At 40.9% G+C, this 72,089-nt stretch overlaps 4 protein-coding genes across 6 annotated transcripts; 1 reads left to right on the top strand and 3 right to left on the bottom strand.

Annotated features, from left to right (window-relative positions):
• The first annotated feature begins 14,078 nt into the window (after window positions 1–14,078).
• On the top strand, window positions 14,079–19,917 carry LOC133895405 (F-box/kelch-repeat protein At1g51550). Its single transcript, XM_062335704.1, has 2 exons — window positions 14,079–14,812; window positions 18,782–19,917. The coding sequence occupies exons 1-2, from the start codon at window positions 14,359–14,361 to the stop codon at window positions 19,750–19,752; spliced, it is 1,425 nt and encodes a 474-aa protein (XP_062191688.1). The 5' UTR covers window positions 14,079–14,358; the 3' UTR covers window positions 19,753–19,917.
• A 2,716-nt stretch (window positions 19,918–22,633) lies between these two features.
• Window positions 22,634–27,941, bottom strand: LOC133895526 (uncharacterized membrane protein At1g16860-like). Its single transcript, XM_062335921.1, has 5 exons — window positions 27,673–27,941; window positions 24,423–25,352; window positions 23,632–23,787; window positions 23,245–23,456; window positions 22,634–23,157 (listed from the first exon to the last, which is right to left on the bottom strand). Exons 2-5 carry the CDS (start codon window positions 25,281–25,283, stop codon window positions 22,968–22,970), a joined length of 1,419 nt encoding a protein of 472 aa, XP_062191905.1. The 5' UTR covers window positions 25,284–25,352; window positions 27,673–27,941; the 3' UTR covers window positions 22,634–22,967.
• A 31,136-nt stretch (window positions 27,942–59,077) lies between these two features.
• LOC133895034 (uncharacterized) lies at window positions 59,078–60,055 on the bottom strand. The gene is made up of 2 exons (XM_062335245.1): window positions 59,843–60,055; window positions 59,078–59,590 (listed from the first exon to the last, which is right to left on the bottom strand). Exons 1-2 carry the CDS (start codon window positions 60,053–60,055, stop codon window positions 59,078–59,080), a joined length of 726 nt encoding a protein of 241 aa, XP_062191229.1.
• A 5,628-nt stretch (window positions 60,056–65,683) lies between these two features.
• Window positions 65,684–70,231, bottom strand: LOC133895733 (uncharacterized). Of its 3 annotated transcripts, none has more exons than XM_062336231.1 (3): window positions 69,667–70,230; window positions 67,842–67,938; window positions 65,684–66,205 (listed from the first exon to the last, which is right to left on the bottom strand). In XM_062336231.1, exons 1-2 carry the CDS (start codon window positions 70,127–70,129, stop codon window positions 67,871–67,873), a joined length of 531 nt encoding a protein of 176 aa, XP_062192215.1. In that variant the 5' UTR covers window positions 70,130–70,230; the 3' UTR covers window positions 65,684–66,205; window positions 67,842–67,870. The 3 variants fall into 3 exon arrangements, with proteins under 3 accessions (XP_062192215.1, XP_062192213.1, XP_062192216.1); XM_062336229.1 differs by having other exon boundaries at window positions 67,847–67,938; window positions 69,667–70,229; XM_062336232.1 differs by lacking the exon at window positions 67,842–67,938 and having other exon boundaries at window positions 69,667–70,231.
• Between the last annotated feature and the right edge of the window lie 1,858 nt (window positions 70,232–72,089).

The raw sequence follows: 72,089 nt of genomic DNA, 5'->3' as shown, positions 1-72,089 counted from the left end.
ATACTTGAGGTATTCCTTATTATTTCTACACGTTTGTAAGATTGTCGGATCACTAGTCGCCGATAACTGGCACCATCCATGGGGATCAAGAGAAAAGACATCGAATCATCGTCATCCGAGGTATGGAATTGTACTTTGATGTAACCCTCCTCTCCCCGAGTAGAGAATGTCTGTTATATGTTTTGCAAATTGACTTTCCGGTTACAAACAACATGGTCGAGTACAAAGGCTTTCTCGCCAGTCTTCTAGTAGCTCCTGCACTTGGCATCCATCGCCTCTTCATGAATTGAGATTCATAGCTGGTGGTGAAGCGAGTTGGCAAAGAGTATTAAACCTCATATAAAGCCATGTCATCTTACCTTGTAGAGGTGAGGAAGATAGAAAATAAATTCGTTGGACTCGAGAAAGACAACTGCCTCGCTCACAGTCTTGCCCGACTAGGCACCTCATGATCTCCAGGAAAACTAGGATCTTTACAGAAAGACTCTCGTAGCTGTCCATGAAATCAACAGATGACATGGCTGAAGGAGTAATGGTCTACGAGATCTATAACCAACTTGGGGGCTTGCCAGGAATCGATGCCCCAAAAGGAGCCATGAGGGAACTCATAGCTCTGCTTGAATACAAGGATGTGTGGATGGATCCAATCCGCAAGTTTCTCACTACTACAGAATAGGCCTTATATGCCAGTCCATCACTCCCGGTCCCTTACGATCCGACAGTGATAATGGATAACAGCTTATCTTAAAACATTCATAACCATTTCATACGTAGTTAGATGCGGATAAACTTTATATAAAAATTGTAGCCTTGACAAGATCTACAAATTTGTAGTTGAAAACTTTTTAATTTGAGGTCACTTAAATGCTCAAATAATCATAACAAAGTTTCAGAAAATAATGATCAAAAGGAAAGCATATCCTATTGTTATCACTAGTACTTCTACGGTGGGATGGTAAGGATGTATCATGTGAGCTGAGAGGTCCCGAGTTTGAGTGGCATGAACCGCACGCACATTTATTTCATGTGAAAAATTATGTGACATGTGACTTGCAACGACGCGGCAGCGGGGGGTGCCTGGTTGGGCCAAAAAATTCATTTTTTTTTGACAAAAAAATATGGATTTGGGGATCGACTATCATTGCTAGCTAAAAGCTTCAGCCAGCAGTGATAATCCCCTTCACTGCTGATCCCAGGATGCTGCCCACTACCGACTCCAAAACTAGTAGTGAAGGCACTTTATGTAGTAGTGTCTTTAGGATCGAGTCATATCCGAGGATAAGGCACTATCTGAGTAGATTTCCCGTAGGCTCAGGATGTATACCCTGTTTGACAACATCCTCTATCGCAGATGCTCCCACATAGTGCTGATGAGGTGCATCTCTCGGAAGCAGGATAGCAAACTACTCGAAGAAATCCATGGAGGGGTGCGCGAAGCTCACACTTCCTTTTCAACCCTGGTCAAAAAGGCTTTTAAACAAGGTTTTTACTGGCCTATGGTTCTCCATGATGCGAGCGAGATGGTAAAAAGATTCATTAAATCCCAGTTTTGCAATAGACATGTCCATCAACCCACTCAAGCTCTACAGATGATCCCTTTATCGTGGCCTTTCCCGACTTGGGGTCTCGATATTCTGGGCCCTTCCCAGTAGCGCCCAGGAGCTTCAAGTTCTTTTTCATCTCTATCGGTACCTTTACCAAGAAATGACTCAAGTCCTGATACAATCAGCTGAATATCAAATCCCTTCGGAGCTACTATGACCAAGACGTCTGACAATGAACCCTTCAAACTAGGAACCTAGTTCTACGAGCCAACGTAACGGCAACAAGCTATCCCTGAAATAGAGGGTCTCTATATGATGGTCGAGTCTACTCACCCTAGGTCTCTTAGCAATGGACGATGGATGAGTCTTCAATAATTCTTGGAATGTCAACCAACTCCAAAAGTTTTATGAGTAATTACTAAGAGTAAATTTACACCAGTAAAGGTTCATATCTCCCATAAGGTCGCTTGAATCTCTTTGTGTTCTTTTTTGTCTTCGCTAAACTAAATGCATGGCACCCATAAGATGGGTACACTAGTGGTAAGCCGCAATCCAGGTACCTTTACTTATCACACGCACCCGGATAAGCTCGTACAAGGTCACACGAGAATCGACTTCAAGAAACAAGAATTTCTACGACCAGAGGGGAAGTATGAGCGTTCAATTCTTTTCTCTTACCCCAGCCAGCTAATTCATAATAGCCGATCGGCAGTTTTTTATCTTATTATCTTTGACTGTCTATTTGAGTTTTCTTCTCAGATAACTAGTCAGGGCTGGATTAATACAATATACCAAAAGCTAACGACAATATATTGTGCATGTGCTGAAGTGACTTCCTTCACGTGGAGATGATGTTCTAAGTTATGATCTCGAAGGACATGATAAAGGTTCATTATCGTGTCCTCGAGTGCCTGAGGGCTACGAAGCCTCCCACTCACGTCGGACCTAGGGCTGACCCGATTAAATTCCCTAATTAATAACAAAGTCATCCTACCCTCACCGGAGGAGGAAGCGAGTAACACTAAGCATGTTAGGTTGTCGTTATCTTCTCGATATCGAGTTCCTAAGAAGTCCTGCTATTTTTATTTACATTCTTTTTTTACTAACAAAAGAATAAGTTTATATACCCAAGCACAGATTACAGAAGAAAGCCTAAGCAGATTTGGCGATCCTCTGACTAGCCATCATGGCGGTTTTGAGTACTACTCAGAGCTATGATTTTCTGTGCTAGGGTCCCATTGTATTTTCTATTCAGGATCTCTTCCAACGTATGTGGGGGGCTGTGGGTACGAAATACCAGGAGAGCTAGCGCACTACATCGGTAAATGCGCTCAGTTTCCAGACATCATGATCTTTTGCCAGAAAAGTAGGAAAGATTCTTTCACCACCATGCAATCTCCGCTTTGATGGTTCAACTTTCGAAAAACACACCGAGCGGAGAACCATATTTTCCCCAACCTTCTCGAGATCCTGAAAAGTTGGGACGATGCTTATCGGTTGATCCAGATTTCCTACTCGAATGAGGCCCCTACTCGGAGGCTCATGGAGCTACCCGGAGAAGGCCTAATATCCCGATTAGATGTCCTGATGATAACCAAGAACCCGAGTAGATGTATATCCTACCCGGGAGCCTGAGTTATCATTCGGAGAGGCAGCCTATCGAGATGTCTTCCTTAGCTGGGCTATGTTTTTTGATCCATTACAGCCTCATTTTATGTACTGATAGGGCTTGATGATAGGTAGTATATAGCTACCGTATCCAGATACCCTAGGGTTTTTCACATTCTCAGAGCATACATCTATCCCTGGACATATAGAAACTGCCCACAGATGCTCAAGATATCTCGTAAATAGGAAAGTTTATCTCTAAGAATAATAAATAATGACTCCTAAAGCCAGACGATGACCCCTATATATACGGAGCAATGGGACCCTACAGAGGGACAAGCAAATACAATTGGACACAAGCCATCACACGCCATTGAAGCATGTAGAAGCTCTTACCCTCCAAGCCTTCTACAGTTTAGATTATATTAGCATCTCCCCTCCCCTCTCCCCCGACTACACGCAAGGGAGACATCCGACTGGGTTTAAATCTTTCTAAGATAGCCACGCACCCCCTTGTAACAATCTTAGAGAATATTACAAAACAAATATGATGTATGGTTATTATCCTAAGGGATGCATAAACATGTATAAAAACTCACTGTGTATTATGTGATTCGTCTACTCAAGGCATCCCCTATTATTTCTACAAGTTTGTAAGATCGACGGTTCATCAATCGTCGACATATCCCAACAGACCTTCCTCCGTAGATGCTTCACATGGCTTCACCACAGCCCTATGGACTAATCCACTCCAGACCAATCCAAGTCCTCAATTGTCGCATGAAGCTCACTAGTAGAATCGGGCTGCACAAGCATGAAATTGAACGACCATTACATCAAATCAGATTGATTTGTAATACCCTAAACCCAAATCCTAACCAATTCGTCAAATACAAAGCACAAATCCATCAATTTGTCTAACCCTAGCCACGAATCCTTCGATTTGTCTAGCCATAGGGCATGAATCAGGACCTAAAGAACTAATAAATTCATTCCATGAACCCTAATGGACCGATTGAACCTAACCTAAAACTCGATTCTATCATAATCTATGGGTCAACATGGACTTACGACTGTCATCGACGAACTCTCAGTGCTTCCATCTGCCCCGCTAGCGTACCCTCCACGGTGGCCACTCGCCACTTCAAAGCTCGCGCTACCTCCCCAACCCCTGCTCGTGTCCTACAAGGTCAACGATGTTTCACAACAAGAGCTACCCTTCTCGAAGCTCATGGATCTTCCTCGTTCTCGGTACCTCACCTTCGCTCTTCGCTTTCCCGGCATGGCAACGACGACCGATTTGTTACTCGGTGGCGGCGCTCACGGGTAGAGTGGACAAGGTGAGAGGAACAACAGATGAGTGATGAGATAAGGTTAGCAAGGACAGAGGGAGCTAGGGATAAGTGTGATTGAATGGGCCGGTATTCTCACCACAAGCGTTGACTGATTACGTGATCAAGCCCAGTGCAAACAACCAAACAAGGTCAATTAAACAGCATAATACAAGCCCAACCACATATGCAGCGTACCAAACACAATCCACATCAATGCAACTAGGCTTATACAATCAAACCAAACATGGGCTACTTGCATTGTTCTGGCTTAGCTTGAGCTGATCTAGGTTAGAGTTTTTTTATTTTTATATTTTTTAACATAAATAATTAAATAAATGTATTTCGGAAGAAAAGATTTACAAAAATAGACCCCTACCGCCCTCTCATTGGGCGGTTAGGCTCTTACCGCCGGTAAGCACTCCAGCACACGCTACCGTGGCTTACAGGTTACATACAAGGTGAATAGTGTAGCGCCAAAAGTACTGTTCACATGGCTATTTTTCCCTTCCACCTTCTCTGTCTAAAATAGTGGTCCTATGTTGCTCCAAAAATTCTAAATTTTTTTACATGTTTCATAATCCATGTGCAACCCATTTTAATTAGATTCACCCAAAAAACATGTGTAGAATTTAAACTAAAATAAATGCTACTTTATAACTTCTAACAATTGTTAGTGCCTCAAATAAATTTCCAAAAATCTGGAAAAATTCATTAATATTCTTTTTATATAATGGACTAATTTTTAAAATTATTTGTAGCCATATATTGTATGGTGAAAAAGTGAGTTCATTTGTAATAATCTATTTATATGTATTTTTATCATTTAATGTGACATTCTTCTTTTAATTCAATTTGAATTCAAACATATACACCCATTGACTGCATGGTACAAAGAAATATTATATAAGACTAAGATAGTACATCGGAATACATTGTTTCTAATCATACTAAATTGGCAGCACCCTCATAAACTACAACTACGACGGTATGATACACGTATTATACATCATATGAATACCTTATGTAAAATATATTGGTAATAATAAACTCAATGGTCTGCACTTATTGAACCACTTTTCCCACAAGATGTCATCAACCTCTCCTCCTCGGCATTTAGAGTGCTAGCTGCCTCTTTCTTTCGAGAGCTACCTCAACACATGTATGTCCAACACATTCCAACACAATCCCTTTCGTGGTAACCGGGTTGAAGTCCGGATCAAATTGAATTAAAAGAAGAATATCACATAAAATAATTAAAATGCATATAAATAGAATATTACAAAGGAACTCATTTTTTCACCATATAACCTATAGCTAAAAATCATTTTAGAAATTAGTCCATCACATAAGTAGAACATTAGTGAATTTTTTCAGATTTTTGGAAATTTATTTGAGATCCTAACAATTGTTAGTGCTTATAAAAGTAGCATTTTTTGGAGAATTTTAGTTTAAACTCTACACATGTTTTTTGAGTGAATCTAATTAAAATATGTTGCAAATGGATTATAAAACATGTAAAAAAATTCTAGAATTTTTAGAGTAACAGAAGACCACTGTTTTATACAGAGAAGTTAGAAAGGTAAAATAACCCTGTAAACAGTACTTTCGGTAGAGATCTATTTTTTAAATCTTTTCATCCAGAATACATTTATTTAATTATTTATGTTACAAAATATATTTAAAAAAAAACTCGCCTAGTTACCTCCTAGCGGGACAACCAAACACGGACTATGCAGCTATGCTAAGCCCAGCAGCCCCAGTTGATATGTTTCTTTAGAATGGGCCACCGGCTGGAGTCGCACACACAGCCCAAGCTCCAACTCAAATGGCCTGCTCTTCCTCTCTGTCGCAATCTGGCCGGCATAGAAATTGTGAGCCCCATTGGTTAATGGAAATAATTTAGTTTTTTTATTTTTCTACATTTTCTTAGGATCGCTTTGTGTGTGTGAATCCGCTACTAGATTTCTTGCTACCAAACTAAACCAAGTTTGGTGCAAACAAATATTATTTGAATATTTTTATCGAGAAAATATTGTTTGATTCTCTTCAGACGACCAGACCAACACACCACTACCGAGACACAAATCCTAAATCCCACATTTCACTGTAGATCATAGATGGTCAAATCTCTTTTTTTTTTCCAGGATCGTTGGAAACCATGAAGCTATTAGAAGATGCAGAGTCTTCAGTTAGGAAGATAAAAGAATTTAGACGGTTCAATGGTTACAGGTTCTTACCGGTGGTTCGTCCGAAAAAACAGGTTCGTACCAGTGTAAATACCATTTACAATGGTACTATCTCACAGGTTCTTACGTATGCTAATGATGATTTAATGGATAATAGCTACAATTTGTCTCTTACTCATCCTATAATCCCTTTATTTGTGTGTGAAACAACCATTGGCCAACCTCCGATAAAGATAACATCTGGAACAACGTTGGATCTGTAGTTGTCTAGCGGTAACAGTTCGTTAATGAGACGGTTGTTTTGCTAAAGAATTGCATCTTTTTCTCGCCTCTCTCCTCTGTATCATAGAAATCCAACGTGACAATGCTTTAAGGCCTCTCCGCATCATATGCTGGTTTTTTTTAATATTAATTAGATATTCACGTAAGCAAAAAACCGATATGACAAGCTATATAAAGATAAGAGAGATATAGCTTATTTCTTATAGAGGAAACTATTAAAATATGTGCGATATAAATAACATATAAATACATATTCCACTAAAGAGATAACATAAGCAGTAGGAGCAACATAACAAAAATATAAATATGAGATACATGACTGTCATACCATAAGCACTGAGAAAGTAAACCATATATATAAATCTGAATTGAACTAGATGAGATATTAAAATGGCTCTCAGAGTATTCTTATCAGCTGGCTCCAGATCAATAAAGATCTGTTCCTAAGCTGACCTATAAATCATATCACAAATTAAACTAGGACATGAGATCACACCTAGATGACAACCTTGATATACAATTATCTGAATTCTACAGATTCCTAGACAGAATAACAAAGATATTTTTACTGGAAATCAGAATTCAGCACATAGCTAGCACCTTGCCTTCACAGGACAAACAAACAGAACACTAAAACCTCTCTGCACAAGTGACAGAAAGAAATACAGAAACTGTCCCAAGCTGCAGATTGCAGTGCAATCTTCACAATGTGCTGAATTTAGAGATAGATGCTACTCAAGTCCAGGAATGTAAGCTAACAGGCAGTGACAGATAACTAAAGCAAAATTCAGCTAACAGGATATCAGAATCCTTATAATCAAAACTGAAAGATCATATCACTGCTTATGCCAATTGCAAACAGAGAATCAAGGTTGTATCTATTGTACTCAACATCCTAATTCAATTTCAATGAAATTTATCATCACAGAGCAATTATACCATGCATCCAATAGTTCAGATCAGGGGAATAGAGAGAGCTCACAGTGGATATGCTGGAATAAGCTGTAGAGTGAGGCAAGGCACGGCACAGATGTCGCAGTCCCAGAAATCTAACCAACCGCCGTTGCCGCCGGATGGAGGGATGACGGAGATACAATACCTCAACCGCACAGCCTCTGCAGTGCGGGCGAACCTCGGCAGCGCAGCTCCGAGCACCAACAAAATGCCTCCCAGTGCCGCAAGAGCTTCAGCCAAACCACAGTTGGAGTCCAAGCTCCCAACACCAAAGCTCAAATCACATAGAGAAGAGAGGGGAAAAACCGAAAACTGTGAGATGCCCCAGGTTTACTCATGTGCCGAATCAAAGCCCAGCCTCTCTAGAAAAAGGGGAAATGGCGGCGACAAACTCACGACGCAGAGGAGCCCAACTCCGAACCCTACACGCGCACCTCCCTATCCGGATGCATCAGACGGCCAGCACTCGCCAGGAGAATCCTAGCCGAGCTGGATCGCGAGAAGCCCGGAGAGGCTGTTGCAGCCGCCGCCGCCGCCGCCCTCTCCCCCGAAGGGGATTTTTTCCCTTCTCCCACACCCGGACAGCCGGCACCCTTTTAGGGCACACCAGCTTCGGGCTTGGGCCCAACCAGATGAAGGCCCAATGGCAGCTGAGATTCGACCCAGAGAAGCAAAATTACATTAAAATTTCTAAAAAAAATACAACAGAAACTAGTTAATTGAGCCATCAAGATATTTGATTCTCTGCGTCTTCCATAACACAAGCACTGCTCACTCCTCCTTTTCTGGTAAAGCAACATAGTTACCAAAATGATAGTTTTGATCATATTACATACAACAATTAATCGTCTTGAGAGACATAAGAAAACAACATATAGACACTCTACATTGAAAGTTTATTTCTTAACACCAATTTCTTACTCTCTCTCCTCTAAGATATCATCTAACAAACAAAATATTAGAAATGGCCTAAAGTCACCTATAAGACAACTAGCACGGAGCATTATAAATGCCATAAGAGCTAGGTACTCTTATAACTATGTTTTTTTACCAAAAATGTATCGGTTATATTAAAGTAATAAAAATGATTAAAATATGATTTTACAAAAAACGAAGATTAACTTAAACTACACAAACACAAGCACTAATTCTCATCTCGAAGTTCAATATGAATCTTGGCCATCTCATGGCATCGGCAAACCACCACGAGAGCACATGAAAACAAAAATAATATTAAGGACAACATACATACGATCTAAAAAACAAAACTAAGAGTTACAGACCGCAAGTTATGCATGCAGGCGAGCGCAACCTCCACATTGACCAACTCCTGCACGCATAAAAGCCTATGAGCGATGTCGGCTACCATCTTCATTCCTTAGCAAACCAACAAACCGACACCACCAAACAAGCTGGCAACTTAGAATGTAGATCCAAAGCTGCCGATTGAAACATCAAAACCCAGAATAAGTCTATCTCCAACAGATACTTAAAAATCCATCCCCTATAACACTATTACAACATCTTCTAACACTATTATAGCATCCTCTATTTTTTCATCTCCAACAGCTACCTATTTCCTATCTTCCATTACTCTCATCCTTCTTTCGGACCCACAGTCATCCACCCACTACAGTGTTGCGAGATCCTTTTCCTCCCGCAAATTTGCCGCTGCCGCTTTTCTCCCGCAACACTGTGCCGCCTGATACCGAAGTCGTTGGAGAGCGATACCAGCTACTTGGATCGGCAAAAGGTACAAAAACTCGTCAGCACAGTATTACGGAATGGAAAAGCCGATTCTCTTAGAGATGGCCTAAGGAGCATTGAAACAAGGGAGCAAAATTTCATCGAACCTGTTTGTAATCAAGCTAAGGAGAACATACTTCCCTAATTTTCATTGGAGAACTCACATAAGCCGTCATCGAAGAGATGGAGGAATATAAAGTCCTAACCTAAGTAGGTATAAACTAATATGAAACTTTATTGAAGATTAAACTACTGTATCTATATAAACAAGATCCCCACTCCCTCTCTCCACTGGCAAGATCATGAACGGACCGAGGGACGGCGGCAGTAGGGGAGCCCTAGCGAGTTGCTTGGCTTCACGGTTGGCATATCTAAAATCCTTCATGTACCCAAAGAGCAGAAACTTTGAGTAATGCTATCTCCGTCACTGTACACATGGCGGCTAGCTAAGTGAAAGAGATCAATTTGGCCAAGTAACCACCTGCTGTTACATCTGTTACAGTACCCTTGCTTGCTTGTTGAGCATACCACAGAGGAGGCTCAGTAATGCCAAGCTTCTCCGATGTGTGTTTGTCCGCATCAGATTTTTGCTGAATTTTTGGGGAAGTTTCCGCCATACATGCTTAGTATACTTAAGTACAATTAATAGATGATTTCTACCTTTGGACTTTAAAATTTCTGAACAGTGAAAAACATAACATTGATCACGATTTTTTTTTTGGAACAAAACATCTTTGCAAACTCAGGATTTGTTTGATTGACCGCGTGTCCAGTGTTGTGATAAGAGCAGAAGAAGAGGCCTTCCTCAGATGGAGATGAAAGCTTCGTTATCATAAGGCATCCAGACGCCCTCTCTAGAAACAAGGATTCTGTTGTCCCATCCCCACTGGCTGCCATTGAAACGCTCCAAACTCCGCTAAATTATTTTCCCTCCGAACTAAAACCATCGCCATCAGCTTTCATGTTCAATTAAAAGAAATTGCTGAGTTACGTGTACCGACACACGAGTGTAAGATCATCTCCAACGGTTTCTCTTCAGGGATTAAAATTCCTTCACGACTGGATTTTCGTTTCCTTCAGCGCTCCAACGGTTTCCCTTCACGGTTCCTGTCACGACAGGATTCTCAGGGTCATTCCTTTCAGGACGGGATTCTCTCTCCTTTTCCTTCGCCATTCCTCTCGAGGAGAAGCTGTTAGAGATGAGAGGAAATAAAGGGAACGAGAACGAGAAAGGGAATCGGGAAAGAAATGAAATGAAGGGAATATGGTTAGAGATGATCTAACACTTTATCTTATTCCAACACAACGGACGTAACAGAATGCAGAATCCAGAGCAAGCTGGTGCGTGAAACTCAGTTTGGTATGTTCGTGTCAGAACACGCGAATTTCATATGAATTTTGCTTAGAAATCAAATCATGCTCAACAAACTCAATTTTGGTTGAATAAGTGATATTGGCGTAACAAGCAACATGTCTATACAGAGAGAAGAATAAATAAAAAGAGAGAAATGTCAATCTATAGATGCATACATACTTTATCACTCTATTATATACCTTATTACATGTGGATTCATATTAAATTAGAAGAATATGTTATAGCTGACTGTTAAGCAGGTTGCTGTTATGATAACTATAGTTAGCTATTAGTTATGCTAAATATAGTTATGATAACTATATATATTATTAGAGATACTCTGAATGCCCTTGATCCTTGTTAAAAGCTTATCAAAGCAGCCAATTAGCTCAGACATTTTTGCTCCCAAGGTGATTACCACCAGTCCACCACAGGCATCACAAGCACAAGGAGGCCACACCCTCCCACCTCCACTTCTCTCTTTAGGGGTGGAAACGCATAGGATACGAATTGAATAGTCTATTTTTTATATTGTTATTCATATTTTAATATGAATATGAATATAAATTCAAATATATTTAAATACGAATACGAATCGGATTGTTCGAATCCATATTTAAATACGAATTCAGTTATATGTGAATATTCTACAACTTTAATGATAAACTATAAAATAACAAATTTATTTGATATGAGAATGATATCAATTCAACATAGGATTCGTATTTAAAGCTACCTTAAGGCATAAAGCCACCTTGCTACAGTACCATGCTTTTTGATTATTTTGGACCATTGGACGAGAGATGAGAGGGCCAGATTTATCACTACAATATATATGGCACAATACCAATCAATAAAAGAATAGGTAGGATCAAAGAAATTAAGTAAGAGAACAAGATAAAATAATAAAAATTTATGTTACTTATATTTATATTTTAGAGAAGTATTTCTGTATATTCGAATACGGATATTATCCACATTCATATCTATATCTGAGAAAATGAATTCGGATATACCCATAATCATATCTGATAAACAAATTCGGATATATCGATATTTGTATACATTTGTTAGTGGGATATAGATTTTTTATACTACCTTTATTTTCGTTTACTTGTCACCTGCTTTTAATTGTAGCAATTTTGATCTTACGAAAAGTTTATAGATATTCAAAACTTTCGTATCATTAGATTCATTGTGAAATATACTTTATTAGTATTGTATACATTTAAATATTCGTAAATTTTTGATAGAAAAAAACGTAAGGTCAAAATTGCTACAATAAAAAAAATTGGTGACAAGTAAATGAAAACGAGGTAGTACCATATTTACATTTGGCCGCTGCTTGAGCCCCCAAGGCCCCAATCCCCAAGAGATAGAGCGATTGCTCAGGCAGTAAGTCGTCAGGTGCGCCACTCACCAGCCTGCGTTCAAGTGAAATTCGACACATGTGCTCGCCTATGCCTAGGATTAAATCCTAGGCGTGTTTCATGCTCGGGTTTGGATCCCGAGTAGTTAGGATACACACGCGCGTACATGTTAAGTGGTACTATATGTTCCCGTGTAAATAAGGGTCTTGTGCCCTCTAACCTATCCTAGCATGTGTAAAAGGATGTACACACGTGTGTGCGTGCGTGTTAGTAGTAGAGGTGTAGATGTAGGTGTGCGTAAGTGTGTACATCCTGATTGTACCCTTAAAAAAAAGAGGATGCTAACGTCCGGACGTCTGATGGATCGAACCTTTCAACGGTGCATTGCAATATCGAAAAATAATGCCTGTAACATCAGAATGACTGTTTTGTAGTATCAAAAGACATGCACCAAAATAGCACATCGCATACATCCAATCGAGAATAAAAATTCCTACCGCAACATTACGGCTTATTTCATGCAAAATCTATGTGTTATAGAATTAAGTGCAACATACAAAAATAACTATGATAACAATTTTTTATAACGTCTGAAACATTAAATTTAAACATATGAAATATTGAAGATACGAAAATACAGAAATTAACTAAAATGGATAATTTTTTCAGATCTGGATCTGCACGCAAGAGATTCCAGGATGTAACATATCAAAATAACTATGACAATAAATTTTCATAACGTCTGAAACATTAAATTTGCACATTTGAAATATTAAAGATGCGAAAATATAAGAATTAACTCAAATGAATAATTTTTTTCATATCCGAATCGGTATATAAGAGATTCTGAGATGCAACATAAAAAATAACTATTCCAACAAAATTTCATAACGTGTAAAATATTAAACTTAAATATCTGAAATATAGAAGATGCGAGGATACCAAAATTAAATCAAATATATAATATTTTTAGTTTGTTAACATCCAAAGACATGCACCAAAATAGCACACCACATGTATCTGATCCATAAGAAAAATTCCCACCTCAACATTACAGCTTGTTTCATACAATATTTCATGCAAAATCTATGTGGTATAGAATTAGGTACAACATAAAAAATAACTATGATAATAAATTTTCAAAACGTATGAAACATTAAATTTAACATCTAAAATATTAGATATATGAAAATATAGAAATTAACTCAAATGGATAATTTTTTTCAGATCTAGATCTGTATGCAAGAGATTCTGAGATGAAACATATGAAAATAACTATGACAACAAATTTTTATAACGTATGAAACATTAAATTTACATGTTTGAAACATTGAAGATGTGAAAATATAGAATTAACTCAAATAAATAATTTTTCCGATCTGAATCTGTACATAAGATATTCCGAGATGCGACATACGAAAATAAATATTCCAACAAAAGTTCATAATACGTAGAATATTAAACTTAAATGTCTGAAATATAGGTGACGGTTGGCAATTTGAGAAAAGAAAAGTGGATAGGGAAAGAGAAATAAATAGAGAGTTAGGATAAAAAATAAAAGAGAGATGAATGACTAGGATTGAATTTCGAGACCTCATATTTCCCTTTCCCATCTCGCCTATCCCGAAATCCAAACGGACCCATACAAGATATAAGAACTCAAAAATTAATTTAAATAGATAATATCTTTAGACCGGCTAATTAAAGTGTCCATGCATTCGGACGGTCGGACCACAGCATTTGTGGGGGAAAAAAGAAGCTCCAGTCCCCAAACACCAGTCTCACCTCCACCAGCCTTGCTTGCAGAATCATCCATGGCATCGAAGACCTCACCCACCAAGTAGGGCATCAAACCAGTTCTCAAGCACCAAAGAAACCAACAACCACGGCGTCCTAGATGAGTCAACCCAGGAGTCAAAGAACCATGGCGCCGTAGGTAGGAGGGCAAGGGCCAAGGAATGGCGATAACCGTGGGCGGTGATGGGATGCGGCGGGGGGCAAGAGGCTGCAGGCGGCGGTGAGCAGATGGATGAGACGGGGTCCGCCTCGACGGCGTCGCCACCGCCGCTGCCGCCCATCGCGCAGCTAGGCTACGACCAAGTACTGTCCGTCCTCCGCCTGCTCCCGCCCGAGGCCGTGCTCTCCTTCGCCGCCACCTGCCGCTCCTTCCGCGCTTGGGCCTCCTCCGACGCGCTCTGGGAGGCACTGTGCCGCCGCGACTGGGGCGCCCGCGCCGCCGCCGCGCTCGCCGAGCGCCGGCGCGGCGGCGGCCTGCCGGCGCCGTGGCGGAGGGTGTACGCCGAGGTCGCCAGGCTCGACGCCCTGTCCGCGCGCCGCGTCCCCGTGAAGGGCGCCTCCCCGCGGCCCCGCGCGTCGCACTCGCTGAACCTTGTCGCTGGCTGGCTCGTGCTTTTCGGTGGCGGCTGCGAGGGAGGTAACTACAACCATATCGTTTCACCACTTCGTTCTTGTTCCATAATTGGTTCATTAAGTTTGTTGCTTTGGACGCGCTTTATGAATTGAATCATGAGGAATTTGATCACCGCGGTAGAGTACTAGAATGGGCATGATGAACTGTAGTTGATTTGGTTGTGATACTGTAGCCCGCAAATTGTCTATACAATCTTCCTTGTAGGTGTTGCAGGTATTTAATTCATACTTACATATGCTTGTTTTGTTTGTGCCTGCAAAACAAAATGGGACCTGTTCAGGAAAGGTAGAATGATTAGTGCTGAATTTTACTTTCCTTTCATTAAAAAAAAGTTCGATTATGAAACTTGCACAGTTTTGTGATTCTCAGTTATGGCAGACTCACTAGTTGTTTGGAGAACCTTCCTGGAATAGCTTAGCTAAAATTGTCATGTGTCCTGTTGCTGTAACATGTTAGGTAACGCGTGGGTAGTGTAGCACATCAGGCTGGACCACCCACGGGCAGGTTTATATGGTGTTTGTATGAGGATGAATTCTTTGGAAAATTCGGGAGTTCATTTCAAGTTTGAAGTAAATCCTAAGGATCAAATTCAATTCACCCCTATTCAAACAGTCCATTAGCTGGAAGGATTTGTCTTGACAATCAAGTTAGCTGCTTTCCTTCAGAGTACTATTGTTATCGAGTGATAGTATTCGTTATCCAATAAGTTATTTGGTTTCCAAAAGGATGAGTTCTCGAAGCAAGCAAGAAAGAATGAAGAAATAGAATTCTCCATAGCCTATAGTCTTTCCTTCTCCTAAAATACCTACCTTTAATCTGTCGCTTTTGTTCTCTTTTTGTACGGTAGTTATCTTTGACGAAGTAAGGCTCAGAAATATTAAGCTTGGAGGGACTTTTGATGATTTTGGATGGTCTTGTGTTTAATTTGATTATTTCAATTAATTAGAAGTCTAAGTGTAAATCTGGTTAGGACTATTCGATGTAATACAGAAATTGTATGGACTACGGAGGCTACTCCATCACAGCCTAACTTGAAAATCAATATTCAAGATTTATACCGCAGTACAGAACTTTATACACACTACCTCTAATGACTGCTTTAGTTCTATCCAGCTTGAAGCTTATTTTTCACCATAATGATGTACAGATTGTGTTTTTGTGGTTGTTTTTCATTGTTTCAGCTTCTTTTTTATGTTTGACATTGGTTGCTTTGGTAGAAGATTTTCTTTGCTCTTTCTTGTTAAATGTGAACACCACCACGTCTGTTACCCTGATTTGGTTGTCTGTGTTGATTTGTAGGTTGAATACAATCTTAGTAGCTTTGTCAGGTAGGTTAAAGAAAAATGTAAAAAAAATTGCTTTTACATCAAGACATAACCTTTTGCGCTCTAAGTCTCGAGACATTGTCAACCAATATGAAAGAAACGCCTTCTTATCCATGAATAGTGTTGGTGAGTTTGTATTAAGGTCTAAAAGGAGCCCGAGTGCCTGATCTGGTGAAAGTCATCTTAAAGTTAGATTAGAGCCCGAGTGCCTGATCTGGTGAAAGTCATCTTAAAGTTAGATTCTAATCCTTAGCACACATGGACCACCTGCCGCTCCTTGAAGCCATGCCATTTGGCCTTCCTTTGGATGGGAGTAACCATGATGTCAAAGAAAGGTTCACATCATTTGGTATCAGACATCGACTATTCCTACTATGTGGACTCTGCAAGAGGAGACCATGAGAAGTATCCTCTGTGTTATGAATTAGCAGGTGCTATGACGAAGAATGTTCTCCATAAAGTCTTTGCTTCTCATGGATAATGGAGACCACTGAAATATTTCAAGGGAGATCAAGGGTTGCGGCCTTCATCGAATATAATTCACACCATGATGCAGCACAAGCTTTGGGGAGGTTGCGAGGCCAGTAGATGGCCAGTGTATCTACGATGGCTGCTGGCAGTATGACATCGAGTTACCTGCTTTCTCTTCCATGATCAAGACATGGAGGAATGCCTCGTAACTTTTAAAGAAATTCCTTGCTGAATTAAGCTATCAATATGAAGTTGACGTACTGCAAAGCATGCAACAAGGTGAAGAAGGAATGGCATGACGTTGCGCCTCCACACCACTACAGTTGACCAAGGGGCCAGCCCAACTGGGCAACCATCAATTGCAATACTGCAGGTCACCATACTACCATAGTTGACACGCTATCTTCACTAGCATCGCTACCACTGGCAATGTAAAAATAGGTTGCCGGCGTGCCGTTGTCCCATGGCCAACTTCTTTGTGTTGTCAGCCAAAGCTGTGCTATTTATGGTGCGGACCATGATGGTCACCACTGGTTGGGTAACAATGTTATTGTGCCATTGCTAACTCTGCTCATGTCATTGATAACTTCCATGACGTCAGGCCATGCTAGAGGCTGCCGCCACCTTGCAGCTCAAGGATGAGGTGCTTGTTTTAATGGGTATAATGTTGGCATGTTGCGGATGAGAGCCCGGCCCCTAGCAGCAAGAATGGCAGCAACACATAGGCATGTGGCAGCACATATGTGCATGTGAAGGAGTCTAATGTTAGTCGATAGCAAGATGTCCAGGATGAATAAGAAGAGGGAAAATTGGTTTTGTAACACCGAAAGATTCTGAGTTTAGAAATATACACTGAAGTTTCCTTACTTTAATACCACTGAAAGATCATGCCGTATAGATATATACCATCCCGTCCATTTTCTTATTGTTTTTCAGATTTTTTATTTATTTTTCTTTTCTAAACTGGGGAGAGAAATGACTCAAATAACCCCTACTTAGAAGGCTCAACCGAACCAAATCAATCTGGTCTAGTCTCTCTCCTCCTGACCCCTTCGTCCTCGAATCGCCGCTTGGTTATGGGCACCGCCGCCGCACAGTGAGTGGTGGAGAACAACAGCCAGTGATGAAACATGATTCCTACAGTGAAAGAGAACAGCTGGCTACCGAACGGCATCCCTGCAGCAGAGGAGAGCTGCTGACGGTGGAATGGGATCCTCCAGATGGAGGAAATCGAGCGACACAAGAATGGGATACGACGGCAAAAGAGAGTGGGCGATGGTAGAATGGACTACCCTGGCGCCAGAAATCATACGTTGGTGGCGTAACGGGACCCCCGCCAGCAGTATGGAATCTCGGAGGCGTAGAATGGCCAATGTCAAAAGGGAACCCTTGCGTTCAGCGGCAGCCAGGCTGGGTGTGGGAGGAAGGAGGCTCAAGGTACTTAAGATGTGAAGGAAGGAGGAGTAAAAATGTCCGTGTTAACGATGTTAGTGCATAAAGTGGATGGAATGGTATATATCTAAACGGAGCAATCTTTCGGTGGTATTAAAGTGAACCAGAAAACTTCAGTGGTAGATATGTAAAACCAGGATCTTTCAGTGTCACAGAACTAATTTTTCCATAAGAATTTGAGTTAGTAATGTCAAGTTGTGGTCAGTTCTATTACAGGGTGTTCATACCTGAGATTGAGTCTGGTCCTATTTGGATTAGATATAGATTTATGTTACTTGAGTTGAGTGCATCCCCATAAAATGGGCACCCATCATATCCTTGAGGAGAAGAGAAAGAGAAATTAGTCTATTCCTTTCTTAATATTCTCTCATCTCTGTTCCAGCTTCCCCTTTCAGTGCTCTTTATCTCCTTCAAACCGTGCTGTCAATCGTTTCTCTGCATGATAATTGTCCCGATGTAAAATTTTATGCTGTGTCTAACAATATCAGATCCATCCTAGGGCTGCTACACCTTACAAGTGGTATCACAGCATAACATATTGTATATGTAGTTATAGGAGGTGCTTGTGTCCTTTCCATCTTTTGCTCTTTCTATGTAATAAAATGATCGCATACTATGATTTTTATGCTTTTGTTACTGTTATGAAGACCTATTTGATTGTTATTTATCCCAGTCTTGTATGGTTTCTGACTAGTTATCTGATGTCCTCTATTGCTCTAGTTAGGTCGCCATCTTGATGATACTTGGGTAGCTTATGCTGGAAATGGAGCTGGAAATGGATCGCCTACTATACTTAACTGGCAGCAATTAGCCTCTGGCACTCCAAGTGGTCGTTTCAGTCATTCATGCACTCTAGTCGGTGACGTGCTAGTCTTGTTTGGTGGCATCACTGATCGTGGGCAACGGTTGAATGATACATGGATAGGCCAGATTATTTGTGAAGAACCTCAGAGGATGCGGATCTCATGGAGACTGCTGGAGGTTGGTCCACTTGCACCACCACCTCGTGGAGCCCATGCAGCCTGCTGTGTGGATGATCAGTTTATTGTAATTCATGGTGGGATAGGACTCTATGGCAGCCGGCTTGGTGATACATGGCTTCTTGATCTCTCCAATGGCCTCCGATCTGGCATTTGGCACCAAATAAGGAACACATGGCCCTTGCCTCCACCTCGTTCTGGTCACTCTTTAACCTGGATTGGTGGGACACACATGGTCCTTTTTGGTGGTAGAGGATCAGAATTTGAGGTTCTTAATGATGTCTGGCTGTTTGATATTAGTGATCACTACCCGAAATGGAAGGAGCTAAAGTATGACTTGTCTAGTTCTCTAGGTGAAATGCCTTTTCCACGGGTTGGGCATTCAGCAATACTTGCATTGGGTGGCAAGGTCCTTGTATATGGTGGGGAGGACTCACAAAGGCGGCGGAAGGATGACTTTTGGATCTTGGATATACCAGCTCAACTTCAATATGAGTCAGGTTCCAAGAAAATGACCAAAAGGATGTGGAAAAGGCTAAAAATTGATGGCCAGTGCCCGAATTATCGATCCTTCCATGGGGCATGTGTAGATACTTCTGGTTGCTGTGTGTATATTTTGGGTGGAATGGTTGATGGCCTTGTGCACCCTGCAGAAGCCTTGGGCTTGAGATTTGATGGGCAGCTGTATCAAGTGGAGCTTGTGCTACATCTTTAAAATTTGTATGTTGTTCTCTTATAAATTTGAGAATTTCATAGGTTTGATGTTTAGATCCTAATAATGCCATCCTGTGTAGTTCTTTGTTAAAACTGTTCAATGATAAATCTGGAGGTCTCACTGAAATTATTGAGATGATCAATATCACTACCATTTTAGCTCCAAGTGTCAATTGCTCATGGGCGCATAGGTGCATACCTGTCGCTGATCTGTGAAAGGAACAGTGTCCAGTGTAATTTTGCCATTAAGGACCTATCTGTCTGTACATGGGTTCGAATTTTCATTCCTTTGTTAGATTCGTATGTTCCAAAGAATGTCTGTCAATGCCCTCTGGAACAGATTGTTGTTTCGTTACCCGATGGGATCTCATATGGTCATGAAAAGAGAGATAATGTTGTTGTCCATAATAATCCAAGGCGTGAGGATAACTCGGGACCATCTGGAGCTGTTCTTGATCTGTGCGTCCCAGTCACAAGTTGGCTCAGTGCAGGACCATGTCTCTATTCAACCCATGGGTCGTCACATGCATAGAACCTGTTATGTTGAAATGATCTAAAGATGGTGTCTGGGTCACACTGGCAGCACTACAGAGCACAGTTTTTTTGGAAGATGAGCGCTGGTACTAGATTGCTTTCGAGTCTTGTAACGGTGTATCAATATGCAGGTTATTGTCATGTGCGCATTAATTCTGGCCCTATTGTTGTTTGGATTATCTCACATTGGGGACCATTTGCAGAATGATTACCCGATCATACATACATCACGGAGAAAAATATGGGGTACCTCACATTGGGGTCCCTGCAAGATTCAGCACTAGGATCATCATCTACCATGTATGCTACCTCTGAAAGGTTTTACTCATTCAATTAGGCCTGACTGAGCTCAATTTCTTTGTCTGCGTTTGATTTCTGTACATTCTTGATAGATTTTATTTGTTCCAGATGTTATTGCAGTGTAGAACTTCAAGTGATTTTCTTCTTCGTAAATTTTTGTTACTGGCTTGACTCACCACTTACCGGTGGTTACCGGTGGGATTATAATCTTGTTAAACGCCATGTAATTCCGGGCACTGAATTTGGTCTGGGTCTCGAATACGGTTGTTATTGGATACGCTAGCTTTACTCAAGTTTGAAGCTGAATGTTGAAGGTTGGCCACTGAGAGTCCGAGACAGAACACTCTGTAATTCTTCTATTACTGCTGCATTGACATCTACCCCTTGCATTGGTTACTGCAATTTCAAGTTAGAAGACGCAGACATGCATTATCAATTCTAGAATTTCAACTTATGCAATTGCAGCTCCCATTGCTGCATTTCTTTCTTATTCAGCATTATCGCATCATTCTCAAGAAGTACACCTTTGGCAGCACAAAAACTTTTAATTGATGTAAATGTGGAAAGTCTTAGGAATTTCCTAGCTCAGTTGGTAAAAGGTGCAGGCGGATAACGTAATGCAGAGATACCATGGTCCTCCTAGGCATTCTCGATTATTGTTTTAAAAAATGTGGACAGTTCCAACCAGATAAATGTAAAATGAGAGCGGACAAAACACTTACATTTGGTTATCTATCAAAGAAAGTGACTACACTTTAAATTATCAATTTCTTTATTATTCTGCGAGTGGGTATATTTGTACTGTAGTGGTGAATTAGTAATCCTAGATTGCCAGGACAAGTTCTCAAAATTTTATATACTACAGCGCTGCTTGGAAAGTGGATTTCAGGATCTAAATCCTTAGGATTCAATACAGATTTGAATAAAATTCTGAAAATTCTATTAGCAATCTCTCAATTCCAAACGGGTCCTACGAGGTTAATGAACCATTCTAAGTGTTACACCTTGCTACTAAAACATATGCTCCTACTGGGCTTTTGGCAAGAAATGATTATTTAGAATATTGTAAGATGACTTAGTATACTATGGCTAGTAAGATGCTTAAAGTATTTCAACCAGAATTTTATGTGAATTTGAGCTAATTAAATTGATAGTAGCTTAAACAGCTGTCAACAAATTTCGATAATATGTTGATTAAGTTTTGAAGATGCCTTTTGATACTAGCACAACATTTCATTTAAACAACTTGACGCACTCCGCGTACAGCAATTCTATGAAGCCGTGTCGCTTTCAGTAAGTAAAATATACCGTTTGTACATTATTTTTGTTGCGAGATTTGTTGAGACTTTGCATTCTAAGTTGTGGTTGAGGTTGGTAGCTGGTGGTGACAGTGAGTGATGCTACAGCAGCACAAGGTGGGACCAGGCCACCTAGGTGCCGGGCAACCCCCGGTTGGTTCCTCCAAAGGTGTAATGCTTGTGTTAACCTCTAACCAAACGTTGACAGTATGGCACACTGGCCATTAGGTATGGAAGCGAATCTTACAAATGTCTCTTGAGAATTGAAAAGAGAAACCGTTTATTTATTACAAGAAGGGCGGGCGCGCGCATATGCCACTACATACACCACATTTTTGCCATAAGCAAATACATTTCATATTACGTGTAGAGAGCTAAGACATAAATTACCATAGACGACACATCTCATATTGCAAGACATGTATTATCATGGATAAACACTAAACACGCACCTGAATAGATGGCCACTAGAATTTAAACCTAGTGGACGGAGTATAGTCCCACATCGACTCTACAAGCTCGCCACATGGTGAGCTGCCTGCTCATGTACGTATGTTAAGTGGCCATGACAATTTTTCTTGTACTCAATCAACTTACCTTACATCAAGAGAAATAGCTCCATAACCATCCTTGTTTCCCATTAAGTTGATTCATCATATCTTACATGCTCAAAAGCCAAACACAGCAACAAGGAGAGGGAATCCATTACTGGAAATATACCTACCATGTGATGTGAACGGAGATCAATGGTACAAACGGGAAAATGGAAGGGTTCATGATATTGCTGTAATCCTACAACCCAAAACCGTTAAATCTCCAAACAGCTCCATGGTAGTACTGACTCAAGCCATCCATGTTACAAGTATCCATCCATGGCTCAACCAAAAAGAAAAGAGAAAAAAAAAACACATATAATACTATACAACCAAGACCCAGGTAACCCACCGCCGATACTGTAATGTACTTAGCCATAATCACACCCTGCATTTGCACATTCTTTCAATCCTAGCATCCCACGAGACAAATCAATAGTCAAAAGATGGCATCTTTTTCTTTCTCCGGAGAACTGCCAGAACGAAGCTAGCTAGACTGGTATCACATCCATGTCGGATGTATCGCATCTCAGGACCAGGCCGTCAAGGCTGGTTGGAAGGATGCACTTGGCCCACTGACAGCCAGTGGAGATGGGTTCAGCTGGAGCAACAATCCTCAGCACGTTGTCGTTCCTTTGAACAACACCCATAACACTCACAGTGCTTCCCTCCCTAATGTATCTGCAGCATAAACGGCCATGTCAAATGTAACGGATAGCCATCACTTAGTAAGCTGTGACTGGGATGCAAATGACGAGAAAAGAGTACCCTTCTTTTAGGCGCATGATCCGATCGTCGCTCGAGAGGTTCTTTCCTCGTAGCCACCTCAGGAATTCAGGTGACATGTCCTTGTTGTCAGGGTTTATGTCAATGACAACAGACTCATCGACATATGGGGTTACACGTGCACCAGATCCTGCTCTGACCAATGCTCGCAGTCCTGATTGGAAATCAGAGATATAGAAATCTACTGCATGCCGCTGCCATTGTTGCATGGAAAAAGAAATTCATGAGAAAGGATTGAGGTGATAAAGTTGCAAGAGTCGGCCATTCTTCAATGAAATCCTTATAATATCTCATAATTATAGGTCATTCGCCCAACTGTGAGATCCCCATCTTCTTGATAATCAAATTTCAAGTTAAAAGTGAACTCACCTCCATTGACCTGAGTCCCCAAGTAAAACGGCGATGCTGAGAGTTAGCAGCTTTCGAATCCCAACCCCTATACTCATACAAGCAAGTTGAAGTGTAAACACATCTCTGAATCCTTTGGAATGAGGACTCAAGGGGGACATTTCCACAAGTAACAACCTGCAAAGTTCAATGTGCTAAGTGAGGACTGGCTGTTACTCATTAAAAAAGAAGTGCTACTGCTTCAAGCCACTCTAAGTTTCTAATAATAACAACTAGAAAAATTACTGCATGGGAAAAAACATTACATAGTACAATGCTCCATCATTTACTAGTCCTTGTACAGGAAAACAATATGCTGGTTTGATAAAATTATCTGCCACTGATAGTCATCAAACCTGTAGGAGTAAAGTAGCTTTTCTGGTTTCTCTGTGATTAAATTATTTAAAAAAACTGAAAACCATCTAAAGCGTTATACCGATATATAAATTCTGTTAATACTGAAATAGATTGTGGCATTACAATACAGTTCACAGAGCATTTAAGAAGCATGGTGTGACAGAGCCAGCAAGAGATGCAATTGCAACAATAAATTTTCATACCCTGCACCCCAAAACTGATTTGAGAATAAATTATAGCATAAGCAAGCAGATATAGGATAACATCAAAATTGCATAGAAACAGTTTACTTTGAGGATAAATTATAACATAAGCAAGCAGATGCAGGATAACATCAAAATTGCACAGAAAACATGAGGATGAATAAGCAGAATAATTGACTAACATTCCAACAAGGTGATCAGTATTTTACATACCCCAGTAACCTTCACATACTCTCCATCTTTTGCGGTTCTAAGATCTGCATCAGGATAGCGACTGACAAACCCAGTCACACCTTTTGTTCCATAACACATGTTCCAGGTCACAAGTGCAGTAACAAAACCAAATATCACCACGACAACTATAAGCAAAATTGGATTATGAATAGCGCCGAGAATGAAGCTGCCTGCTACTAACCCAACCACAAAGAGTAATGCAACCAGCCAAAATATTGTGCTTGGAATGCTGCCCTTAATCGAGTAACCATCTTCCACATTGAGATTTGTGACAGCCTGGTTGTGTGCAAAAGAGGTGGCACGCATCTTCATTGGTGCACTAGAATCAAGAGGACCTGATACTTTTCGTGGAGCACCAGATGAATTCAACGGACCAGAGACGAGTAGCCCAGTTGCAGGAATAACAGGAGGCTGAGTGCCAGAGTTCTGGCGGGCCATCGGGGTCACTCCACCAGACTGGGGGCCAGACGACCTCTTTGTTGGTTCTCCATGCTTATTGAGCGGTCCAGAATTAGATTTTGTCCTTGAAGATCCTCCAGTGCCAGGAACTACTGATGAAATAGAACCAGAGTAGTTGGTGCGACTAACTGAGTTAGAAACTGGTCCAGAGTTGGAAGCAGCACCACCAAATGAAGTATTCCTTGAGGGTTGATTACCCAAAGGACCAGATTTTCGATGGATATCAAACATCTTTCCAAGCTCTCCGGATTTCTTAATGTCCCCACCAGTGTATGGCATAGCTGTGGAGCAAATGACTGGGGCCTTCTCCTTAGGTTGCTCGGGTCGGCCCGAGACATAAAGACCATTGCTTAGCTGGTGGGATGGAAACCGCGAACCCATGTTCTGAAACTGGTCCAACTATACCTTCAGAGTGATTGTGTTGCGTCCTTGATAGCCTTGCATCAGCACCTGAAATTGAAAACAAAAGAAACTAGGTCATGGCACTGATCCTAAAAAGAGATGTGCGCTACAGACTTAGCACATTATATCCAGATGGAACAGCTTTACAGCAAACAGCACGATTTTTTTTTTTGAGAACACAAATATCACTATGCATGCAAGGATTACCAAAGAACAAAGAAATCCTAGATGAATAATCATTTCACGGTGTTATACAAAGTAGTACAAGGTGCGAATCGGCTGATGGCATAACATGTCATCCTTTAACAAATATATTTTAGTTAACAGCTGGGGTTAGCAGTAACAAAGGTAACGTAAAGCTGGACCAGTGCAAATACTTCCAAAACATAGTGCCATAAATTAGGTAATAAATATTATAAAGTGGCTAAACAAAAATTAAGATTTCTTCCGAGGAACATTGCCATGTTTACAACATGTAAGCATCATATCCTAACAACAAAGAGCAAAAACTTAGCACTAATACTTTGAATGCAAGAAAATCAACGAGTATGTTGGTGACACCCGCTGCATTCGGCTGCTCGGGTTACAACAACCAGGTTAGCTAACCTTAACCTATCTGGCATTAGCTTAAACCAGCTTTTGTGCCTGGCAACTAACATTGTTAGCCAAATTACTGTCTGGCTAAATGAGATGGGGCTAACCAGGTTAGCAATAGAAAAGGTGGTGGGTTAGCCTAGCATAACCCTGGGACAGGAGGGATCTAAGGCATTGATTGGCTATCTTAACTTCGCTTAATCCACCAGTGTTTGGCAGGTCAAGCCCTTTCCCAATCATCAACACTGAATCAAACACAACCTTAAAGTCCAAAACAATGGTCCGAGTAATACCTCTTTTGAGTGCCAGCAACGGCGGCATTCTGTGAAAAATGCAATTTTGCAATAATGGAAGACTATATGTGACGATACAATAAATTCTTTTTAAGCTGTAGAATACGCATGAGCCATGAGAAAACTACACCCCTTGACCCAAAGCCTTACTTCCTTGGTACGAAAATATAGCCGAAATAGAAATATAGACTCAAGTTGACACAGCAAGCACTCAATGAGGAAAACCTTTTGCTTTCGCAGCACCGCTTCAGGTTTCACCAACGAGTATGGGACAAAGCACATCATTGCGATAAAGTAATCTCTAGTTCCCTCCAAAAGAAGCTAAGGAGTACAGACAAAAACCTCAAAACATGCAGAATTTATGGAAATGGCACCCTAGCAACCCTAACCACAGTCAAGAAGCTAAATATCCCGCGAAAAAAAAAACTGATAGTGACGGACATCAGTAGCACGATGTGCGTCCCACGTAAGAGCAAACTGTGCCTACCAAATTATTTCAACCACACAGGCAGTGGAATAAACAACAACTACGCCACCGACACCATTAGATCACGAGTATAGCTTAAAGCTTCAGCAAAGAACTTGACAGGTACATGCCAACATAATTTCAACAAGAAGCAACGCAGCACCAGATGTACAACCTACAACCCGAGTCCCAGGGACCCACTACCTCTTAAGAAAATTCTACCACTCACCAAAAGCTCGATTTATCTTATGCTTCAGCCTCGACCTGGAGCTAAAAATCTACGAACAAAGTAGCACACGCCATACACAGTCACTGAACTGAGAAGAACAAGCTTCAGTTCTGCCATGGGAGGAATCATACCACACAGCAATGCCACCATTCCAGATCCAGAAACCAGTGCCAGATCCAGGCACATCTCTCACAGACCAAGAACACCAAAATCCGTGCCAAGTCTGCATGAACCAACACTAGATCCAGCTCCCAAAAACCAGTTCCAAGAAAACCCTAACCCTCCACTGCAAAAACTCTCCAGGAAAAGCTGAGAAAGGAAGCTAACTGATTCTCTCACAGCAGAAAGCGAAGCGTCGGAAGAAACTGAAACACCCCAGTCAAAATTTCCAGCGAGAAAAGACCCATGTTTTGCGCAGATCCAGCGCCTGCAAGGGACAAATCCGTCAAGATCTCATCTCCCCCCAAATCTCACGCCACTCCACCGACATTGCAAAACCCTCGCACCACACCGCTGCCACCGCAGGGGGCAAGAATCAAGAACGCCTAGATCCCAAGAAACGCACCGAAACCGATCGAAACGAGACTATCTACGCTCCTTTTCCGCACCAAGAAAAATCAAGAACTGGCCCCCGGATCCCGGCAGCCGCACTTTCAAACCCAGGTGCTCGACCGGACGGGCAAACTTCACCGCGGAACCAGGGCCCCGGCCCAGATCCCAGCAGCCGAAGCAATGGCGGTGCATCACATCAAGAACACCAAGAAGCAGTGGAAGTTCCCGGCTCACCTGAGGAAAGAGGCAGCCGACGATGCTATCCCCTTGCTCCTTCCCCCCGCGAGATTTTTCTCCGCGAGTGGTGGGTTTGGGGCCTTCGGGCTGCGGGATGGCAGAATGGGGTAGGGAAGTGTGAGAGGGAGATAGAGAGAGAAGGGAGGGCGCTCCCACACGCAGGCACACAACAAACAGACAGAGCGACAGAGAGTGTAGAGAGAGAGTGTGTATGTTGGAGTACTTTAGCCTCTCTCTCACCATAAACAATGATAAATCTGATACAGTAGGAGAGAGAGGGGGCCGAAGACAGGAGGCAGACCTACTTCACCATAGCCACTTTCTCTCTCTAGCACACCATAGTCAGTTTCTCTCTCTAGCACCGCACATACTGTAGTCACTTTCTCTCTCTAGCACACCATAGTCACTTTCTCTCTCGTGTTTGTCAGATAATATGCTGATTCCATTACTATTATAGTCCTACAACGGTTCACTGCCCGCTGATCCTGTGATTGATCCAAATTATTTACTATTTATACTCCTAAGTTTTTAGCCTTTTCCATTATCTGTACCCGAAATGAGGGGAACAGATAGATGAAAGGAAAGTAATGATAAATTTCCTCGATCGGCTTTGCTGAATTATGTTCCTGAAATGAATCTCAAAGAAATATCTTTCTATTGTACCGTAGATGTGTGTACCACATAACACACTATTTGCCAGTAACGCATTTACGTAACGGTAAAAAATAACGCATTTACGTAATGGTCGTGTCATTTATTGGCAATTAACATGCTGATGAGTAACTGGAGCACTAGAATGTCACATGTTGCTAGCTATACTAGTGGATAATGATTCATGTGACACTTCTATACTATTATTTCTTACTTTTGTTTAAAATAGACATTTTCTTAGAATATGTATAGTTAATTTTTTAAAAAATAATCATTAATATACATAAAACTATTAAAATTTAATATATTAAAATAATAGTAATAAATTTATTATGAAAATTATTTTAACATCATCTAATTTTTATCAACTTTTACTTAGAGATAGTTGTTAAAAATAATAATCAAATGTATTTGTTGGAGACAATAACAATATCCTACACTATAAGTTAAAAAGAATGAAGATAGTAGCTTACTGCCTACGTCATATTATCCCTATATGCAATGTTGAGATACATGCATCGCTAGCTGCTCTATGTTCTTTTTGGTGATTCGTGCAACGTTTGTCGACATAAAACATATTATGTACATTATTACCGCTACAACCATAAGGCATTGGTGTCCTATATGGATCTATTCCATCAACTTATTTTGGTTTAGGCCACAAATTAATGGAAGCCCTACGTACAATATGGCTAGGCAAGATATTAACAGGGTTATATAATCTAAAAATGCTAGACAATGATCCACAACAGTATGATATTTTTGCCTAAATGCACATTTCCTCACTTGCATGCCTATGCTTTTATATTTCTCCCACTAGCAACTTTGGGTGATTTTCACTCCAAATTTACATCTTGAGATGTGATAAAAAAAAAAAGATGTAGTCTGATGACTTAGTTGGTCTCAAGAATTTCTTTCCCTTCAACAAATGTTATTGTCATAATACCACCTCTGGAGTTTGATGCATCGATGCACATAGTGCATCTTTTGCTAGGAATGAGAAAAACAAAGAGTGGAAACCAAAGAAATGATAACTTCCTTAAATTTGTTTTCTAAAAGAACTCTCAAAGGAAAACTTTTATTCTTCTTATCACATATGTGTGTTTTGACCTATCATGTTGTTACATTGTTTATGAGCAAAACATCCACTACAACAAAAATAGTCATCCGTGCCGTCCCATTAGTACCAATTATGATAGAACCGGTACTGACGAAGTATCAATGCTGGTTCATAACTTTTTGCGCTCGATCAAACGATCGAGCTAGGTTGAACCGACACTAATACTCAGTATCAGTACTGGCTCTTGGAATAAACTGTCACTGATACTTTAATACCAACTGGTAGTCATGAGCCGACATTGATAATGAGTATTAGTGTTGGTTCGTATTATAGGCCATCACTAATAAGTATACTATATATAAAAGGCATCTTCCTCTCCCTAAGCTTCCTCGGCGTCAGCCACCCTTTTTCACCCATCTTTGAAGGTATATTATACTATGTGAATATACTCTAGTTAATTTTCACTTTCTCCATACTTCACTAAAGCTCGAGTTTGAGCATTGAGATTTCAAAACAATAATTCATTTCTTGAGCGGTTATATGATAGTTATAGATGTAATTCGTATCTACTAAGAATATACCTTAATTTCTATTAAGTAAAAAAGCTCTAATTACCTAATATATAATAAATTACAAACCTAAATATACAATAAATTAATTCCTGCAAAAAATAATGATCAAGTACTACACAAATTATAGGTCTAATATAAACCCTAATATAAAATAAATTACAGACCTAGATATACAACAAAATATTTTGTCAAAAAAAGAAAAATAATATCAGTGCTGGTTCTAGAAAAAACCAACACTGATAGTTGCACACCGGTACTGATAGTCTAACTATCAGTGCCGGTTGGGTTATACAACCAGCACTAATTCTAGTATCAGTGCCGGTTATAGACTATAGCTGGCACTGATACTATATCCCTATATAAGCAGGACTTAGCCGCAGCCTCTCCATTCCTCCCTTGCGCTGCCTCCCCGCCGTCCTCATCCTCATCGTTGTCCCCGGAGCCGACGTCACCTCCCCGTTGTCCTCATTCCCATCGCTTCGATTCAGTAAAAAAAATGTAATTACTTTGTTGTGTAATCAAATGGTAATTTGGTAGTGAAAGGAACTAATGATCTTTACATAACATTAGTTCAGTGGTGCCCTTGGTTTGTTGAAGAACAAAAGCGAGCATTTTGGTTTGTTGAAGAATGAATATATTGTTGTGGGCTCAGTGTTTGTTACTTTGGTTGAACTATGTTGGAAAGTTAGTCATGGCTGTGTTATTAAGATGAGCTGGTGAATTATTAGTTTTTTTATGTCTATTTCTCCTTCAATTTATTTGTTGCTTCATTTCCGTGCTGATTACTTAAGTTGAACTGTGCTAGATGTAGGAACATATACTGTCTATTTTATCTGTAGCATGGATATCTTGAAGTTTGGTGAAACCTTAGAAATGTTGTTAGGAGTTTTAGCCATATTCCACTTCAAAAATTGATATATTATAATATGTAACTCCAAAACAACTCTCCAGGATAATGCCACCTCAAAACATATAACATACTTCATTAGCACTTCATTAGTCCCTCCTCGATGAGGCCATGGTCGAGGGCCGCCAACAGCCCGTGCCTCAGGTTTACATATGCCTTATTGTAGATGCCGCGTGGATCTAGCAGGTATCATGGATGCATCTGAAGTAGCGTCTACATCCTGCCGCGTGATCCCCCCTGCATCCTCCCGGCATATTCCTCTACGAACTCGACGCCTCACCCTCCCCAGCGGCCTCAGGGATGATCAAAATTGTATACCTTGCATCTATTTTAGTTGAACAACTGATAATTAAAAAAAAATGTGTAGTTGTTAAAGATATGCATGTATTGATGTAGGTGATTCCTCCTCTAGTTTGGTTAAATGGAATGATTGCTCACATAGAGGGTTGTACACAACCTGTTGTGACTACCACTATAGGTGATAGTGGCACAAGAAAGATATCAATTAGTTTTCAGATATCGGTAAATGAAGAATCTATCAATGTTGTTGTCTTTGGCATCTAATCACCTGAGATCCATGTGGCTCAAAAAAAACACACGATGGCAACAGTTTTGCAAGAGATTGAGGATCAAGTTGGGTATATTGTACCTGACTATAGCTATTTCAAATTGAGAACACTTGAGTAGGATGTGGATGATGTTGCTTTAATGACTATCAGTCTGTCGCAGTTACATGTATTTGACACAGTTGGTGCTATGAATTTTAGTCTATAATATTGTTTCATATATTATCAAAATTTTCCTTCATATTCATTCTCTTTGCATGTAAGATTTTTATTGGAACAACATGATGCATTTGGATGTTAGCTTGGATTCACTCTTAAGTTATGTCATGGAGCGACTGGGTTTCACAATGATTTACTCAAAAGTCAAGAGAGTTCATGAAGGTAGGTATCAGGCTTATGTGAAGTTCTATGGAGGAGGTTTCGTTGTTTATGGAACTGTGATGAATTTGCCATTTCTTGCTCGAGATAGTGCGCTCGTTTATGCTTTACGCCATTTGGAAGAAATATATGGAGTTGATATCATAGATATCAACTATGAAGACTATATGATTTGACGTGCACTGTAGAATAAGGAATGAGTGTATTTGCAATGTGTTTAACCTATGATGTGAACTATGATAATATTTATGTGTGGATGCTGATAAACTCATGATTATGTGTGGATGTGGATGAACTATTCGTGATCCATGTGTATATATCTTCGTGTGATGAATGCATACGTATATCTGAATACAAATTTGAAATCGAATTTTGAATACTATATTATTGAATTCATAATTTATTTGTGTCTATAAAAGTATCAGTGTCAGCTTGTTATATTAGGCGACACTGATACTTAGACTATCAGTGCCGGTTTGTTCTTATAAACCGGCACTGATAGCCTAAGCATCAGTGCCAGTTCTTTGTTATGAACTGTCACTGATATTTATTGTTAGTGCCGGTTCAAAAATTGTTATTGGTAACGTTTTTGAGCCAGCATTGATGACTATTTTTGTATTAGAAATTTAAGTAATGGCTATGTCATTCTAGTAAGTAATCGACGCATTAATATTATATGCTATTGCTTATACTAACATATCATGTTTCATTCATGACAAGTCTATATATGCTACTACCTATATACCAGTACCTTATTGCCTACATCTAGGATATGTTTGTCTCTACGCGTAACTTTCAGATACATCAATCCCTAATTCCAACCCTAGTTTTTTAGGGGATTGGTTTTTTTTTGTGTGTAAATACCATTGTATTGCGCCTATTATTTCCCTCACTAACATGCGATGATTTTAATGTTTTATATAGATAGAAAACCAATTCAATCACTTTACCTAAGTAAAATAGTAGAATCTCTTCATATAAGAGGTACACAAGATACTGGTGAGGTTTATACCAAAAGGCCCTGATCAACCCACGGCTCTATGATAGATGTATTTGTCCAAATGCACATTTCTCACTCGCATGTCTTCATATTCGTATCAATTGTTCCCACATGCAACTTCAAGTAAAAATTAGTGATGACGAATTGTTAGAGCAGTTGGCCTGAAGATTTACCTTGCATTGTGATCACCCGTACAATTGTTAGAAGGATTCTTAGAGCAGTTGGCCTGAAGAATTTCTCTTCATTGACCAACTCTTACTATTGTAATATATATACCACCTCGAGTTTGATAAAAAAAAAGCTTTAGGGTTAGTACACTTGTTTAAAACAAAAATACTCAAATAATTCCTCATACGGTGCTCAAGCTTGTAAATGCTATTAATGGTGCTTTAGTATACTAAAGTACAGTTTGTTTGTTCTAATTGGAGGACATCAATTTGTGAGCATAGGTGTTGTATTTGGCTTGAAGCAAAAGTAGGATATGGAGGCAAATGTTGGGTGCCCACTCTTTAATTACTCGACTAGCTTGGTCCAAACACAAATATCATAACGTTAACAAGTAGGTGAGATGTCCCAAAAAGAAAGACAACCAGACAGTATAAAATATTACTCCTTCCGGTTTTAAATATATGACCCTTTGACCAAAATTCGGTCAAACTTTTAAAATTTTGGCAGTCAATAGTTTCTTAAATATTTATTTTAGAAACCTAAAAATATAATATTATAAAAATATTTTTTAAGACAAATCTATACGTGTGATTTTTATGTTTCCAAAGTGAATATTTTAGAAGCTACTGACGATCAAAGTTTTTAAAGTTTGACCAGATTTTGATCAAAACATCGTATATTTAAAGCCTGAGGAAGTATTAGTGATGTCCTCTCATCTGTACTAAAAGTGCACATATATATATACATATATACATATATATATATATACATATGCATATATATATACATATCAAGGTCCATGTTGGATTTTGAAAGCATAACTGCCGGGCAAAATTTTACGTGTAATAATTAATAATTTGTTTTGAGTTCAATGTTCTTAATCTAAAGTTGAGTCAAAAACGAAATCTAAGGGCCATGTCATTTCAAATTTGTTCTGCCGTCAGACCAAATTCATATTTGAAGTTTGAAGTAAAAAAAATTCCATGATAAACTTCTAAATAATTATTCTTTAGAGACCAGCTCCACTAAATCCACAAACTTCTATAATTTTATCATTTCGAGCTTAGACTCCACCACAACCTTTGCCATTTAAGTTAAAAGTCAAACACAATTCTACATAATAAGATTAAAATTATGTTTATTTTATAATACTATAATGGGCGCCATCTGCATATAGCTATTATATATATGCATGAGGTGCATGAATGAACCAAGTACCTTAAAAAAGATTGATGTAAGCTCCTAGCTAGTTAATACCACTGGAAGATTGTGGGGACCATATATACATTTGTTCAAATCACAAAGTTGGACAACAATATGCAACTACTATGACCCATATACTTTTCTAACAACAAAGCTAAACAAATCTCAAGCTCATGTTCTCATTCTGTCAGACATATCTACACTTTTTTTTCCTTCGAAACACCATTCACTTGGCCATATTATATGTAATGCCCACCGGCAAATCAAGAAGGTATAGGAGGTCCAAGCTGCCATTAGGTCAGGGTTCTTGAGCTCACATGGCTTTAGGTGTGGGGCCACCCTCCCTCATGCCTTTGGTTGGAGCCACCTAATTTGGCATCAACTTACGCCAGCACCAACAAACTAGACATATCCTCTCAAAGATGCACAGGATATGCATGTATTCCCAAGAAAAGAAGAAAAAGAAAGAAGGAACAATCTTGAGTGTTAAGAAAGAACAATAAGATCTTTGGACTTTGGCTCTGGCTTCTTGATTTGGAATATCAAAGATTGCAAGCCATGGTCTGAATCATGAGAGTTGCGGGCTTGGTGAAAGGCCGCTAGCGAGCGATGTCAGATGATGATCACTCGCTAGCAGGATCCGGATTTTCCTTGACGGCTTAATGAGCTCTTTTGTTTCTTTAAGTACACGGCACATGGTGAATTAGTGGGGCTTGGTGCACTCAGGACGGTACTAAGTACACTTTATGCGTTGCAAGCATTGTGCATTGTTTTCTTCTCCTCTCTTTTACTTTCCTGGAAATGGATCGAGTTGTGTTGCAAGAAGGGAGCAGCATCTGACATGTATATGGTGTACTAACTCCATTTATTCTGGTAATTCGAAACTAGGGATTTCTATTCTCTGCTCCTAGCTAGCTGGATGAATGGAATTGGCAAGTGACGGGATGTCACAGACGTTTTGCTAAAACTGTCTATGATTAATATATCATATACGGTTTTTCTCGAAAATCACATGTAATATTTGAGAAATTAAAAACTGTTTGCGATGTCTAGTTTATCATAGATGGTTTTTTTTAAAAATCGTCTGCAATATCTTCACTAATCATAATCGGTTTTTGTTAATAATTGTCTGTAATATTATCACAGATGATTTTTATTAAATGCAATCTGCAATATCTCTAGGTTTCACATATCATTTTTAACAATAAAGCGTTTGTAATATTGTAACATACGATTTTTGTTAAAAGCCGTCTGCAATATCTTTATAAACCACAAACAACTTTTAACAAAAGGAAACTGTTCATATTGCCTCCCTCAATTATTGCCTGAGTCTGTTTTTTTCCAATCGAACCGCAAAACTAGATATCTCACCTCCTCCAACTATTCAAACTGGTACAATTTACTTCCTTAGCTGGTTTTGATAGTAGCTTCGTCCTACGTGGCTCACACACGACAGTGGGACCAGCATGTCTGATGAAATCTCATCATCTTGTTCCTCCCTCTTCTCTCTCCCCATCTTCTGCCCGTGCGTGCGCCTCAAAGAGAGGAGGAGACACCGGAGAGATAGGGCTCACCGAAGGAGAGAGAGACCGGAGGGGAGAGGTGCAACATCAGCGTCACGTAGGACAGGACCAATATCAAAATCAGCTAAGGAGGTAAATTGTACCAGTTTAAATAGTTGGAGGAGGTGGAATATCTGATTTTACATTTCAAGAGAAAAAACAGATACCAGTTATAATTGAGAGAGATAATATGAACTTTTACTTTAACAAAAACCGTCTATAACATTTAAGCCTACAACTCTTGGGCCCAAACAGGCCCAGCTCCCCCTTAACCCTACCGGCCACGTATATATCGATGCATCAGTGCCACCACAGCCTCGTCCAATATGCAATCACATGCCCCCTTCCTCCCGCACTGAGTCCTTTCCCTCTCTGGTGCGCTCTAACTCTGGCGAAAATCACCCTGGCTGCTCGTCCGAGCTCGACGAGGCGGCCAGATCTTTAGAGCTCTAGATCCAGTGGCGTTTCATTTCCTTCTTGTTTCCTACAAGCAAGGAGACGAGCTGCGGAAGATTTTTGAAGGTGTTCATGGAGGGGTGGCTATGGTGGCGAGAGCATCGTAACAGATCCTCTTTTCGCTGGTGATTAAGCACCAATAGACCAATCCTTCCTCTCTCTGCAGCTGCTCCAATTGTGTTTCTTGCTAAGTTCTTTTGCATGGACGGATGGTGTTGTAGCGTTATTTTTATTGCTCTCTCCCTCCTCTCTCCTGCTGCTTTAGTCCATGGATTCCTTTCTGAAATAGTTCTTGATTAGCTGCAGGATTGGTGGCCTTGTATCGGGCACAGGTGGTGGAGGCTGACGGCTTGCTGCAGAAGGACTTCATGGACCCATAGAAGCGTAGCCCGATCCTGGTGGCCAGTGGCGATTCCATTGTCCCTGCCGTCGTCAATACAGCGGGGCTTCTTCCTCAAGCAGCGGCGCTTGACCTCGTGCTACCCGGGCGCTAATGCGGCGGAAGAAGGTGGACTCCAAACGGGTGCACACTGGCCGCGGTCTCGTTGCCGGGTCATCAATATGTTGTTTAATTTGTGAATCATGGAATGCTTATGCTATATCATGAGGACAACCAGGAAGTATATTTGTTTATAGGAGAAAAGAGTCACACATACGATTTAAAAAAACTCTATCTATGACAATTAATACAAACGGATTTAAACAAAAACCATGTATGTCTCTTACTTCACAGATGGGTTTTAACAAATACCGTTTATGACTCTAACTACTCATAGATTGTTGGAACAAAAATCATATGTGATCCTTACTACACACAGATAGTTTTCTAGAAAATCCATCTGTGTGTTAGTCTATTACAGACGATTTTGAAACCGTATGCAACAAGGTTGATATCACAAACACTTTTGCAGAGACGGAACCTATAACCATTTATTATAAAGTTTAAAATTTATTTGTAATAACCTATTCCGAGGTAGTGTATCACATACGACTTTTCTCGTGATGACAAGGATATATAATTATTTATTATATATTCTATAAGTAAGTATAACTATAAGGTATATTAACTTTGTACGAGCCATTTACTCGTTTCAGTATGGTTTCGTAACCACCATGGAGTATATAAGGTATGTAGATAAATAATGGCTGGGTAATTGTACCTGATAGAGAAGTTGTCTCTATATTTTGCAGGTCTCTTCTAAATATTCAGAGGATCTATAGTACAAACAAAGTACACTTAGAAGAAGTCCGGGTAGCTGACACCCGCCGTACTTTGAGTATAAAAAGAAGGAAGGGGTACATCCAGAACAATGCCAACATAAGCCTACAAGCCTTTTAAGAGCAAATCAATTCGTGCCTTCAAGATCCATGAAGTCGTGAGACCCTAGATCAGGTCTAGTCAGATAAAAAACATATACTCATCGAAGATCCATGTCTAACAACCTCTTCATCTGACTAGGACTAGAACCAAGAACACAGAATGATTCACCTGTACTTTTAGAACTAGACACGTATACCCTATACTGTTGTAATATCCGTTCCTAAGATAATTAAGATAAAACATGATATAGAGTTATTATTCTTCAGAAGGTCCAAACCTATATAAATCCATATCTCTGATGTGATATTCTTTCTGCAACATACAGGTATCCCTTTTCACCTATAAATATATTGGCAGTCGTTTACAGATCATCGACATATGACGACTAGGATAATTGCCGATATCACTCTTTTTGCTCAAACATCTGTGATGACTCTTCAGAGCCATCTGGGATGACACATTTTGTAGCGGTGATACCATTTACGCCATCCCGGTATTTTCTTTGTGTCTCCTAGGAAGTACTCTTACATGATAGAGATGAAGGTGAACAAGAAACTGAGGTGCACATTTTTTTTCACGTGGAAATTGATTTTCCTGCTATATTGATCATTTACAATTAGTTTGAAAATTGGAACACGCGTGCCGTTTCAAGAAGTTGATATTGATTTTCCAGGTGAAACTCTAACGGAGCAATGGCTATAACAATAGTATGCGATGAAAGGACTAGAGTTACATGATCGATACTTTAGGTTCCACTTGGAACGAAGCTATGAATTCCGTAGGATTTTTAAAGGAAACAACTTATTAACATGGACATTTGTTAACAAAAAATCCCATGTTTCAAAACGAGTCCTAAAAGTTGCAGCACAAAATATGATCTTAGATAGTGGCGCTTTTAGTATTGTTACTGTATGAACAAGCCACGTAGGGCGGTTCAGAGTTCAGACTGGGTTAAAAACAACATATGCATGGATACAAACTTCTTCAACTGCAAACACACGCATCCTTGTGTTTATAGTAGTGTTATTACTGAATTGTTCGATCTCAGCCCGGCAAAACTGCTCAACCTGTTCTTGAACGGCCCTAATGTCCTGAGCTGTTTCGAGTACCTGTACTTCCCCTCCATCTAGACTGTCCCTGTGCACGTACACTGTAGTTTACCTGAGAAGATTGCTGCAACCTGAAGTCTGAACTTCGCTTCAGGACGAGCTCTCAAGATTATGCTTGAAACCCAATATGAAATGCCCTTACATCTGTTGAAGTGTAAACAAATAGAGACAATGAAACTCAATAGAGTAGAGTCATAATTTATTCATTTTTTTTTACATATATACAGGTGAAAGGGTCCCAACGGGTGGTTGTTCGACAACCGCCATGTGTGGTTTGGGTAGAGATGAGATCAACTGCAACACTCTCTATTGATCGATTCATCCTCGTATATTGATTAATAAATAATTCCTCTAAAAATCTCATGTGAAAAATATGAAAAGAAATAGATTGATTGTAATACGCCATTACAAAACTCATTGAAAACCCAGTGAGAAAAATCTTAGAAGAAAATAATACGGCATATATGCATGTATTGATGTTGACTCATTAAAAACCTTATATGAGAAAGCTAGAGAGTAAAATTCATAAAGGGGAAAAAGTGATATATATATATATATAATGTATATAGATAATATATATCTATTATGTGCCTAGACGCACTATAATTCACTGTTACGCCACTCGCAGTTACGATCTAAAAAATAGTATAATTGTGACTCATAAGATAGGTCAATTACTACAAACATATATGGTCGTAACTGGGTACCTTATCTAGTCGTAATTATGCACTTCTTTGTTATGTGATCGCAACTGGGTCACCTCTGCGCACACCCCTAGTTACGATAAAAAAATAGTATAGTTGCTATCGTAATTGACTTTTTTGTCACGTGATCGTAACTCAACTATCTGTGTTGTCGTAACTGACTATTTTCTTAGTCGTAACTGTGATCACAACTGGATCACCTCTGCACACACCCCAGTTACAATTCAAAAGGCAGTATAGTTGCTATCGTAACTGACTTTTTTGTCATGTGATCGTAACTCAACTATCTATGTTGTTGTAACTGACTATTTTCTTAGTCGTAACTGGGGGTGGCGCAGCAGTAAACTACAATACTTCTCGTAATTATACACCTTTTATGATGTGATCGTAACTCACCTATATGTGCCGTCGTAACTGGCTAGTTTCTTAGTCATAACTGGGGTGGTGCGAAGGTGGCTGCATCAATTGAGGGTGGCGCAACGTAGTTCACTGTTGCGCCTAGGCGCAGAATAGGCTCGCCGTATGCGCAGCGTATGCGCAATATGAGCACATGCACAGAATAGCAACTCACGAGTTGCAACTCACCGTATACTATTCACCATGTTGTAACTGCGATGTTCACCATGTTGTAACTATATGGACGTAACTCCTTTATAATTCTAAAACTTCATCAAAATATAGTCTTGATGGATCTTATTTTGTTAAGCATATTTTTTCTAACAATATGCATCAAATGGATCGAGAATCGGATATGTGGTTCTAGAGATATTGCATTTTAATGATTTGAATCAACAAAAGATTCTCCGCATGCAACGCTCTAGCGGGTGGATGATGGGTGACGTGGCACAAGCTGGTTGGCCGACTCATGTTGTTTGGTGAATGTTGGAGGCCGAGTTGTAACTGGTCTATGTAACAAGTTGTAACTCACAATTCTTCGGATTGTAACTGGCGGTTGCGAGATGTGCGCAACGCGAATGGTAGCTGCGCATAGGCGCATAGTAGCCTCACTGTATATATATATATATATATATATATATATATATATATATATATATATATATATATATATATATATATATATATATATATATATATATATCATAAACAAGTTATAATCTAGGAATTTAACTCCCCCTGAACTCCGCAATTATGGAAGTCTTTGCATGTCAATTCCATGGATACATTTCTATAATATTAAAGTGAGTAATGACTTAGTGAATAAATCTACTAGATTTTCATATGACTTTGTTTGCAAGATTTCTTGTGGTAATATGCTTTGTGATATTGCACTTTATATAACATGTATGCATTTAAGCAATACAAGCAGTACTATCTTAATACATAATTGTGGGATATTCAGATGAATCTATATCACATGATCCTAGAATATGATTAATCATTCTACAAAGCAATACACTAATGTGATGCTACATATAATGTAATTATTTCAGAATGATCAATAGAAGTAGCAACTAGAGTTTGCTTTTGATGACATCCACCATAAGGTTGTACTACCATGTAAGAAAATGGAACTAGTCAGACAATAAGCTAGCATTGGTACATCCTACCATGACAATGTCATAATATTCTAATGGAATAAATCAAGTTTGTTTGTACATTGGAGATATCTAAGGATATTCCATATGCCCATCATATGTCTTTTTGTTGGAGCTATGTTGTGTCTAGCTAATAACTCGGCTGCAAATGCAAAGTTAGATCTGAGGCAATTAGCAAGATATCCGAGTGCTCCAATCATACTAGTATATGGAACTTCAGGTTCAGATATTTTCTCATCATCACTTTTAGGTCTGAATCGATGTTTATCCACACCAAAGGATCGAATGATAATAGGTGATTTAGATAGGATTCCTGAGGGAATATGCCCAAATTATATACTTAAGCAAAAACTTAGTTTTATCCAAGTCTTTCATCTCAAACTCCGTCTTTAAATGATTATTTGCCTCTTCTATATCTTGTGTAGTGAGATGATACAAAATCCAATGAGAAATTGAGAAACCAAGTTGAATATATCTTAGTTTATATGTGATGAGTGATTGACAATGTTGTAATTTTGATTTATTGCTTTATGGATTGCATGAGCATATATATGTGTTGCAATTATGGTCATGGCTAACCAAAGTTGCAGACAAAAATTGAGTTGGCGTGTGTGTCATTGAGTTTAGGAAATTATACACACCAGATGATCTAGAGCTTAGGATTTTGTACACGCTGGAAGGTCTAGTATTCAGATGAGGTTCACGCCAGAGCTTTTTCATCCCAAAGGTAGAAATCGATGTACACACCGGATGGTCTGATGATGGGCAGCAATATACGCCAAAACATTTCTTGTAGAGAGATTGCAAGTCAACTCTGGTGGACTTGCAAAGCCTACGAGTGAATGGTCACTTTTAACATGATTCAGCTACTTGAATTTAAATGCACCAAAAATTCTTCAGGATTAGCTTATCAAGCTTCATGTTCCTATGTCACTTTCTCTTTTTGAGCTTTTATGTGATTATGAGCTCCACATTCTACTCTTCATTGCTCTTTGATGTTTTTAACTTGTGCAAATGCTTTGATGTATACTTGTGAAAGCTCATTAGGTTTGCATATTCATGCTTTCAATGGAGTTGTTTGTCCTTGATGTTTGCATTGCCAAAGGGGGAGAACTTATGCACTAAATCACAAAGAAGAAGAATCCTAAAGTATGTGCATTCATCAAGGGGGAGCTTTTGCATTTGGTTTGTCTCTGCCTCTCTCTTTAAGCTTTTGCGATCCTTCTTATGCCAAGTGAGACATCTTTTGCTTTTTCTTAAGTTTTTGGTCACTTGGATAAGCTTCTCTTGTTGAAAGTTTTCAAACCAAAATCTTTGTGCTTTAAGGGTTGTCAATCCACACATCAAGGGGGAGATTGAGAAACCAAGTTAAAATGTGCCTTGGTTTATATATGATGAGTGATTAACAATGTTGTTATCTTGGTTTGTTGATTTGTGGATTGCACGGGCATGTATATATGTTGCAATTATGATCATGGCTAACCAAAGTACACGCTAGAAGGTTCACGTTGAAGCTTTTCATCCTAGAGGTAGAAATTGAAGTACACGCCGGATCGTCCGACAATGGGAAGCAATATACGCTAGAGCATTTCTTGCAGAGAGGTTGCAAGTCAGCTCTAGTGGATTTAAACTCGCCGGATGGTCCGATGACGGAGAGCAATGCACGCTGGACTATTTCCCTTAGAAAGGTTGTAGAATGATGGTCTGGTGAAAGTAAACTCGCCGGATGGTCCGGCGATAGGATAAAGTGTACGTCGGAGAATTTCTTGCAGAGAGGTTGCAAGATGGTCGATCTGCTAGATTGAACATGCCGGATGATCCCGCACTGAGGAGGTGACAATGTTGGAACATCCGACATTCATGAGTTTTCTGAGATGTGCATTGACTGAGGATTTTGATTATGGATTAGCCATGTTGTGTAGGTGATGAATGCCACTTGGCGATCGATGACAGGATGATCAGGGCCAAGTGGGGTGTTTGGTGCTGGATGATTGAGGAGGCTAGGCAGAGTCTAAGGGTGGTCCTAAGCTGTGCACATGAAGAACGAGCAAAGCATGAGAAGGTGGATGAAGACAGCGTATTGACAAAGTCAAGTGAAACGGATGTCAATGCAAGTGACAATATGGCCCGAGGGATTAGGAGTAGGAGAGACTTGTCGATGGTCAAGATCACAAGACAGAGTACATGCGTTGACATCAGATCGTTTGATTATGGTGTAAGAAAGTGGCGATGAGTCACGTTTTGAGAAGCGTGCAAGGTGGTTTCGCAGTTTGGCCTCAAAACCGTTGAAGGATAGAGTGCACATGGCATCATTATGAAGCTTGCGTCGAGGTGAAGCTAAGTCATGAAGAAGCCACTATCGTTCGATGGATGGAGCGAAAAAATGGACCCAAATGCTCCAGTGGTAGGTAAGAGGTCATTGGAAGAGAGGGGTATTTTGGGAATAAGGAAGTTTAAGGAAGAAACAATCTCCCTAGTCCTATAAATAGAGGGGTAGGGCTATAAGAGAGGTTTGAGCTAGCTACTTGAGTTTGCATGCTAGAGTTTTACATGAAAGGAGAGATAAGAGCTTAGCCTTTGCAATAGGTGAGAGCTTTTTTGTGAGAAAAATACCTTATAATCTGCTAAAAAGTGGGCTGATCTTTGCAAGAAATGAAGTGCATGTTTCCTCCAATCCTGTATTCATCTCCTTCTAGTTTTCCTATGTTGGCTCCCTTGTTTTGATACGATTTTTTCCTTTTTGGTTAGGATTTTCATTTTGGTTGACGAGCTGAGTTTTTTCCACCTAAGGAAGTTGTCCTTCTTGTTGCTAGAGGCATAAATTCACATACAAACGTATACAAGTGGATCTTGAATTTTCTTGCCTTTAGATCATCAATTCAGAGAATTTCTTCTTCCAGTGATCTTTCTTTTGGAGCAAATGTTTCTTTCTTCAAGTTGCTATCTTTCTTGGCAATGACTCGTGAGATATATGCCAATGGAACCTAAAGTTCATTTACAACCATGAGAGCCATGCTTGGAGATTTAAGTAGCAACTAGTTTCTCTCTGATTTTTGCTTTCGCTTAGTTTTGAGGTGTGTTGGATGACCAAAATAGGAGAATACCATAAAAAAAAATTGTGAGGCACCTATTCATCCCCCTCCAATTGCCATTCTCAGTCCTACAGAGATTTCTTATTGAACACACATGTGCAATAATCATTTGAGTAACCTTTCAATAGAAGGAACTCATTCAGTCACTTGTACCATATCTTGTCTGACTGATTTAAGTCATAGATTGGCTTTTTAATTTTACACAATACATGTTGCGATTTGCTCTTGAATTCAGAATTTTAAGCCATTCAGAGGCATATAGATATCCGAATCTAGTAACCCATAAGAGTACGCAATCACTTCATCAACTGCATGGATAAATCCATTTTATACTGCCAAAATATTAGATATCGGAACTTAATTCTACGTATAACTAGAGAGTATATTATTAGCAAAAAATCGATGCCGGGTCTTTGCATGAACCATTGTGCTACATACCTCGCTTTGTATCTCGATCACTGCCTCATTCTTTTGAATGAATAGACCAATTTTGCTTCTAATGGGAAATCTTAATGATGCGAGTGGAATTCTTTCTCAATTGCTTCATGACATTTGATCTAGTCCAAGTGCTAGAGGCACCATGCCATGTCCATAGACTTTGGCCTGGATCAAGTTGAAGGTCTTTGCAATTTTCAACAAGAAATATAATGTCGATAAATTGTAGTCTTTCTATTGTATGATTCAGGGGAAACAATATAGTTTGTGGATATTTAGTTAACCCTTCTAACTCGTGATTTCCCACAACAATGGAGTGAAGGTGTTTTGATGTCCCAACATATAAGTTTGTGCGTACATTTATGCTGGGTACTGGATGTAGAGCATCCATTAGGTGTCTTTTAACAAGAGGTTGAACTTCATTTACTGATTTAGAAGATATCTTTATTTGCTTCTGTGGTAGCTTAAGAATCATTATTTGTGCCTAGATTTTTCCTTCTCTTATTTTCATTTGGGAGGTGAGTGGTTTTATAAGGTACCTTCACTGTTTCTGGTGCATTGACCATAGAGATTAGTAACACCCTTGTGATCAGTAAATATAATTGGCAAAGTATTTGCAAAATGTTGCAAATTTATGACTCTCTGAACTTTTTGTTCAAATTCTTTAGTACTTGGATCTAAGGACTGAAGGTATTCTTCGTGGTACATGTCTCCCCCTAATGCCAGAAAAATTATCCTTTTCACAATATAATCAGCATACCGGGTTGTATTTAAGTCTTTTGTTTGGAGTTCAAGGTATTTTATCATTGACAGAGATTTATATCTCACTTAGATCTCCAATTTCTTATGGAGTCCCAAAAATGCATGTTGCGGTGGTTATATCGGTACGTAGAGAGCGTAACCAATTTTTTGTTGATAGGAAATTCTTGGTTGATTTCCACGTACTGATTGCATGATAAGGGCATGGCTCCCTCGGATACACACCAGGTGAATTTGTTCATCATTATTCATTTTTTCTTTGTAAAGAATAGAATACTACTAAGTTTTTGTGTTGTTTTGTTGCTTAGGAAACTAGAAGAAGCACCACAAACCATAACCTCATCTGGACGTCATCACTCGAAGGCTAAGTCTACTCGGAGTCAAAATCGAGTCCTAATCAAACTCCAAAGTCTACTCGAAGCCCCAAGACAGCATATTAGTAAAACGGGGATAACTCTCGCATACAAAATCCGATTGAGGCGATCATGGACTTGCTGGAAAGCTTACGAAGAGTCCTTTCCAAATGGATCCAGACTTGACCAAAAAAATTCTTTATAGTTTAGTCAGGGCTGATGAAATAAGATGATGTATCACTATTTTTGGCCTTGTTGGGTCTTGTAAGCGTGTTAAGGTTGGAGTCTAGGTTGTGTACGTTTCTTCCCATGGTTGCACAACCCTAGGTCGACATCCTCACATTCCCCCCTATAAATATACATTAATCATTATAGTTTAGTCTCAGGTTTTGTTTAGATTATTCTATTTTAGACAGTTCCGTTGTCTATCGGTTTGTAGAACCCCAAACTCGAGCATTTCATTGATAATCAACAATATTCAGATTACATCTAATAGGTCTTGCTTGTGTTCTCGATTCACTTGCAGGAAAAACCTTCTTAGCACGGTTGATAACCACAGAATAGTGGTCGGAACCTTTGGATCATCAACGTCGAAACTCCACCAATCGACTTATCATATTACCTTCGAAAGATCTTGCACGCTCTCATTACTGCAATGGGGATATTGCATGATATGCAGTTGGTTGAATTTAGATTAAATCCGTAGCATATAATAACACATGATTCCAACAAGAGGTTGGTAAATTTCAATTTTGTTAGGAGTAATCATGCAATTAATTTAGCGAGACTATTTGAGTATGGACATAAGATACATAATGCTCTATATTGATACCTAGAGCCATACAAGAGTTATTGAATTCTCGTGAAAAAAATTTCATGGCATTATCCATTCGAATGGAGTTTATCTTGCATGCATGATATTCTGCTCTTAATTGGATAATTAGAGCAGTTAATTTTAGCACAAGCATGGTTTATCTGAGAGGATAGACACATGCGACCATCTTATAGATGCTTCATGGAGCATCATAAAATATCATAAATAGTTCAGATAGTGGCTGAATGAGACCACATACTTTCTAAAAAGTGGTCAAAGAAATTATGTTGCTCATGTTTAATTTTAAGGTAAGAGAGCCTCAAAATTAATTCTCATATAACACAATTGGTGCACACTTATGGCACAAGTGGGCCTCAATATTAATTTCCATATGGCATAAGAGGTGCACACTTACGGCACAAAATAGCCTCAAAATTGATTATGGAAATTATTTGCAACATTTATGTTGTGACCAACATAATTGACAATATTTTTTTTGATCATCCCTAAACCAGGATGGCTAAGTCAAGCATGCCAAATCTTGAATTTATCAAGATTATGAAAAAGTATTGTATACACAACACGTGTTATGGGATTGAAGTATGTGTAATGCAATCCATATGACATGGAAGAAATTTTCTCAAGCGTTTACTTGTCATATCCATTGGGTTTGGTGAGAAATAAATATTCACCACGGTTCTTAGTTTGGCATATGAAAACCATTTAGACTGATGTCTTTATAATTGAGTAAGATACAAGTTGAATCAGGACACAAGAGTGCATCCATAACCACTAAGTATGTATCCATGGGGAGAATAATTGTGGCTCGATCTAAATCCACAATTAATACATCGCGTTCAGTGATAGCTTTTCCATGTTTCAGAGTATGGAAATATTTTTGCTCTCAGAAAATTGCATTAGTGGTACAACTTCCCACTAAACGAATTATTTCTTCCATATGATTGCTTCCTGTAAATTTTATATATATATAAAGTAGAAAATTCAGTAGGAATTTAACTCATATATAGAGTAGTGTTGATTTTCTTGAGTATCATGTCAAGAAAGACACTATTGTATATAGTGATATACAATATCATGTAGGATAACATTAAGCATATGACATTTAGGGGAATATTAGGATACTAATTGAGATCTCCCAGCATATCTTGGAATATAAAGTCCACAAGTATGACATTTACACTAAGGATATCATCCTTATGTTGGACTAAATCATTGTTCTCCATCAGAGGAATGGACAGTCTGGTGGTAGAGTGTCATCTCTTTGTGCATTCAAGTGAGATTCAAGCTTATCCCTTTTAACTTTCTTGACCTTTTCAATAAATTTGAGATACAAATACAACCAATATTTGGGAATATGGTATTTGTTTGTATGGTGAAACGTACATCCATGCTGTTGACAAACTAGAGAGTTGTCTATATTATCATTTATGCTGAAATGATCTTTGCACATCGGAAAATATTCACTTTCCCTTTGATGTCCAATTGTTTCGTTTATGGCCATGAAATTTGTATCCTGAGTATTATCATGTACATCAGGAAGGGGTACTGCACCCGTTGAGTGAATGTGATGACGATATTGTTGTTGCAATATCTAGAACTATGGATGGAAAGTGCATAAAGCTTTCACAATCATTCGAAACCGTGGGATCACAAAATCTCAATGTATAGCAGATTTTATGAACTTAAGAGTTATAATCTGCTATAGACTGAAAGTCCAGAAAGCAAAGGAGGGACCATTCGCGTTGAGCTCTGGGTAGCATAATATATTGTTGCACATAATGCTTCTAGAGGAAGTTCCAAAGAGCAAGTGTATCGTTCTCCATTGAATACTCATATTTGAGATTTGGATGGAGCTGATGCCACAAAAATGCAAAGTTGCATATTATGAATGCTCGGGAATAGGATCTGTATTCTCCGGTGGTGGAGTTATGGTAGCAATATAGTTCTGGACAGTCAAATTGAGTTTGACGTCAATGACCCAGGTTAAGAAATTGTTGCCATCCAATGCAATTTTTGAATAATTTCATTAAGGAAAATATCAGCCATGTCCCACATGAAGTGGCATGGATTAATTTACTAAGAGAGTAAATTAATAGCAAATGTTGTAATTGCATGTCTAAAAATGCTAATAAGAAAATGTCATAAATGACAAGTGATGTAGATCTTGATATAGTACATGCGATGAATCGTTGCCATAATGTTAGACTCTATTCCTGATAGAATAGGTGATAATAGTCACTGCCAACATATAGACTTTGTACTCAAAAGTGGAATAGACACGATGAAGGTAGTCACCAATATGGTGTAGACCTCGTAGTATTGGGCGAGATAACTCACTGCTATTGATATGGACTCCGTCTAATTAAGGCCGACAACGCTACAATCGTAGCTAATGTCAAAGTCTCCAATACCTTATGCTATGCCAACATTGTTTAGAAGGTAATCATCAAATAATAGCATTTTGCATCAATTTTCTGTGAGTTATTTAAGCAAAAGCTCAAATAATAATAAAAGAAAATATTATTGCAATTAAAATTGTGCAATAAAAATTGTATGGAATAATGTGTAAAAAAACTACGACGGAGTATTTATTGAGGTAACACTTGTAAAATGCAGTTATACACATTATTTCTACAATTCCTGTAGACCAGAAGGTTTGGAATGAATATTTACAACAGGTAAATAAAACATAACACAATTTATTTAAAAGCCAAGGGCTTAAAAAGAAATGATACAAGTGTGTAATATTATCATTTTGATTGCGATGTCCTAAGGGACTTAATTGCAAAAATGCAAAATATAACTGAGGTTATATTCAATCGATGTGTAATATATTGAAAACCCGAGGGGTTATTATGCAATAGTACATAGCACTATGTAATTACAATAACCTGAGGGTCTGGATTGCATATTTACACAAAAATAACATAATTTCTATATAGTCTGAGGACTTAAACACAAAAAATATTATTATGACTAAAGTTATAAAAACTTTACGCATAGATATACAGAAAATTAGAGGCCTTTTTGTAAAATGGGCCATTGGCCTCAGTGAGCCGGCCAAATGGGCCAAGGCAACTTGAGCTAAGGCCCATTTGTCCTTTGGGCCCATTCGGCCTGGTGGGGATAATCCCATATAAGGGCTTGTTTGGATGGTAGGGTGCAAAAACCATATGAAATTAAACTCCAAAGGGGATTTTTCATATGCCAATGACATCTCACTCCTAGCAACGGATAAAAACCCCGCTTGGAAAAAGTTCCTATTTGTTGTTTGGGAGACACAAGGATAAAAATCCTAGCCAATAAAAAATTCAAAAACTAAAAAAAATGAAAATGCTAATAGAATATAACAAATATGTGGTGTGGTTAATCTTTCGCAAGTACTGATACATGCATCCGATCAAGTTAATCATTATAACTTGTCATCTACTAACTCAAAAACATCAAAGTACATAGACAATTGAACAATGCAAATTAGGCATGATCCATATTAAAAGTTAACAGCATATTCTGCAAAATTGTGACCCAGAAGCTCTAAGTTGATCCAAATTAGACATGTGAGAATATAAAAAACAAGATTGGTAAAATAAATAAATAATTTATGTGACACATCATAATGCATGACAGTTAAGAATGCAATATAAGAATAAAAAAACTAACAACTGAAGAAACTAATTAAAGAACAATCAGGAAAAAAAATAAGGAGATTGTTTAAACCCATACAACACTTTGGCAGTAGATAGGATCAAAGAGAATAATTATTTAGTTCTAAACTAACATTGCATTGATAACCGTCCTGGACAACAATCCTATTAATAACAGTTCTGAAATGGTTTTATCTAGATCATCATGTATATTAGACACAACTTTAGAATAGAAAAGTAGGTAGGTTCGAGTCTCAGAAAGAGATTGCTGCTGCTGCGTATGTATACCTATATATATGTTTGTACAACTAATGACTCTTCAACATTAGTATTTGCCGACTTCCATTCTTAAGCCAACCCACACGAGGGTAAAACAAATTGGCCCTGAATTGCTGAAATACAACAACTATTGTACAGTTCTACTGCCTAGAACTACGTAATTCCCTCTGCCGCTACTTATTCGAGTCAATTCAGCGTTGTGCCAACATCAACATATTTCAGCTTTGTGATGTTCAGAACTTCAGATTACTAGGATTAGGTTTGGACAATGCTATATGGACCACATGCAAAAATGGTAAGTGGGCGTGCCAATGAGTTAAGATCATTTGTTAGTTCAAAATTTACACAAAACTGAAAGTTAAAAAGAACCACCAGCAGCATTTATCAAACTAGATTGGTAAAAGGGCAATGGACCGAATGGACCGGTAGGTTAAATATTAAAGTAACATAATATAGTTCAAGTTTGTACTGAGCAAAAGCAGAGCAGCATCATCATGTCTACCACAGTGGCAGTTTTTTTTTTTTTTTTTTTTTGCATCCATAGGGTTGTCAGTGCTGAATTGTTCTCTTATTGATTATATACGTATCTATCTATTTGAAATGTCATTTTAAAGGCCTAATTTAGTTGTTCTAAGATGGGGAGCATATATTATTTTGAGTGAGGTCTATTATTGGCAGACATAAATCAGTTTTTAAGATAATGTTTGTTGGCTAAATTCATACTAGGTTGCAGAAGCTAAAATATGAGGATCGTCTATTTTTGCGCACACTAAAGCTGAAGGCCCATTTGGCATTGCGGTGTGGGCCCTCCTTGCCCAGCGGGAAGGGTGGTGTGACGGGGGTAACGGAGGGTTGAAAGAAGTAGCCGAGCAGTGGCGATGCGTGGGGGAGAGCGAGGGAGGTGACGTGGCACCAGTGGCGGCAAGCGAGCGCAACGCAGAGGAGGTCAGCAGGGAGAGGCGCTGGAGGATGGCACGTAGGACGTCCTCTACAATGTCAGCAACAATATCTGCCGCCAGCCACTCCATTGGTGGTGGACTGGTGGCGAGAGGAGGGAGGTTGGGGTTTTGTGGCCTCACATTTTGCGCCCCATTAGCGCCCTCTTGGAGGCCAATGGTGAGGTTAGAGAGCGAGGCTGGTGGCGAATAGACTTACCCGAGGCAGCGAGGATGAGGGACATCGCGTGGACAGATCTCGCATCTCGGAGGCCAATTGTGAGGGAAGCGAGCTCCACGTACCTAGGACATCAGGAGGTGGCACGCAAGAAGGAGAGGCCAGATCGCCATCGCCACTCGAGGTGCCGGTGGTCAGGTTCATGTGAAGGCGCAAAGTTGCTAGGCGACGGAGACGACGACGAATCACGAGATGCACGAGGCAGCGCTCACGACGGGGAGTTTTTTTCAGGAGTCGGGACGCATTTTTTATTTTTCCTGTGGGTGGACGGGTATTAGGGTTGAAAGGACTGGGGAACTTTTGGCCTACGTGGTATCCAAATGGCGGTCCAGGATAGCAGTGGGAGCAAAACCACAGACCAAATCATCCCTGTGGAATGGGTTGGGATCCCGGTGAGGTATGGGCCATCCAAACAAGCCCTAAAGGGGAGGGTGGTAGGGTTACTGCCCCATCCCACCCTTTGTTGTAGCGCCACCACTATGGTAGATGGGGCCGAGCCACCACCATCGCCGACTGTTGGCTGCCACCCTGTGGAGGGTAGCCGCTGCTGTCGCCTATAGGGCAGGCCAGGCTACCACCAAGTTCTGTCGACCATCCGCCGCCGTCGAGCATGGGCAGGTCGCTGTGAGGCGTGACCAGGTCACCGTCGCCGTACACATTGTCGTGCGCTGTCAAGGGCATCGGAGCCAAACGCTGCTGCAGTGCGCCACACTATCGATCGCTACCGGCCCAGGGTCGAGCACCCCGAAGGAGTGCCGGTTGTAGGCAGGCCACTGTTGGATGAAATACACTGCTACCATGAGGGATGCTGCCAGAGGGGGAGTGACATGTGATGGGTTGGCAGTCGCGACATCTACCGCTGTTCTGGTCACCTCATCGCCGTTGGTGCATCCTATCAGAGAAGGGCAGGCCACTGCTTGGATGTTGGTGTGGCCAGCTCGGGTTGGTCACCTTAGGCGGACCGCTGCCCCCGTTCATTCGTCACTGCCTTCACGCCTCGAAGGGGTGTCGTCCTGGAAGGAATTGTCGGTGGGGCATGCGGGATGGCAATGCAATGCATGGGGATGTAGTCATCATCCGAGGCCACAACAGTGGCGATTGGTTGAGTTGTTGTCGACCGAGGTACACAGATGTGGCGACTGTGACGACGGTGAGGCAGATAATGACGATAAGGCCGACAACGCAAAGCACGATGCCGATGGATGAGATCATGCAGAGGATGATTGCGTTGGCGAGCCATGTTGAGAGGGAAAAACGAGGAGAACAGCTGTTGCAAGCAACATCGATATTGAAGGTATGTCGGAGTCATACATCACTTACCCTGTCTTGTGTTCTTGGAGTTCTTCTCGGAATTGAGAGCAAAAAAGTCCTCTGTTGTTGTGGTTGGCGTGCCTCCTGTGTTCATCAGTCTTTCCATGCTTGTATTCTCATGGTGTTCATCTCGTTGCCGGGGAAGGAGTAGAAGAATCGTTTTTGCAGTAGATCTCCTTTGCCTCCAATTGGATTAGGCCGATGAGCGTAGTGTAGATGTGAGGAACGATGATGTCCTAAGAGGGGGGTGAATTAGGATACTTAAAACTAATGGTTTTAAAAAACTTCACAAGATAAACCCATATTAATTTCTATCTAAATATGCTCTAAGTTTATCTAGTGTGTCTACTCTATCATTCAAAAGGTTCGTAACCTACTATAGGAAGGTAAATTGCAAGTGTGTAAATGCAGAAAAGTAATTAAGTTAGAGAGAGCAAACTCGGGATAAAGGATTTTTATCTTGTGGTATCGGTGGCACACAAGTCACCCATAGTCCACGTTGGACCTCCACAAAGGATATGCTTTCGGTCACCAAGATTCTTCCGATCACGACTCTTGAGCTACCAAGCCACCAAGATGAGGTCTCACCACTAACCTCTCTTCCGGTCACTTGTACGTTGTCTTCATTTCAGAGTTTTAGCCACCAAGGCAAGGGCCTCCACATCTCCATACACGCTTCTTGTCGCCGCTCCACGCCAAGTCAGAGGTCAACAAGCTTGAGCCATCAAGGCTCAAGTTGTCGGTGAGTCACCAATACTCCAAGGCGCCGGTGTACCTCTTACTATAAAGTTGGATCACTCCTTGATCCACTCTCTAGGTTACAACACCTAGAAACACTTTTTTCTAGGCCTATAAGAACTAATCACTCTCTAATCTTGTGCTTAATTATAGTGGATGAACACTTTTAACACTTTGATGACTCGGATGTCTTCTCAAGTGTATATGAGCTTCTCTACTTTAGCACCTTCAAATGACTGAGTGAAGGGGTATTTATAGCCTCAACACTATGAACTAATTGTTGCCCCAACGGCCTAAATTCTCTGTATGCGCCGGATGTTCCAATGTAGACAGATTGTACTCATCGGAACATCTGGCATGTACACATTCGAAAAATGAGCCGTTGTAACTCCACTCAAAACCAATGTGAACATCGGATGTTCCGACGTGTTCACTAGCTCCATAGTTGGACCTTCCGATGTGTTCAACTGAGCCATCCCGTGCCTTCCTCATTGCAAAATACTCTTGCGTTGCTTTGCTTCATCGACGGACCATCCGGCATGTTAAGCTACATCAAACCGCACTTTAACATCTTCTCTGCAACAAATGCTCTGGCGTATACTCCAGCGTACACATTTCAATCACTGGACCTTCCGGCGTGTAGTCCTTTGGTCTTCCCACTGTTGCAATCCTCTCTGCAATAATTGCTCTGACGTATACTCTGGCGTACATAATACCGATCGTCGGACCTGCCGACGAGTACTATCCTTGATCTTCAACTCAGAAATGCTCTGGCGTTCATATCTCTATATCGCCGGATCATCCGATGTGTAAAAACACCTGATAAGAAAATACTCCGGCGTTCACATCTACTCTGCGCCGAACATTCCAGTGTAATCATTTTTTCTAAGACTTCTTTAATTCAACCAAACTTTGTTCCGGCTGCGGTGGCTTATTAATATAATGCATCCATGAGACATACTAATATATATTCTTAACAAATATGTTAGTTTTATTAACTATATTGTCATTAATCACTAAAATCATAATCATAGGCTAATAGGATATTTTTGCTACAGTAGAGTACGACTGCATTGCTTTGTAGCGTAGTGTAAAGTGTGCTGATAACGTGTTTAAGTATAAACGAACAGACAGTAGAACTTAATAGAGTAGAGTCAGAATTCATTCATTGATTACATGTTACATATGTACAAGTGGAAGGGGTGTCTGTTAGGAAATCAACTCCTCCCCTAACGGGTGGCTGTTCTATTGAGAGTGATTTGAGAGAGTTTGAGAGTGAGTAGTAGTTATTGATTGGTTGCTGTTTTACACATATATATACATGTTCAAAGGGCATGAACATGTCCATTGAATATTGAATGGTTGCCCTTTGGTTTGTTAACTGAAAAGCAGTTAATGTGCTAATTGATCACATGTTAAATGTCTATTTGTAACACTCCCCCTTGATCAATTATCTTGTGTGTAAACTTCTTGTTAAAAACTCCTCTAAAAATCCTGTGGGAAAAATATGAGGAGAAATAATATGTTATATGTTGATATACCATTAAAACTCCTTTGAATCCAATGGAAAAATATAAGGAGAAAATGATATTGTATATATCAGTTATTGCCTCATTGTATGCTCAAATGAGAAAACTCATTGATGAGCTTAGAGAGCAATGATTATGATCTTTAGACCATATTTAAAACCTCCAAAAACCATTTTAGGAAAATGGGAGGAACAAAGTAGATATTGCCTCATTAAAAACCTTATATGAGAAACCGTAAAGGGAAAAACTCATAAAGGAAAAGAGTGCAATAGAACAGGTTATCTATTTAGGGATCAATCTCCCCCTGAACCTTGCAAATCCCATAGTCGTCGCATACCAATTCCATTAACATATTTTTGGAATGTAGAAGTCAGTAAGGACTTGGTGAACAAATCAGTGAGGTTATCACATGATTTGACTTGCAAGATTTCTATTTCCCCATTATTTTGTAATTCATGAGGATAGAACATTTTAGGAGCAATATGTTTAGTTATATTGCTCTTTATGTAACCTGTTTGCATTTGAGTAATGCATGCAGAATTATCTTCATAGATAATTGTTGGTGATTGAATAGATCCAATACCACATGATTGTTGTATGTGATTAATCATTCTGCAAAGTCATACGCATTCACGTGATGCTTCATATAATGCGATTATTTCAGAATGATTAGTGGATGTAGCCACTAGTGTCTGTTTTGAAGACTTCCATGAAATGGCTGTTCCATCATTTAAGAGCACAAAGCCTGTTTGTGACCTGGCATTATGGGGATCTGATAAGTAACCAGCGTCAGTGTATCCAATCATATTCATATCTTGATTTCTTAAAAAAAAAAAGACCAAGATCTATAGTGCCTTGGAGATATTGTAAGATATTCTCGACTCCTGTCCAATGACATTTAGTTGGAGTAGCGCTATACCTAGCTAGTAAGTTTACTGCAAATGCGATATCAGGCCTGGTGCAATTTGCAAGATACATAAGCTTTCCAATGGCACTGAGATAAGGAACTTCGGGTCCCAGTATCTCCTCTCCTTCCACCCTTGGTCTAAATGAATCTTTTTCCATATCAAGAGATCGAACAACCTTGGGAGTCTTTGAAGGATATGATTTTTTCATATTTAATTTCTCCAATATTTTCTGGGTATATGCGGCTTGGTGTAGTAAAATACCTGAAGGATAATGCTCGAGTTGTATTCCCAAGCAAAATTTGGTTTTACCCAAATCCTTCATTTCAAATTCCATCTTTAGATGATTGCGTGCTTCATCTATATCTTCTGTATTTCCAATGATATTTAGATCATCAACATATACAGAGATAATACAAAATCCCGTTGAGGATTTCTTTATGAAGACACATGGGCAATCACCATTGTTGGAATACCTCTTTTGTAAAAGGAATTCTTTTAGTCGGTTGTACCATATTTTTCCTGACTGTTTTAAACCATATAATGATTTTTTAAGTTTTACACAGTATATGTTGCGGTTTGCATTTGGATTCGGAATGTTAAGTACTTCTGGGACTTTCATGTATATATCCGAATCAAGTGACCCATAAAGGTATGCGGTCACTACATCCATCAATTGCATAGATAGACTATTTTGAACTGCCAATAAAATTAAATATCGGAACGCGATTCCATTCATTACTGGAGAATAAGTCTCATTGAAATCAATGCCGGGTCTCTGCGCGAACCCTTGTGCTATAAGTCTCGCTTTATATCTCACCACCTCGTTGTTTTCATTCCGTTTGCGGACGAAAACCCACTTGTATCCCACAGGAAAAATGTTACGGGGAATAGGTATTACTGATGTGAATACCTCTCTTTTGGAGAGCGAGTGTAATTCTTCCTGGATTGCATTCTTCCATTGTGTCCAGTCCGAGCGCTTGCGGCACTCTGCCATGGACTTTGGATCTGGATCATTGAGAAGATCGTTTGCAATCTTTGAGGAGAACTATGTGTCGACAATTGTAGTCTTTCTGTCAAATGATTCTCCAGAATCAATATAGTTGATGGAAATTTCATCTACCCTTTCCGACTCATTGTGAGTTCCCATTGTGATTGAGTCTGGGTGTTCCGATTTCCAGCATCAGTATTTGTGTGCACTGTTGAGTTGGGATGTGGATGTTGAGCATCCACTGGATGTTTAGTATCCTTGGGTTTTGGGTGTCTTTCAACTTTATGTTGATTTGCATTTACTGATTTGGAGGAAGGATTCCTCTGTTTCCGCGGTAGCTTGCAAGAAGCTTTATCTTTTGTGTCTGTACTTCTCCCCCTCTTATTTTGATTTGGGAGTTGAGTGGTTTTATTTGGTACCTCCACTCTTTCCGGCACATTCCTAGCAGGAATATAGGATTTAGTGACACCTTTATTGTCAGTAAATGCATCTGGCAGGGTATTTGCAATATTTTGCAAATTTATAATTCTCTGAACTTGGAGTTCAGTTTCTTGAGTACGTGGATCTGAGGAGGAAATGTCTGTGGCATTCCAATTGATTTCCTGGCATTCTTTCTGGTACTTGAAATCCCCCCTAATGCCGAGAAATGTTCCTCATCAAATATACAGTCAGCGTAACGGGCTGTAAGAAGGTCCCCTGTTAGGGGCTCTAGGTATTTTATGATCGACGGAGAGTTATACCCTGCATAGATCCCCAATTTCTTGTGTGGGCCCATTGATGTACGCTGTGGTGGTGGGATCGGTACGTATACAGCGCAACCGAACTTTCGCAGATGGGAAATGCTTGGAAGATTTCCACGTACTAACTACAGTGGGGAAGCAGTGTGATATGCAGTTGGTCACAATTGAATTAAGTCAGTAGCGTGTAAGACTGCGTGACCCCAACATGAAGTTGGTAGGTTGCAATTATGTAATAGTGGTCTTGCAATGAGCTTGATTCTCTTGATAAGAGATTCGGCCAAACCATTTTGAGTATGGACGTAAGGTACTGAATGCTGGACTTGAATTCCTAGGGCCATACAATAATCATTGAAGGCATGTGAAGTAAATTCAGCCGCATTGTCCATTCGAATGGATTGTATCCTATGTTCAGGATAATGTGCTCGTAATTTAATAATTTGAGCAATAATTTTGGAAAAAGCATGGTTTCGTGTGGACAATAGACACACATGTGACCATCATGTAGATGCGTCAATGAGAACCATGAAGTACCTAAATGGTCTAGTTAATGGTTGGGTAGGACCACATATATCACCTTGAATGCGTTCAAGGAATTTGAGTAGTTTAGCTCTAATTTTAAGATAAGAGGGTCTTAAAATTAATTTCCCTATGGCACATGCGGTGCACACAAAATCCGATGGTTGTGGGAATTTGGCAGTATTTATGCCATGACCAATTGAATTGCAGATAATTTTTCGCATCATTCCAACACCGGGATGACCTAGGCGATCATGCCATATTTGGAATGTGTCAACATTCAACATTCTAAAAAATTACCTTATACGCAACATGTGGTACGGGCTTGATGTATGTATAGAACAATCCTGAGGATAAAGAGGGAATTTTCTCTAGTATTTGTTTTGCATATCCGTTATTTTTAGTAATGAGGAGATATTCCTCTTTGTTGTTATCATGGGTTTCAATTTGGAAACCATTTTGATGGATATCTCTATAACTTAGTTGAGTACGTGTTGAATCGGGATACAAGAGTGCATCGTCGATTGTAATTTGAGTACCCATACGGAGAGTGATTATGGCGCAACCAAAGCCAACAATCATAGCATCGCGTCCTGCGATCGTCAAAACATTTCCTTGACTCTTTTTCAGAGTTTGGAAATATTTAGTTTCCCTTAGTATAGAGTTAGTGGTACAACTATCCACTAAGCACATCTCCTCTTCAATTGGATTGTCTCCCGTAATCATCTATATATATAAAATAGAGAATGTGAAATTCTTCATAGATATATATAGAATACATACAACTTTATTGAGTATCAATGTGTTGATACAATAGTATAAGATAACAACAACCTATTACAACACTACGTAGGACATAGATATTAATAATATCTAATTAATTAAGAGCCTAATCGAAGTCTCCAAATAAGTCATTGGAAGCAAATTCCACTAGCATATTGCCCATGCTCTCAAGGTCCTCTTGCTCTTGAAGAGTGATGTCGTTGTTCAGTTCTGGATGAACATTTTGGGAACAACTTGTTGTCCTGGTGGTGTCAGGTTGAAGACTGAAATGAGCTTCAAATCTTTTGCCTTGAGTTGGTCGGCTTTGTCCAACGGACTTTAGGTAAAGATCAACCAAGTGTTTTGGGGTGTGGCATTTCTTAGTTGTGTGGCTATAGCAACCACATTTATGACAAATATCAGATTTGTCTTTGTTGTTGAAAATGCTCTTCCCCTTGTTATTTCTATGGAATTTTTGCTTCTTTATGTGGTTGTGCCTGCCTTTGAAGTTCTTTGGATGGCGTTTGTTGCTGTCGAACCTCTTTGTATTCTGAATATTTGAATTTACTTCAGGTAAAGGTGCAGTGCCAGTAGGGCGCTGGTGATGATTCTTTAAAAGAAGTCCATCATGCTTTTCAGCCTGAAGTAAAGTATGAATTAATTCAGAATAGTGCTGATAGTTTCTAGCACGGTATTGTTGTTGGAATACCTTATGGGCAGGAAGCATTGTAGACAAAGTTTTTTCTATTTTGTCCGCATCGGTGGGAGCTTTGTCACAAAAAAGCAATCTTGAGCAGATTTTGTGAACAGCATGATTGTATTATCCAATGGACTTAAAGTTCTGGAGGCGAATATTGGTCCATTCGCATTGTGCATCAGGTAGTATTACTACCTTTTGCTGTTCATATCGCTCTTTGAGTGAATTCCATAGATCATGTGGATTTTCATCCATCAAGTATTCAGATTTTAAATCTGGATGTAAATGGTGCCTTATGTAGTATAAAGCCTCATACTTGATTTGATCTTGAAGCGGCGGGTCTCCTTCTTGAGGAGGATTTATTGCCGTCATAAGTCTGCGTGATGATAGACTTATCTTCATGTCCATTGCCCATGTTATATAGTTTTTGCCATCTAACTCGTGTCTTTTGAACTCAATATTGGACATTTTGTCCTACAAGTTGACCAATGATTGAATGAATTTACATATTGGGTAAATTAAAGAATCATGGTAATGTTGTAATAGTGTAAAATTGTAAAGTTAAGGTAATACTGGAGTTAGATAGTGTAGACCTCAAATTATATCGGTAACACTTTGAAGGTAGTCATCAAGATGATGAAAACCTTTGAGTAGTGGGGGCATAATCTGTAATTATTCAGTAGATGCCATAAATTCCACTAATTTGTGTTATTCAAATCTTGTGTTAACACTATGTAGGTAATCACCAAAATTGGTGTAGACCTTCTTTAATTCATATACACATTGGGTACGCACGTTGAGGATAGTCACTATATGTAAATATAGTATAGATCCCTCAGTAGTATATAGATACTACCTTGTGTATGGCCAATATGAGGTATGAATTAAGGTAATCACCTTAAAAGGTGTATAGTGTTATATCAAGTGAAGAGGTAATCACATATTTTGCAATAATATGAATTTTGTATGAAAAATAATTGCTATTGCAAAAACTAAGTTGTAAACATACATACACACACACACACACACACACACACACACACACACACACACACACACACACACACACACACACACACACACACACACACACACACACACACACACACACACACACACACACATATATATGTAATTTGAATGCATTATGGTAAAATGCATGTAACATATAAGATTTCCAGAGAAAACAAGGACTGGAACATATATATTTACAATATAAACAGGACGAAATACAATTATAGTTAAAGACAGGGGCTATAACGTGATTTTACAGAACTGTAAAATTAAATATTGAAATTGGCTATAAAATGCTGAAAACCCGAGGGTTTTTTTTGTGAAAAAGCCATTTTTCAATATTTTTTGACTAATGGGCTGAGACAACTTGGGCTGTGGCCTTTTTGGCCTTTCGGCCTAGCCCGTAGTGCCCCCTCTCGGTGGGCACGAAGATGGGGCCTGCTGGGCCCGGCATCTTAACCGTGAGATAGGCATAGTGGGTGACCACCATGAACTGAGCAAGCGTCGGGCGCCCGAGGATGGCGTTGTAGGGGAGTGGGACTTCCGCGACATCGAAGATGACGTTCTCCGTCCGGAAGTTGTCTCGGCTCCCGAATGTCACGAGCAGCTCGACCTGCCCGAGGGGTAAGGTGTGCCTGGGTGTCACCCCGTAGAAGGGGAGCGATGGCTTTAGGCGCCTGAAAGGCACCTGCAGCTTCTCGAAGGCCTCCCGGGAAAGGAGGTTCAGGCCTGCACCCCCGTCAATCAGCACTCTGTTGACCTTTACGTTGCAGATGGTGGGGGACACTACCAGGGGTAGTCACCCCACGCCTGCAGTACTGCGGGGTGGTCGGCCTGGCTGAACGTGATCGGGGAGTCTGACCACTTCAGGGCTTTGCGGCCTCCGTGCTTGGGGTTGCCGAGCATACCTCGCGCCGCATGGTCTTGACACAGCGGTGGGAGGAGGGCTTATACGTGCCTCCGTCGATGAAGGTGACGGTGTGCTCAGGCTCCTGGAACCCGAGCTCTTGATTCTCGGGGGTGGCTCTGTCGTCGCCGCCCTTGCGGGGCTATTCGCGGTCCCTCTAGCGCCGCTCGATGAGACCTTTGACCGTGCGGCACTCCGTGAGGTCATGCCACTCGGTCTGGTGGATCTGGCACCACTTCCCCAGCTCAGGCCTCGCAGGAGCAGGGGCCCTTGCAGGGGTAGGAGCCCTCGAGGGAGCCGGAGCCCTCGGAGGGGCTGGAGCCCTTGCGGGCGCGGGCCTTCTGTCAGCGGCCGCCCGGCGCGCCGGCCAGCGGTCATGCTCCTCAGCCGGCCTACGGGCAGGGCCCTGAGCCAGCACGACAGGGACAGCCTCGCGCCTTCTTCTCTTTTTCTTTTCCCGCCTGTCAGAGCAAGAAGGACCTGGTTGATCGGCAGCGGGTTGCTCAGGGCGCGGAACATGCCACGCCCGAGCCTCCGCCGCCTTGGCGCACTTGTCAGCCAATGCGAAGAGTTCCGCGGTGGTTTCGACTTTGTGCATGCCCAGCTTTTTGAGCATCCGCTCGTCGCGGACACCCTGCCGGAACGCGACGATAATGGTGTGGGGGGTTATCCGCAGGATGGTGTTGCGGACCTGGCTGAAGCGCTATATGAAGCGCTGCAGTGTCTCCCCCTCCTGCTGTTTTACGGCGTGAAGGTCGCACTCCAGCTGGGGCGCGTGAATGTGCCCTGAAAGTTAGCCACAAACTGGTGGCAGAGGTCATCCCAGGAACCGATGGATCCTGGGAGTAAGTTCATAAGCCAAGAATGGGCAGAGCCCCTTAAGGCTACATGAAAATAATTGGCCATCACCTTTTCACTGCCGCCGGCCGCTTGGATAGCGGTGGTGTAGATTTGGAGGAACTCGACGGGGTCGATGGACCCGTCGTACTTCTCCGGCAGTTCTGGCCGGAACTTCGTGGGCCAGTTGACCCGGCGGAGCTCGCTGGTGAAGGCGCGGCAGCCTGTGCCGTACCCTGCTGCGTGGGCAGCGCCCTTGGCCGGTGAACGCCGGCGAGCCGGGGAGCCCTGGTGGTCATGAGACGGCATGGAGGAGGCTTGGTCTTCAGTTTCGGCCTTATGCCGGGACTCCCGTTGGCGCTCAAGGGTGACGCGCACATCTTCGACGGCCCTCCGCTGGTTGAGATGCAAGTGAGGTCCTGAGCTCTGGTAGTGGCCAGGGGGGCGGCACTCCGCTTGGAGGCCCCCCGGCCGGTTCGGTCGCCACCTGAGGATGGACCGGCCTTGGTTGCGCCGCGGTGGGAGGTAGCCCGGGAGCTTTCGGCCAACACCTGACGGTGAGCCGTGCCTCCAGAGCAGCCACCTCCTGGAGCCAGCGGGTGCATGAGGAGAGCTTGCGCCGCAAGCAGCGTGCTCCCAAGACTGGCATCGCCGAAGGCGAGCCTGTGCCGTAACGGCGCCCGGCGCTGTCCAGACGTGGACCTCGCGACAGGAGTTTCTGCCGCTTGCTGAGGGTTAGACGGTGCGCTCGCAACGACGGCGGCGGCCCTGCTGGGCCCATCGCCATGGTCCCGTGAGAGGGGAGCGCCAAGCGGGTGGACCGGGGCTGCTGTTGAGGAGCTGCAGTGACTGGGGCCTCCTGTGCGAGGGGCTCCATTTCTTCACTGGAGCTGGAGCCGGTGCGTCGGAGACGATGACCACCTGCCATTTTTTCTGCAGGAAAATAAAACAAATTCAGGGATGCAACCCCCCTACCTGGTGCGCCAGCTGTCGGAGGGTGAACTCCTTAAGCAGGGATCCGGAGGGACCCCTTTGAGATTCGGCCGGGAGGATGATTCTGAATCTGTTTTGTAGGTGAAATAAATGGGCGTAAATGCGATGCAGGTGGAATGGGATGATCGGATGCAGAAAGTAGTAAATGCGCAGGAGGTCTTTTAGATAGGTTCGGACCACACTGAGCGTAACACCCTACTCCTATGTGTATGCTATAGATGCTCTGAGAATGTCTCTCAGAGATGTTGCTGGTTACAAGAATATTTGTCTAGCCTAGAGCTTCGGGCTCTATGTTCTTCGGTGATCTCAGCTTCTGCGCTTGCACTGAGCTGCTGTCTTCTAATTCGGCTTGTCTCTGACTTTGCCTTTTGTGTTTTTAACTTGTCCTGGCGGTTGCTCCGTGTCAATTGGGTTCTTTTTCTCCGGGGAGCCCGCCCCGCCTTAAATACTCGCCGGGTGGTAGCGTGCCCAGAAAGGGAGGGCGCGAGTTCCGAGGCGCCATAAATGGAAAGCAACCATCATGGGCTGCTGCGGGAAGTGACGGGGAGGGTTGAAAACGCGCCCCTGTCTGGTCTCGTTCGTCATCATGCCGTTCTGCAATGGGCGCCGCGGAGAGGGCCCACCGGGCAGCCACTGAACAGCCTGGTGTGCATGCTCGGTCTTGTACACCTGACACAGCAGGGCGGTAGGCGGGGCGCCTTGGGCTTCACGATGTTATCTCGAGGCGCACCGGATGTCCCGCGATGGGACCCGTGCATTAAATGTCCCCACGTCTCCCTGCCAGGCCGTGGCAGGGACTGACAACGAGCGTGGCAGGAGCAGTTGGAGGTGATAGGCCACGCGCCCTCTTAAATGCAACATCGGATCTTTCACCAGCTGACACCTCACCGTTGGACCTCTGTGGGGGCTACTGGCGAAGGACTTCTGAGATCCTCGGGGAACCGAGTGCTCGGGGATCACTGTTCACAGTCATGAGCACTCTCTCCCAGATATGCCCTTTCTTAGTCCTCGGGGAACCGAGTGCTCGGGGGCCACTGTTCACGGCCCTGAGCACTCTCTCCCGGAATTGGCTGTTCGGGTCCTCGGGGAACCGAGCGCTCGGGGGCCACTGTTCACGGCCCTGAGCACTCTCTCCTGGAACTAACTTCCTTGGGTCCTCGGGGTGCTCGGGGGCCACTGTTCACGGCCCCGAGCACCCCCTTCCCGGCACTTGGCTTTTCTGGTCATCGGGGGACTTGAGTGCCCGGGGCTACTGTTCACAGCCCCGAGCACTCTCTTCGCGGCACTTGATCTTCTTGGGTCATCGGGGAACTCGGGTACTCGGGGACCACTTTTCATGGCCCCGAGCACCCTCTCTCGGGACTTAGTCTTCTCGTACCTCGCAGAGATGATCCCCGAGGAAGGGCGCCACGTGGCAAACTGCTGATCTGGCATCGGGACTCGGGAACCCCTGGTTCCTGTGTCACTGACAGTCTCCAGTGGTAGATGGAGGTGAAGCCATCTTCTGTCTTGTACCTTGTTCTGGGAGAGACCTTCGTGCCTTCTCTGTTGGTGAGGCTGGTTGGCCCTTTTTCTTTTTCTTCTTGCTTCTGTGCAATGGACAAAATGCTCTTGTGGTTGATTCTAAGTGCTGATGACGTATTGAGAGTGATTTGAGAGAGTTTGAGAGTGAGTAGTAGTTATTGATTGGTTGCTGTTTTACACATATATATACATGTTCAAAGGGTATGAACATATCCATTCAATAATGAATGGTTGCCCTTTGATTTATTAATGAAAAGCAGTTAATGTGCTAATTGATCATATGTTAAATATCTATTTGTAACATGTTCAACAACCGCCATGGGCGATTGGGCAGAGATGAGATCAACCGCAACATCTTTGCTGCCGTTGTCTCCCACAATAATTCTATGGCTCGGGGCTGTAGTGAACTCCAAACTCAAACCCCATGTCCCCACGCTGTCCGGAGAAAACCGCACATCCAGACGGCCGTGTGTTCATCGTGAACGCGATAGCAGTAGCCACAACAGCCGCGTGTTCATTAGGAACGAGATAGCAGTAGCCACTATGAAAAATTTCTTCATAAATTCCTACATTCCAGGATGATAGTAATCACAGCCACAAAGAAATTTCTTCATGACTCCTACATTCCAAAATGATAGTAGCCATATGCATACAAACTTCCAAAGATTAGAAATGTCATTCTGTATTTTCAAGAGATACTCAATCTTTCGATTTTTACCTCCTTCCAACAACTCTCTACCGAAACTAATAAGACTATAATGTTAACTTTAAACCACCTCTTAATAAGTAACATGAGTTTCAAACATCATACAGGTGCAGAGAGTACTACAGCAATATAAGATGTACCTATACCTGTCCACATGACAACATAGTTTGGAACAGTTTTAACAAAGTTTGATATGGAAACAGTTCAAGATCAGGGGTAGACACTAGACAGAGATGCTTATTTCAGTTTTACAAACATTTCATCATAGTCGGCACAAGAAGCTATCCAGAGCCCTTGATCGAGTCCAGTATCGTAGCACATATTCAGCTGCCCTCTCCAGGATTATTATTACAAACAAAACTATGGTCCCGGGGCTTGTTGGTACAATAAGCAATAGGGCTTCAGACCGAATTTACAGCATTGCAACCGACTCACAGTGGTTGCAATAGTTTATCTTCCAAGGGTTGGGGCGACATCATCGGTCATAGCAGTTGCAATAGTTCTTCATCAATGGGGTCCTTACCATCCATATGTACATTGGTCATGGCAGAGTCATGAAACTCCGCAGTGCCTTAGCCTGCACAAAGGGATGTTATGAGATCAAATATTATTATGGTTGTGCACATAAGAACATATGGGAACTACATACAGGTGGGGAACAACTATCAACTACTGAATCAGTCAACAGCCAGTTAGGACATAGTTTCATTCTCTAGTCAGCTAATTTGCAAGACATTTTTTAAAAGAATTCTGCTTTCAAGATTCTAAGAATCACTAAATTAAAGAAATGTAAGAGAATTTCACCAAGACCATCTCAGGCATCAATAGTAACAAGATCTTGTAGGTGCTAGACCTCACATGCAACAACAGCCTCACCAGCAAGTATAACTACATGGCTCCATACCCTTGCCAAGGTCAAGAGTTCACCACCCTCAGCCTTTGCCATCCATGGCCTAGTTGACCAGAACATCACTGTTTGCATTGTTTGATGTTCCTATGTGACAAGATGTTTATCCCCACATCTCCAAGCATGCAGGAGCAGCCTTCTTGCTCTAGCCATGTTGCATGATGAGATGAGACAGATTCTAACACATAAAAAATAAATATTTTCATATCTAACCTGTAAATTCATTTTGGATTTTACCCTGCAAGATAAATATTATCTACAAATGAGACCTATTAAGTTGACCACCAGTTTAATTGTGATGTTAAAAATGTCCTAGGAAATCTGTGGTGTAGGGAGCAATGATAACTAGCCATGGCAGCAGTTAGTGCATTGCAGCTATGATCAGTAAGGCTGAGGCGGGAGGGAGGGACAGAGGGGTACTGCACAACAAATTAAGAAGTGCTTTATGAATAAAATACACATCAGCAGAAACTCACTAAATCTGTCAGCACAAATAAATTGTTGACTAGCTCAGAACTGCAAAAATCCGGTTAACAAAATTCAATGGGATTTCAGCCCATCTTTTTACTTCTGGTGGGCAAGCGCAATTTAGTTACACAAGTGTTTTGAAGAGAGGCAATCGTCATTACTCAGAAAAAGATCAGTGTATTATTCTGTCAAAAACAAGTATCTGAACCAATGATATGATAGTTATCTTTTTTTTTATCCAGAAACAATTCTGATCTGAAAATTACAGTTTCCCTGTGTACTAATCTGCACTCCAAGCATAAGCTATCCCTACATCTGATTAACATTTGGAACTCAACATCGTAAGAAGCACATGGAAATAGAAATGTTCTTAGGGAACAATTACTTTTTTGCATATTTGACATGACAATTGACAGAGCTCATAGGCATGTCATACTGTACCTAATAAGTCCTAATGAGGAAGTATATGATACTGAAGGTAATAAGAAAACCTTAAGGGCCATGGATGTAAGCACAATCCAAAAAGGGTGGCTAATTTGGGCTTATGGTTAAGACTGCACCCTCTCCAAACTGTGTTACCTATATACATGGGAACCCTAAATTAACTCTCTTTTTTCTTGACAAACATAAAATGGCAGCACAACTGGCAGCAACAAATGCAAACGGGAGTACTTAGGTGCAGTTTGTAACAGAATCGCCTACAAAGCTCAACAGTGGAAAAAGATTATTACTTAGAGCAAATAGCAACAGCAGATTACAAGAAGAAATTCCAAAGCCGTAGCCAATATGTTAGACAGCACGATGATTATTACTGAGTTCCTAATGAAATTTAAATCACCTTACCCCTGGCAAAGAAGCACAAACCAATCAGCTTTCTTCATCATCAGTTTGTGTTGTGCTTTTCCTTGATTTCTTCTTTGAATGTGGAAATTTCCCTTGAACAGAACAAACTAAGCAGATAAGCAAATAATCTAAAGTGAAGTCCAAATTTGCAAAGGAAATTAATATCCATCACTAAGGACTTTGCATGTGCACACATGAGAACAAAGAAAAAATCTTGTTCATACTCTGCACATTATAGATAAAATTGATTCATGACAATTAATGCATGTTAATTTATGTTATAAATATTATTGTGGTAGTATCTGCCTTGAGAGAGAAAACACTAACACGATAACTGTGACATATAAAACAAAACCACAGTAACAGCTTGTTCTGATACAACCATAAATCAGCTATGACAGATTAGCATATAAGGGTGCACCTCTGTATCCTCTTATACCATTCCATTTTAAGTTCTTTAGTTCATTAATACATTTCTATTCCATTTTCTTATGAAACTAAATAGAGTTTAAAGAGGTGTCAATAGCAACAACCGTGAATTCAGCAAAATTTTGACAGAGTGCCATTTCAAGAGTTACTAGGTTCAAAACTAAGCTGTAAGGTGGCAAGACAGTTTTTAACTTGGTCCTTAAAGACCTACCTATCTATCAAATGGCACTCTGTCAGCCACCAAAGTGGGTGATTAGGAAAATAGACAAGTGCCAAAGGTGTTGGCTTTGCACGGGAGAAGAAAGAGCCAATGGAGATCACTGGAGAGCTAGCTGGAACGAAGTTTGCTAACTAAAGAGCCATGGAGGACTTGGTGTCCTAGATCTCAAAGGTTTTGGGCAAGCCTTGTGCTACGGATGGCTATGGCACGAGTGGAAGCCACCAGACAAACCTTGGTTATGCATGCAATTGCCAGTGAATGCCACCTATCAGGCTTTGTTCGATAGCTCCACCACAATCACCAACAGAAATGGCAAGAAAACTAGCTTTGGGAACACCACCGATCAAATGGACCAGTGTCAAAGGATATTACCCCAAACCTTTTCAAGGTGTCCCGACGAGTAAAGTAGAATGTACATGGCCTTGAGAGACAATAATCGGATTTGTTACTCAGGGTATGGTCCAGGGGCATAATCCATGACTATCAACATACAACTACAAGAAGAAAACCAAGACATTGTACAGCGGTGGAATGCAAAAGGCCAGTATAATGCAAAGTCTGCTAATTTAGGCCAGTATAAATGATAAACTATTCTGGAAGGTTTGGACCCTTACCAACTTGCAGATTTTTCTCCTGGTTAGCAATCCAATTTTTTTTCAAGAAAATGGGTTATGAACTATATACTATATGGAACACAAGAAATAAAAAAAATGGAGATTTGCACATTAATGGAAATGGAGGACGGTGCTGGAGTGGACAAATAAGAACGGTAACATGAGGTCAGCACGAGTAATCAGTAAAAGCAATTTTTTCAATGCCCTTTCCCTATGCCACCCTACAGGCTAGTAAATTCCTCCAGATAACAAATGCAATTAACCCTTTTTTATCTCACTTATGCAGCCATTGCAGTGTCGAAGCATATCTTGAAAACTAAACTTTGGTGGATGCTAACAGTTACCAAGCGACAACCATAGACAGCGCAAGGCCAACACGCAGCAACACCCCTACATTTCTGGTCAAATCAGGTGCATAATATTCCTGATTTGCCATTCATGTCATCAGGCTACATGCCATAATTAAGCTAAGCAGGTGTATCTTTGGTACCACCATCCACCGCTATTTGGCCATAGATCCAAAGCTGGGAATCTTAAGCGCCAGATCACGGCCTCACCTTCGACGAAGTAGGAGGCCGAGGGCCACCCCCGGGCCGTGGAGAAGGAGAGCGCCTCCTCCTCCGTCATCGGCGCGTCGACCTCCACGATCTCGACCGCGCCGCCCACGGCCCCGAAGACCCCCTCGGTGCCCCCGGCCGCCGCGATCCGGCCGAAGAGATCGGCGACCCCGTGCGGGCGCCGCAGCGGGGGCACCCAGAACGACCCGCCCGGTACGAAGGGGAGCCAGTCGGGTGTGGCGCGCCGCACCATGACCCCGTGGATGGCCTCCTCCAGGCGACGGATCCCCACGACCTCGATCGACGGCGTGGGGGAGCCGGGGGCCGAGGTGGCGTCTTCCTCGGTGAGGTCGATCTCGATGACCTCAACCTTGGTGGCGAGGCCGCGGAGGGAAGCGGATGCGGTGGCACCGGTCGGGGCGGGGCGGGCTAGGGTTAGGGTTTGCGCGAGGAGGCGAGCCATCGGAGACGGCGAGGCGGAGGAGGCGATGGGGTGAGATGGAGGCGGAGGGCGGGGCGGAGGCCGAAGAGATAGGGACGGGGAAAGATGCTGCTGCTGCTGCTGCGGTTCGTTCATGTGATGGTTGCCGTGGGGCAAGGACGTCAATATGGGCCCACGTGTCAGTAGAATTTTGACATTTATTTTCATGCTTCTCGCTAAAGACTTTGATGCAATTTGATGCCAGAAGTTTAAGTTATAGCATATGCTTCAAGATAGTTGAGAACTTATGTGAAGAATTACTTAACCTATGATTTGAAATTAGTAGCTGTAGTGTATATTTTGAAGATATGAAGATATTATCTTATTAGTAACGGAAATGCTCCCTTTCACATGTTTATCGGACGAACGGCCCGCTCAGCCCATAGTATTATTGGACCGGCTAAAAATATTTTTGCATCTCCAATATTTCAGACGTTCAAATTTAATATTTCAGATGTTCAAATTTAATGTTTCAGACGTTATGAAAATTTGTTACCATAGTTATTTCCGTATGTTGCATCCTGAAAATCTCTTGCGTATAGATCTAGACTCGAAAAAATTATCCATTCGAGTTAATTACTATATATCTCCAATATTTCAGACGTTCAAATTTAATGTTTCAGACATTATGAGAATTTATTGCAGAAGTTCTTCGAGAATATTGCATCCCAGAATCTCTTGTGTACAGATTCGGACCCGAAAAAAATTATCCATTCGAGTTAATATTTTCGCATCTCCAATGTTTCAAATGTTCAAATTGAATGTTTCAGACGTTATGGAATTTTGTTGCAGAAATTATTTCTGTATGTTGCATCTCGGAATATAGGAATTAACTCAAATGGATAATTTTTTTGTCTGGATCTATGTGCTTTTTTGGTGCATTTTTTGATGTTGCGAACGTTGATTTCAAATGTTGCAGACGTTAGTCTTTGATGTTGCGATGGGCAGTTGTAACGTTTGATATATCGGACGTTCGGGTGCTAGCTTTGCAGTATCAACAGTGTGAGATATATACTGATCACAAGAGTTTGAAATATATATTCACTCAGATATATCTTAACTTAGACAACGTAGATGGTTAGAGTTATCAAGCATTATGATGTGGGAATTCATTATTTTCCTGAAAAGGTAAATATAGTTGCAGATGCCATAAGTTAGAAAGCACACTGCGGATATGACCATGCTGCAAGAAGCTCAACCAGCTTTGTGTGAAGAGTTCTGACAACTAAACCTGGGATTTGTTGCGGATATGGAAGCCGTATCTATGGAAATAGAACCTATCTTGGATGAGAATATTCCAAAAGGTCAGACAGAAGATAAACAAATTAAGGAGATCAAGCAGAATATTAAAGTAAGAAAAGTCCCGAGAATCTTGGATGAGACATGCATAGTATGGTTTGGTAAGTACATATGTGTGCTAGACAAAAGGAACTTAAGGAGTTAGTTCTTAAAGAACCCCACGAGGTAGCTTATTCTATTCACCCAAGCAGTGTGTAAGGGAACCGTCCAAATAATATTCTAATTAATCAATAGGAGGATCATTATTCATAATCACAACCTCAATGATTAACCATAGTATCATCTCGGTAGTCCCGGTACGTGTTTTGTGTCCAAGATCGGAACACATACCTTTACAACATATAGCATTACAACAGAGCTTAAGAAAGAGCAAGTAATTAACATTATATTACAAGTTCTTAAGCACTACCAAGTTATTACAATTGACAATAAATGAGAGAGCTAGAAGGAGACTAAAACCTGCTTAACTCCTAGCTAACAAAAGAAACTATGTAGCGAAATCTAAAGCTATAAACGGCATGGATAGATCCATATACCCTTAGGCTCTATCACAAAGTACGCCAACTAAGTAGAATGCACTACTTATGCCCGCCACTACCCTCAACAGGCATGAAGTAGCCAAACACCGCTTTCTCCTCACCTG

Source organism: Phragmites australis, chromosome 16 (genome assembly GCF_958298935.1).
Source record: "Phragmites australis chromosome 16, lpPhrAust1.1, whole genome shotgun sequence".
Classification (NCBI taxonomy): domain Eukaryota; kingdom Viridiplantae; phylum Streptophyta; class Magnoliopsida; order Poales; family Poaceae; genus Phragmites; species Phragmites australis.
Note: the sequence above shows the minus strand (reverse complement) of the source record. Positions and strands in the feature narration are given on the sequence as shown.

What these genes read in the sequence shown, in the direction of transcription:
- LOC133895526 (XM_062335921.1), bottom strand. Translation starts at nt 25,283, where the DNA reads ATGGGTTCGCGGTTTCCATCCCACCAGCTAAGCAATGGTCTTTATGTC. An exon ending in AGTATGTGAAGGTTACTGGG is followed by an intron (nt 23,788 to 24,422) that starts GTATGTAAAATA and finishes TGAACTTTGCAG; the next exon opens with GTTGTTACTTGTGGAAATGT. An exon ending in GGGGACTCAGGTCAATGGAG is followed by an intron (nt 23,457 to 23,631) that starts GTGAGTTCACTT and finishes CAACAATGGCAG; the next exon opens with CGGCATGCAGTAGATTTCTA.
- LOC133895405 (XM_062335704.1), top strand. Translation starts at nt 14,359, where the DNA reads ATGGGATGCGGCGGGGGGCAAGAGGCTGCAGGCGGCGGTGAGCAGATG. An exon ending in CGGTGGCGGCTGCGAGGGAG is followed by an intron (nt 14,813 to 18,781) that starts GTAACTACAACC and finishes TGCTCTAGTTAG; the next exon opens with GTCGCCATCTTGATGATACT.
- LOC133895034 (XM_062335245.1), bottom strand. Translation starts at nt 60,055, where the DNA reads ATGGACATGAAGATAAGTCTATCATCACGCAGACTTATGACGGCAATA. An exon ending in AGCGATATGAACAGCAAAAG is followed by an intron (nt 59,591 to 59,842) that starts GTAGTAATACTA and finishes ACTTTACTTCAG; the next exon opens with GCTGAAAAGCATGATGGACT.
- LOC133895733 (XM_062336231.1), bottom strand. Translation starts at nt 70,129, where the DNA reads ATGGCTCGCCTCCTCGCGCAAACCCTAACCCTAGCCCGCCCCGCCCCG. An exon ending in GGCCTCCTACTTCGTCGAAG is followed by an intron (nt 67,939 to 69,666) that starts GTGAGGCCGTGA and finishes GTTCTGTTCAAG; the next exon opens with GGAAATTTCCACATTCAAAG.